General features: G+C 39.9%; 1 protein-coding gene and 2 pseudogenes across 1 annotated transcript; 1 reads left to right on the plus strand and 2 right to left on the minus strand.

The window, feature by feature from the left end:
- Positions 1–2,342: 2,342 nt before the first annotated feature.
- Positions 2,343–3,557, minus strand: LOC124991476 (alpha-1,3/1,6-mannosyltransferase ALG2-like; annotated as a pseudogene).
- A 9,361-nt stretch (positions 3,558–12,918) lies between these two features.
- LOC124991477 (solute carrier family 35 member E1-like) lies at positions 12,919–14,140 on the minus strand (annotated as a pseudogene).
- Positions 14,141–56,972: 42,832 nt separating this feature from the next.
- Prame (PRAME nuclear receptor transcriptional regulator) lies at positions 56,973–60,346 on the plus strand. Its single transcript, XM_047562171.1, has 3 exons — positions 56,973–57,274; positions 57,647–58,261; positions 59,815–60,346. Exons 1-3 carry the CDS (start codon positions 56,973–56,975, stop codon positions 60,344–60,346), a joined length of 1,449 nt encoding a protein of 482 aa, XP_047418127.1.
- The last annotated feature ends 602 nt before the right edge of the window (positions 60,347–60,948 follow it).

The raw sequence follows: 60,948 nt of genomic DNA on the forward strand, positions 1-60,948 counted from the left end.
TAGCACAAGGTGACTTAATTTGCTTTTTAACATGACAGTTGTGATAGATTCTGATATTTTACCAACAAGAAAAAATGAAGAAATCAGTCTGTCAAACATTTGAATCATAGCTCCAAAGCCAATCAGAATTATCTGTTGACAAGAAATATTAAAGTAATTAAATTTTCCCTTATTTTTAGCCAACAATATACCTTATCAGGTTAATCCCATTAGGACTCATTAAAGGAGCTCCAGAGGGAGTGAGCTCCCTTACTCCCTTGGGAGGTCTAGCAAGCTAGAACCTCCAGAACTCCAAATTAATGCTCTCTGCTTGCCTGATGTTTAACCAGCTAAAGGTGATATTCCCCAACTTCACTTAATCTTCAGTTTTCCTTAAGAAATTGGCCAAATTCCTTGTTTCTAACATGCCATTTTCCTGGTATTTTGTCCCAAGGAGACTCAAAAATCTCTCTCCTTCCCTCTCACCTACTTAAGTTATTACGAAGAGTCAGACCAAAGCTTCCTGTCTACAGAGCAATGGTGAATTAGGATTCCAAGTTGAGGGCCAGACCTTAGATATTGGAGAGTGAAGGAGCCTGTGGCCACCTCAGAGTTCTATCTCAACATCCCCATTTCATTCATCTCAACATATGCCAATGATCTGAAATCAAAGAAATGCAAGAGCGAGACCAATTGATGTGGGCATTTCTCTAACCCCCTTTTTTTGGCGGGGGGTGGGGAATCACATACTTTACTGATGGCGAACTTTCACAATGCCAAGGAAAATGAAATTCAACAGAATTGTATTTGGCACTCTCATTGTGAAGAATTCCTTTTGGTGGTGTTACCTTGTTAAAATATTCCTGTAATACAGATGCACGTGATAAATTATAAACTAAAAATTTAACCTTTAAAGAACCCCAAAAGAATATGGTAATGCAGAACGAACCCACACGAAACTTGTAATAATTTCTGTATCCCCAGATTGCAAAATAGCAGCAGCAGTTAACATTATGTGCCAACTAGTAAATACTTTATGTATATTATTGAAATCTGTCATAACCACCCTATGAGGAAAGTATGATAGGACAATTATCCATTTGCCACAGATAAAGAAACTGAGGTGCAGAGATAACTTTTCCCTAGGTCATATAGACTGTTGGCTCTCCAAGTCTGTGCTTTTAAGAGATGATTAACATGGAACCTTAACCAGTAATATTTGCTAGTTTTTAAAAAAATAAACCTATCTTTAAATACACTGAAAATTTTGCTTTACATTTACTATTTGTACTTAGACCAACAAGTGAATATTGAGCTCTAAGACTGGTTAGAGTCCTAGAGTATATGAAAGGGAGTTCACTTCCAGTTTGGGAGGTAAGCTTCACAGTAGTGGCATTTAAGCCAGGCTTGGAAGGGTAAAAACATTTGTGCACTATACTTACTTAGGAACCTAGTCAATACAACAGATATTAACAAAACTGGTGACTCAGACAACATCAGGAAACAAAGTGCAGGTTGCAAGTGTGACAATGTTCCCCCTTCAGGTCAACATCCAGTTTACTCAGGTTTCTAACTTCAGGTTTGGCTCTTATCTATATTTCTAACAATATTGACACAGATCATGGAAGCCTAAACCTAATATTTTGTCTCCTCTTTTGATATACATCTTTTATTGTCATGTCTCAGGGTGCAAAAATGCAGTATCATCTTTGCAAAAAGATAAAAACAAAAAAACAGAGTACTCTTGCTATGGATCTTGGCAAAGGTCTAACAAAAATTTCCTAACACTACAGTAACCCCACTCTCATCATGCTGTAAAGTCAAATTAACCAACTTTGATAATGATAGACTTAAACTATCAAAATCAATTAAGGCATAATATGATTCAAAGTTCAATACAGAGAAAAATAATTTAGAGAAAACATAATTACAACATTTTGCTGAAGGTGGATCTGTACCATTTTTATACTGGTGAGACTTGGAATGATAGCATAAAAGGTACAGGTTTGTAAGCACCGCATGTACATAGCATAATGTTTTTCTGAGACAGAATCTGTGGTATACAGGTTTTCTGAGACGGGAATGTTAGTTCACATTCCAGACTTCAGTTTATTTTTTTTAAATATCTTCTGTGCTATATTCTGGATTATTTCTTCTTCTTCTTCTTCTTCTTCTTCTTCTTCTTCTTCTTCTTCTTCTTCGCTCACATTCCAAATTCAGTTTATTTTTTTTAATATCTTCTGTGCTATATTCTGGATTATTTCTTCTTCTCCTCCTCCTCCTCCTCCTCCTCCTCCTCCTCCTCCTCCTCCTTTTTTTGGGGGGCGTTCAAAATTGTAGTATAAAGACCTTAAAGAATTTGATTATACCAGCAGTTTGGTGACATACTGGTAGAGCTGTTCTGTAAATGCTTCTCCTTAACCATGGCTCTTCCAACCAGGCCCACTGTGGCTTTTAAAGGATCGTGGATAAACTTTTCTATTGCTTCTGAGAAGTACACTGGGTCAGGCTCACGCAGAAACCTTGTGACACTGTGGATGATGGACTCCATAGGGCCCACCAGAATTAACAGCAATGAATGGGCACTGCATGTACATGGCCTCCAGAGGGACAATGCCAAAGTGCTCATTGCTTGGTGTGTAAAGCATACATGAGCAGTTGTGGAGGAGAGAAATTTTTTGTTTGTCTGAGAAAGACCACAGGAAGGTTACCTACCCACCAAGGTCAGATTGCTGGACTTTCTTCAATTCCTGTTTGTGTTCCACATTATCCAGGACTCTGTCATCATAATCACCTGCCATGATCATATGAACCCTCTCCCAATCTTGAGATGTTAATTGCGCACCCAGAGGTACTAGAGCTTCTAGTGCCAAAGTCAGAATTTTCTTCCTTTCATATCTGTTAATGGAGAGGAACAGGAATTCTTTTTCCTTGGGGACTAGGTCATCAAGTTTTTCAGGAACAGCTGAATCAAAGCTGGTGACTTTCAGAGATGGGTAGAGAACAGAGAGATAAGAACTTGAAGGTTTCCTTCAAAATGGCAGCTGTGAACTGATTGTTGACCAAGATGCAGTCCGCCATGTCTGTGGTGCATTCCTCTATCCAGTCCAATCGGTGCCCTCTATAAACGTTTAAGAAAAGAATCTTTCCTGGTGAGGAGCAGGAAAGTGGCAATAAAACCGGATCTTCTTAGGCCGTCTGCCCGGCTTGAACACTGGGATACAGGCAGACACCTGGTCCTACACAACCACTTCGAACTCCTCATCTGCAAGGAACAGCACAGGGCGCCAAGAAGACCAGGCGCATTTAGGCGCAGACCGCGGCGCCATGGCCGCCCCAGCCCAAGCTGCACGGCAGCGAGTCCCCAGCGCAGCGCACGGGTAGCTCGCTGCTTCGGCGAAGCAGTGGCCAGGGTCATAGGCTGCTGTCCAGATCTTCACACTATACCCACACGCCTGCAGCGCCAGCGTAGCTTCCAGCACCAGCCGCTCTGGGCCGGCAACGCCCAGATCCGGGTGCAGGAACAGCACCGAGGGCCAGAACCCTGATCCCCAGCTCAGATCCTGCTTCTGCACCATGGCCAGGAAGCCGGGTCTGCCCTTTTTAAATGAAGGTTTATAAACGCAAATGCCTGAAATGACCAGGTAGGAAGGTGAGTTCAATAAAGAGGTCTATGGGGGATTAAAGTAACTGGGAGACACCTGCCCTGTCTGAAAAGGAATACAGGTTACTCAGTATACACCTAGAGCTCCTACCCAGGGAAGCGTCATCTTTTGTCATGTCAAGAGAAATTGAGATTTAGGTTTTTGTAAGATTTTTCAACCCAATAACAGAGAATGTTTCTTCCAAGAATAATGATATTCATTTGGGGGGAAAAAAACAGCATTGCAATGGAAATACTTATGTCATAGTAAATTATAAATGTATTCAAAGAGGTTGAAACAAGATAACGTTTTTAAAGGTAAAAAAGATGATCACATAAACTATTTGGAAACAATAATCCTTGACTTCAGGATTAATAACAGAAGCAGTGTCAGTCCAAGGCTGAATAGATAATTGCTAGGCAAATGTCCTCCAAGAATTATTTTTTGTACAAGATTTCATTTGTACAATGTTATGGTACTGGCAGTCTTTTATGAGTTGCTATCAGACCGTTGTGCATGTGAACTTTTCCTTCATAACTTCCTGACTTTATTCATTTTATTTCTTTCTTAGGGTTAGCACAAGTGACTCCATTTTGATTCTGAAAACTTTAACATGCTATTCTTTCATCTAAGGGAGGTAGCTCTTTTGAAGACTGGTTGAAACAGAATACCTTGAGTATCTGAAGTCTCTTCCCCTGTGGCACTTAAGAGTCTAGAGGAAAATCTTGTGGAAGTCTAGTGGGGAAATAAATAATTTAAACCACACGTTTTAATGCATGTCATGAGAGTATATATCCAAAAACCTGTTTTGGAGTAGGGAGTCATTAAAGGCCCCAGGAGAGGAAGAACAAAATAGGTGGTACCTGAAAGCAGGGAAGGACACAGCCCCACAATTTCCAGCAGGTGTATGAACCAGGATTAATAATTTGAATGACTATTGGGTGGTGGGACTCTAGGTAGGTGGGATGTGGCTGGAGGAAGTATATCACTGGGGATGTGCCCTTGGCCCTGGATCCTCTCTTTCCACTTCCTTCCAGGCCCTATTTCTGGGCTCCATTAAATAAGCACCTTTCCTCTGCCACCTGATGTTCTACCTTACCTCAGGCCTATAGCAATGGAGTTGGCTGCCCAAGATAAACTTTTCCTTCTCTAAGTTGTTCTTGTCAGGTATTTTGTCACGATGATGAAAAGCTGACTAACACAACCACTGATTTTATCAACCATGCCCATATAATGGCACCTCCATAAAACTCCTAAATGACAAGGTTTGGAAAACTTCCAAGTTGGTAAGCACATTGGTGTGACTGGGAAGGTGGTATGCCGAGAGAGGACATGTAAGTTCTGCATCTCTTCCTCCATACCTTGTCCTATGCATCTCTTCCATCTGGCTGTTCCTGAGAGGCATCCTTTATAATAAACCAGTAATAGTAACACTTTCTTAAGTTCTGTGAGATGTTCTAACAGGTTACTGAAACTGAGGAGGTTATGATAACTCTCAGTTTATAGCCACTTGGTCAGAAATACAGGTGGAAACCTGGGCATTGAGACAGGCATCTGAAGTGGGAAAGGATACTCTTTTGAGATTTGAACCCTTAAACCTGTAGAGCCTGACACTAATTCCAGGTAGTTCATGTCAGAATTCAGTTATAGGACACTAGCTGGTGTCCAGAGAGTTGAAGAACTGATTGTCAGTGAGTAAAATCCTCCCAGAAATTCCTAGAAATTTGTTAATACACTAGTGTAGGTAGCTGTCGGTGACCTGGCAGCTATAACCACTGAGCCAATACTAGACACAGGCCCACCTTGGCCTCTTGCAAAGTCATACTTTGCAGACTCTGAGTGATGGAGACTCCTGAATGCAAGTATGTGCCAAGCTCTGTCTGATAGTATTAAGGATATGGTGACCCTCTGTCCCAGAGCCCTGAAACTGAGGCTGACTAGGTCAGCCCCAACTGAGCCCAGAACCTTGGAAGGAGGGAGACACAGAGAGAGGAGCTATAGGTTAGAAGGTGTTAAGGGATACCTAATTTTGCTCATAACAACAGGTTACACTTATCACACACCCCTTCATCCCCACCCACACCATGAGGGTTACCAAATGTTTACCATTTTCATGATTTTAAAATATTTCAGCATTCTTATTAAAACTAAGGTTGTTTGGTTGACTTTTATCTGTTAGCCATTCAAACTGCCTTCCATGAATTGCCTATGCCTGTTTGTATGTTTCTAGTAGATTCCCTTCCCTTTCCTCTCAGTGATTTTTCTCATTTTCTAGAGCTTAACAATCTACGTTGTAAATATCTTTTCCTGGTTTGTAAGCCAGTATATGTAATTACATCTGTTATGATTTTTAATATTTTTTTCAGTTTAACCACAAATATCAAATGTTTTACCACTGTTTAGAGCAGGACTTAAGTGATCTCCTTCCCCTACCTCAGGATTTTATGAGAAAGGTTCTCCTACATGTGATTCGTTACCTTTCTAGTTTTTCTTTAATTCTATTTGAATTTTTTTCTCTTACTGATGTAAGATTAGCACTCACCTTTATGTTTTTCCCTACAGAAAACTAATTTTTACTATACCATTAATAAAGCACCTTTCCCAACTAGTTTCAAGCCTTCTGCATCATCTAGCAAGTTTCTTCCTGAAACCTCCATTTGACCAGGAGCTCCCTAGACCCGGATCCTGGACCAGTGCTGCATCAAACTGACACCACTGTTGGTGCTCAAAACCCCAAGGCACTTTGATTAGGGAAAAGGTGACTGGAATATGATGACTCCAGGGGCCTTATCTGGTCATTTCTGTGGACACCATCCTCCCCAGCTATTTCCTGGCCCTCACCCAAGACACCTGAGGTATAAGAAAGAAACATTATCTATGTTCACTGCACCTCAGCTATTTAAAAATGTCTGTGATCTACACTTCCCCCCTCCTAGTCCTTCCACAACAGCCTTTCTTACGTTATAAATGAAAAAGTGTGCATTTCACTAAGACCCCATTTACATCTTCCCAGGGACTTTCCCAGGGTAGAGCCTGCTATAAGGAAATAAATCCAGGCAGAGTAAGGGGATAGAGAGAAGGCTATGAGAGCAGCACAGAAGTCCCACTGTGAATCTCTGGAGGCCAGAAATTAGGGTGGGAGGTTACCAATTGGTGTTCTGCTTAGGGTCTGCTGCGTTTGTGGAGGAACATGGGACAGCAGGGACTAGAAAGATGAGGTCATCCATTCGTTCTGCAAATACTTATCAAAGAATAAACCCAACCAAACTGCCCTAGTGGAGTTTATATTCTAGCATGGGAGATACCAATAACTAATAAAGAAAATAATTAAAATACCTCATATGAAATATTCAAAGGTAACAGGGTCATGAAAAAGTAGAGTCCAATCTGCAAGCTCACAGTTGTAACAGTTATTAGGTGTTATATTCTGGGCCCTGTCCTTGCAGGATTGATGGGAGTGCCACACAGCCCCATTCCAAGGGACTCTGAAGTCTGTCTTGAGCTTTAAGGACAGATTGTGCTCCTGGTGGCAAAACCTGGATTCCTGGGTCTCACAGAGGCTGGGTGGAGGGAGTGGTCATCACATCTAGTGCCCCTTTGATGGAGGTGGCATAGATTGTATTAGTGGCCCCTCCCACTGGAATACTTCCGATTGGTCATGGGAGTAATACCTAACCCAAATGGACCAATTGAATTTTTCTTCTGCTAGTTGACAATCCTAAGGAGTGACCTACCTTGCAGGTTGTGAGACCACATGGAGGTCAGGGACACAGCTCTAGGTGACTTAGTCCTTTCCCTACTAGTGACTTCTGGCAACAGTTGCCCCTCCCACAGGGCTGAGGCTGGAGGAAAATCAGAGAAAACACCCCTCCAAAGCTTCCCTGCTTCTACTGGGCTGACCTCATGCTCTCCTCAATCAAAATTTAAAATTCTGTCACTTATAATTTAAACACCCACTTAGGTGACTGTGTCTTTATTACCCCTTCTGTCTCTCCCAGGCCATGGTTTTTTATTCCTTTAAGTCTTTAAAAAAACACACACACACACTTTTAAACACACACACACTTTTAAATCACAAACTCTTTAGTGAAGATTTACTCTTGGCAGAATCCTCTCACAAAATTTCTGAGTTTTTATCACTGAGTTTTATTGTATTTTGTTGTTCATTCATAGTTTTTGGTTTTTTTGTTTGTTTGTTTTACATTAGTTACCTGATTCTCTAGTAAAGGAGCACATGGAGCATCTATATCACGCATGAAGATGGCAGGATTGAACCAGGCAGTGAGTCCCGAACTCTTCACAACACAGAAAGGAGGCAGAGAAGGAAAAGAAGAAATAAGAGGTACGTGATAAAATAAATGCTCTAAGATTCAATATCACAAAGTCTGAGACAGGGAGAGACTGGAAGATAGGTTACCAGAGTAGAAAACAAGCAAAGTGCCCCAACCCCAAACCTGAACCTGTGGATGAGAAGAGGGAGAGGCAACAGAGAGATAAAGAGGTGTGGGGCAGATATTTTCTTAAGCTTACCCACTTGAAAACTGTTGGAAAGACAGACAAAATTTAAAGCATGTGGTAACAGAAGGGTCCTTAAAACAGATTCTAGATTCCACTGTCTGCCATTCACAACCTGGGGCAGTGGAATCTAGAATCCAGGTGAACCACTGGAGTCCTTTCACTACCTCAGAGAACAGTGTCAGTCAGGGGAATACTTCTAAAACTACATAATACCCACAGAAAACCACAACCAGAGTTCCTGTGCTCACATATAGCCACCAGGATCTTCACTGCCATGAAAAGGATCCTGTAGAGGAGACCAGGTACATGGTGAACCACAGCAATCACAGGGACACTCCAGAGTCCCTGTTCAGGATCCAGAGTCTGCATCCTGAACTACTGCACATAATAGAAACACCCAAACCACAACACTGCACCCTCCAAGCAGTCAGTTGGAGGACCCCTAAGCTGACAAACCAGAAACTGCTTATATGAGATTCACAGCAACTAGGGAATTGGCTGTGCCCCTGCATCTCAGAAGGGATCCACAGCCAAAGACTAATAAACATTTGTTAAATGTCCAAACACCAATGAAATCCAAACCAAGATTTGACAAGAATTTTATTCACCTTGCATGGTTTACTATAAACAACTCTGTCAACTTTGATCATATAAATAACTTTTTAATTTGAAAGATAATTGTTAACCCAATAACCAAGATTGTACCTTCAACCCATTTGAATGTATTTCATCTAATAGTTTAAAGCACTAATTGGAATCAATCTTCCTGTCTTTGTTTTCCTAGCTCTAGATTATACTTGCTCCTCTTACCCACTACTCATCCTCTTGCTTTATTGGCTACTGCCTCAAATACCAATCATTTGTCATCTATTTCTTCTCTTTCTACCTTGGAGTAAATTCATATTCTCATTCTCTCTCTCTCTCTCTCTCTCTCTCTCTCTCTCTCTCTCTCTCTCTCTTTTCTTTCCTTCTACTTTTTGATCAATCTTTCTTCCTCCTCCCTTTTAGCCCTCACTTAAGGTCATAGTAAATTTACTAAATTTAACAATTCCAGAGCTTTATGATAGATTTATACCTCAATTTGATGAACCACAGAGAACAATTGCAACAAGTTTTTGTTTCTTAAAAGGTTGAATAGGAGGGCTGGGGAGATAGCTCAGTCGGTAGAGTGCTTGCCTTGCAAGCACAAGGCCCTGGGTTCAATCCCCAGCACCAAAAAAAAAAAAAAAAAAAGGTTGAATAGGCTGGGTGTGGTGGTGCATGCCTGTAATATCAGCAGCTCAGGAGGCTAAGGCAGGAGGATCACAAGTTCAAAGCCAGCCTCAGCAAAATAGAGGCACTAATCAACTCAGTGAAACCCTGACTCTTAAAAAAAAAAAAAAAAAAAAAAAAAAAAAAAAAAAAATACGAAGTTCCGACCGAAAGCACGGTGAGAAATGAGTGCGGCCTGCTCTCCAGGGTCCTCTGGGGTCCTCCGGCCTCAGGCCGGCGGGTGAGCTGGGGGCCCGGGGACAGGCTGCGGCCTCTTCCCTGCAGACATCCGGAGCTCCCGCTGCGACTGCCCACTGGCTGGCCCTGCCTGTGAAGGACCTTCGATCCTCTTCCCCTGGCTGGACGACCTGATGGCAGCGGCGACCTGTCGGATCCCGGCCCCGGCCCCGCGGGCGGCCGGGTCTGGGAGTCCAATCCTGTCTGTCCCAGCCGAAGCGGCGGAGCTCGTGGCGCCTTTGAGGGGCGGCGGGCGTGGCAGGGCGAGAAGAATGGCTGCCGCCCGGAACGCCGCGGAGGCCGGCAGGGGCTTCGAGGGCCCTCGGAGGAGAGTGGACGCCCGAAAGCTCGGTCACGCGTTGGACAGAGGAGCCGCGCAGACCAGGGCCCTCCGCGACCGCGCGGTGCGGCCCCTGGAGACCGCGCCAGGTCGGGACAGGCGAACAAAGGCCTTAACCGTCCTGGAAGGGGAGCGAAGCCCCGAAGACGACGACGGGTAGAACGGTTAGCGGCCTCGGGCGGTTTTTGTTCCTTCTCCCAGAGAGAAACGGTGGAGTAACAGGCCGTGGGCGCCACCCTGGGAAGATTTCCTGGCCGTGTGTAGAAGGCCTGGGTAGATAATACGAAAAAGCTGCTCTCAACTTGCCCCCAACCTGTTAAAACGTGTGCTAGGCTGGACGTTCTCATTGTGAAGAGGTTGCCGAGGTCTGATAGTGTTAGAAAATAAAGTCTTGTAAATGACCATTTGTTTTACAAGATCAGAAATTTCTTCTGGAAGTGACTTTGGACTGGATTCCTTAGACCATCTCTAGGAGCGGCACTTGCCCACGTTTTTTAAGAGGGTTAGAGGACATGGGGAAGACTTCGAGGGTGAGGAGGAAGAGGGCCTGCCTGTGCAGACTGTTTTTTTTTTTTACAGAATTAAATATCCCATTTATTAATTTATAAACCATAATAAAACCAGATAGTCATTTCCTCTCACCAGCAGATCTTGCTTTGGAAAAGGAAAACAAGTTAATATGCAGATTTCAGTAACATTAGAAATTTCATTAAATCCAAATAGAGGCATAATTAATTTTGGAGTTGAATGATATGTTTGAGGAATCACTTAACTATAATCGTAAACAACTACCATAACACCTTTGTAGTGCAGAACTGTATTCACCAGGGAGAACAGTTCAGCCTCAGGCTCCACAGCTTCTGGTGAAGGCGCTCCGCAGGACTGTTTCTTCCTATTTTACCTAGCAATTGTCTTAAAACCTGGGATCAAAATATGTATTAAGCAAGTGAACCACAGACGGACAAACAGGGATTCTCCTGAGGCCGCTGATGAGTAAACTTAGACAAGGAGGAAGGCCCATTCATAAGCAGACAAAACTGAACCTCTTCAATACAAAATTCCAATTATCAACAGCAAAACACAAAATAAAACCCAACAAAAAAAAAAGCCAGCCTCAGCAATAGCGAGGCACTAAGCAAAAAAAAAAAAAAAAAACCAACAAAACCAGTAGTCAAGCAGAAGCAGTGTTACTTCCTCTCTGAATGGGTAAACACTGCATTTAACAGGAGATAAAGGGCAAATTGGTGTCCTATCTGTGACCCACTGTCCCCAAATGTAGCTGGAGGTTGGGAACAGTGCTGAAGAAAGAAGGGCAGTTATCATCAAAAAGACCCCAGAAGCCAAGCCAGTGGTCCCCTCTGTGAGGGCACGGCCCCTTCGTGATGCCAAAAAAGACTAAGGCCACAATGGGGACCTTGCCATCCTGGGGTCCTATAATTTTCCTGATATGATTCTGCCCAAACCCAAACTTTTAAAAGCTTTTTTGAGGCAGGGTCTCACCTTGTTGCCCAGGATGGCCTTCAACTTCTGGGTTTAGGGGATCTTCCTGCTTCAGCTTCCCTAGTACCCGGGACCATAGGTATGTGCCGCTGTGCCCAGCTCCCAAATGCATTATTAACCAAAGAATCTGATTTGGCAAACAAAACCCTAGCTTGGTGCTCTCGCTTCTCCCCTATCTAGGAGATGGTTCATCCTAACGTACACACAACACAGAAGCAGATCATGGACACAAACCACTGACAGTGTTGTCACACAAAATATTGAGATAATATTCTGGACTCCGTCCATTTTCAGTGATTGTGGTCATCAAGAGAAAAGCTTCAGAACACTTCGCTGCTTCTTGCTTATTACCAAACTAGTCAGATAGGCATCACCAGTAGGAACTTTTCTTCTTTTTAAACATTTAGAAATGATGAATTCCGATCCATAAGCCAGTCTTGCTGTGTCCCCTAATGGGGACCGTGGCATAAAATCACACGACTATAAAATAGTCCTTAGAAAAATGCAAGATCCTCATGAAATCAAGATCTCCCCACCAAACAGCCTTCCAAGTCATCACTGAAGCGGCCAAGACTCGTACAAAAAGACAAAGGACCACAGAAACACAGCTTGAGACACATGATTCCTAAAGATCCTGTGTGCTGCCTGGAGAGGGGACGTGCCCTGCTCTGGCAAGGGAAGAGAAAGGTGGATGATGGAGACGCCATTTCCCTTCCCCTGGATTTGGGTGGACTCTGACTCCAACCTGCAGTCAAAGACTCAAGCCCAGGAGTTCAGTGCCACCTGCGAGTCGCTCACTCCGCGGTTCTCGCCTGTAACTGCCAACAGCCTGGGGGCTGACTGGGGTGCTGGGTCCATCCTGGTTGCTGGGGTGTCTGGAGTAACTCTCCCAGGCCACTTGCCTGCACGATGCCCATGTTGGTCCTCTGCGTGTCCAAGCAGTGAAATTAAAGCAGCTAGCCTGTCATCCTCAAGCACTACCCTACGATCCTCTCCTCCACCCCCCAGGACATCAGCTCGTGCTTGCTCCCAGGTCTGTGTCCACAGTGATCTCCCTTCTCTGGTCCAGGATGTCCCCTGGAAAGCTGAGCAAGAAGTGTGAAGCACACTGCTTGAGGAAGAACTCCACATGGAAAGGTGAAATCTGACCAAGAGCTCCAATCTGGCCAAGAGCTCCGTAGGGTCACGGCCCAGTGATGACAGACTCCAGGAAGAAGGAGCGTCACCGGTCTCCATTCGGATCTCCCTCTGCCCAGAGCCCACCACCGTCCGTGCTGTACTCATGTCCCCAGCTGCCCACTTAGAGGCCAGAAACCCCAGGGTCTCCTGATGGTAAGTCGCGCACCGTTCTCTCAGCAGGGTGGTACATTCACTGCTTGTCAGAAGTCGCGATGCTGCTGGGGGCGCAGGGGCAGGGGTCGCAGGATGTCCCGCCCCAGCCTCTGCACTCTATACGTCATAGCGGTTCAAAGTGCACGCGTTTGGGTGGCTCTGCCGGCTGTACTGAAAGTGATCTGTCAGGATGTTGTTGCATCCATACTGATAGTCCCCATATTGGGGGAAGAGGATGCCGTTGGGCTTCTCCAGTGGGCTCCGGTGGCGCTCCTTGCTGCTCAGGTCCGCCGTGGAGACCGGGAGCAGGTGCCTCCTGGCTTGCTGGTTTGCATCATACTTGGTCTTGTACAGGAAGACTCCCAGGTTGGCTGTCATCATGCCCAGTACATTGGTGCTGGTGACCAGGTTGCGCAGCATGATCAGGGACACTGTGATGACCATGATTCTCTTTGAGGCGCTGGCCACGGAGTAGCTCAGGGGGCTGATGAGGTTGAGGATGCTGAAGGCAATGACATTCTGGGCAAAGTTACAGAAGCCACTCACAGTCAGGAGCAGGAGTGTCCAGGGCCACTGGGAGACATAGGTCAAGTCACTGCTGACCAGGAAAGCTGAGAGGTCCACCAGGACCAATGTAGGGATCATAAAGAAGACAGCGTGGCAGCCCAGGATGTTCAGCAGGCGGAGATGGTGGATCCGTGAATCTCTCAAAACCTTTTGGAGAATATGTTCTGAAAAGAGAAGCACAGTGTGGCAGCAAGGGCACTGACGAATCCCCACATGTCAAATGACAATTCAGTGACGGTGGCCAGCAGGACGCCACTGATGATGGGGATGAGTGACAAGTACACCTTAGTGCTCTGCTTCTCCTTCATGATGATCCGGGACAGGTGGACTACCCAGATGGGCATGGTGTCCTTGACAGTGTGCGCGTAGGACACGGGCACCTTCCAGATGCTGACGTGCGCTGACACGGAAGCAAAATACTTGCCAAAGGCGAGCGGCAGCACGTAGCGGGGGTAGAAGCGTGGCGGCAGCAGCGGGCCGGCCGATGGATGCGGGCCTGGCCCGGGGACGAGACAGGCGGCGCGGGGGCACACGCCAGGCGCGGAGGAGCGGCGGGAGTCCCACGCACAGCGCCAGGATGTGGCACAGCGACACGGTCACCGGGAACGGGAAGGCGCTCAGAATCACCTTGTTGACCACGTTGCCGCCCGCGCTCAGAGCGTAACACAGCAGGCACAACGCTGCCACCCTCGCGCGCCCTGCCGCCACTGCCCGCCGCACCCTGGCCCCCAGCGCCGGCGCCCGCGTCCACCGCCGCTGCTGCAGCCGCCATCCTACCCCAGCGGCCGCCCCTTCCCGCCCGTCCGACGGCCAGAGGCCGGGCCCAGACTGGTTTTATGTAAAAGACATTTTTCTCTTATAACCATTGTTTTGTGTGTGCATTTTATTCCTCGTTACTGTATATATAGTTGAAAATCTTGGGGGGTGGGAGGGGTTAGCATTAGGTTTAGGGTTAGGGATAAGGAGAGCGGTAAGAATGAAGGAAAGAAGGACTGTATAGAGGGAAAAGAGGGGTGGGAGGGGTGGGGGGGAAGGGAAAAAAATAAAATAAACATCATTGCCCTGTGTAAACGTATGATTACACAAATGGTATGCCTTGACTCTATGTACAAATAGAGAAACAACATGTATCCCATTTGTATACAATAAAAAAAAAAAAAAAGAAAAAGAAAATCCTAAGTACTTTTTTTGGAAATATCTAGGCTTTCTAGATGTTCTAAAATGCGTGATATATGTTAAAAGTAGAAGTGGTAACAACACATTTTGTACATTTCTTTTTGTTAAAATTCTTATGAAACATTTTTTTGGGGGGGGCAGTAACCAAACCCCCCTTTTGAGTCATACAGAGTTGTGTGCTGGTCCTTGGGTGTGCCTACTATGAGCTAAGACTTGTACCTTATGTCTATGGGTTTTGTCTTACTTTGCTGTGTACATAGTGTATATAAAGGACAAATGAGTCCTAATCTGCATCTAGTCTTTCTAGATGTTAAAGAGATTGCCAGTGTATGACAAAAGTAGAATTAGTAAATAAATTCTGTATGTTTTGTGTTAAAATTCCTAGGAAGGATTGTCTTCCAAAAGTTTTGAGTATTACAGCCCACCAGGTTGGTGACAGGCCAGAATGCTCATATTTTGAAGACATTTTCAAATTAGAATTATTGTTACATGTGTGCAGTTTATTCAAGACTGTCATGTACATAGTGGACAAACTGAGTCCTTACTTAAAACATCTAGTCTGACTAGATGTTTAGAAGTGCCTGATGTATGTTAAATGTAGAGGTAGTAAAATATCACTTTGTAAATATCTTTTTGTTTAAAATTCATATGCAATAGTCTTTTGGGGAATGGAACTGCTAAACCACTTATGTGAGCACTGTAGTACTGTCTGTACTTGTTCAGTGATGTGGAGGAGATGGGAGGAAAGCAATTGCAAAAGGTAATATGTTAGTGTGTTCATACTTGGACATTTTCAGAAATCAATTTTCTTTATTTTGTGCATTTTGTTTTGCTGTGTATATAGTATATATAATGGGCAAATGAGTCCCAGTTTTGCAACATCTAGTCTCTAGATGTTAAAGAGGTTGCCAATGTATGACCAAGTAGTTAGTAAAATTAGCACATTTTATACATTTTGTATTGAAATTCATAGGAAAGCTTGTCCTCTGTAAATGAATTTTGACTATGAATGTGTTCAACCATCAAAAAAAAATATGAAGTAGAGTTGGAAATGTGGCTCAGTGGTCAAGTGCCCTGAGTTCAATCATGGTACTCAAAAAAAAAAAAAATGAATAGAATGAGGCTTGGTTCTAAACTAATTATAATAAATAGGGCTCAGTTGCATCTCTTAAACGTGGTGCTAATATTTGGAAGAGCAGAAATCGCACATTGACTTAAAATATAATTATCTGGATATTCACCCAACCCAGGGCTCTTAATAAAAAGAAGCTCACAAAGTAGTCTTTCACTTAAAAGAAGTCAAAATTATACCAATAGATGGAAAGACAAACTATATGAAAAGGCAAGAGAACAAACTATCCCAAAAGCCCATAATGCTTCAACAACAGACTTCACTGACAACACAGTGGAGGAAATATTAGAGAAGGAATTTAGAAAGTTCATAGTTAAACTATTCTATGAGTTTAAAGAGAATATAAGGAGTGAAATCAGAGAGAAAACACAGAAAGTGAAAGATCAATTCAGTAAGGAAATAGAGATTCTGAAAAAGAACCAATCAGAAATCCTGGAAATAAAAGAATCAATAAATCAAATTAAAAATTCAATGGAAAACACCACCACTAGATCAAACCATTTTGAAAATAGATTTTCAGTTCTCAGAGACAACTTATAAAATCTTGAAAAAAAAAATAAAGCTGACCACAGAAAAAAGATGTTAAAAGACCATGAACAGAATATTCAATAAATATGGGATAATATTAAAAGGCCAAATTTAAGATTCTTTTGGATAAATGAAGACTCTGAAATACAAACTAAAGCAATGCACAATCTTTTCAATGAAATAATATCAGAAAAATTTCCAAACCTTAAGAGTGAGATGGAAATTCATATGCAAGAAGCATATAGGACTCCAAATATACAAAAATCACAAGAAAGCCACTCCAAGACACATCATTATGACAATGATTAACATACAGAATAAGGATAGAATTTTAAAAGCAGCAAAAGAAAAATTGCTTATCACATTTAGAGGGAAACCAATTCATATTCAACTGATTTCTCAACCCAGACCCTAAAACCAGTAGAACTTGGAATAATAGATACCAGGCTCTAAAATAAAATGGATGCCAATCAAGAATAGAATACCAACAAAATCAAGCTTTGGAATTGAAGATGAATAAAAGCCTTCCATGATAAAAAGGAATTCATAAGTAGAAGGTTTAAACTGTAAAACATATCAGTAAAGTATTTCATTGAGAAGAAATGAAAAATAAAAATGAAAATCAACATAGAGAAGAATTACACTAGAAAAGTAGTCAATTAAAGGAAAATCAAGTCAATTTAAACTTTAGAAATCAAAATGACAAGAAATAAAAATTATCTCTCAATAATGACTTTGGATGTAAACAGTCTAAACTCTTCAATCAAAAGACATAGGTTAGCAGATAACTTTAAAAAGAAAACCCAACAATATTCTGTCTGCAAAATACTCACCTCATAGGAAAGAGATTCACAGATTCAAGGTGAAAGGGTGGGGAAAAAACATAGCATTCACATGAGACTCATAAACAAACAGGCATTTCTATTCTCATATAAAATAAGGTGGACTTCAAGCCAAGATTAATCAGAAGAGATAAATAAGATTATTTCATACTGCTTAAGGGAATCATACATCAAAAGATGTAATGATCATAAATAGTTATGTCCCCAAAACAGCATCTATGTACATAGAACAAAACCTTCTTAATATTAAGAAACAAATAGACCACAATACAATAATACTGGGTGACTTTAACATGCCTCTCTCACAATTGGATAGGTCATCCAGACACAAACTAAGCAATAGTTTGTGACTGCGAACTAAAAAATACAATTAATAATATGGACCTAACCAGATATCTTTAGAATATTTCACCTTTCAATGACTAAATTCACTTGCTTCTCAGCCACATATGGAAATTTTTCTAAAATAGACCATAATTCAGGTCACAAAGTAAACCTTAGCCAATACAAAAAACAGAGATAATACCTTGTATTCTCTCAGATCATAATGGAATGAAATGAGAAATCAATGATAAGGTAAAAGAAAACACCTTAACACTTAGAGATTAAATAATATAATTTTGAATGATGAATGCATAGCAGAAAAAATCAGGGGAGAAATAAAAAATATTTAGAGGTAAAAGAGAATAGTGATACAACATATCAAAATCTCTGGGACAGCATGAAGGCAGTACTAAGAAGAAAGTTCATAGCATCGAGCTTATACATTAAAAGAATAGAAATATACTAAGTAAATAATCTAACATTACTTCTTAAGGTCCTAAAATAGAGAAAAACAAACCAACACCAAAATCAGTAGAAGACATGAAATAAAGTCATAGATGAAATTAATGAAATTGGAATTTAAAAATAATACAAAATATCAACAAAACAGTTTTTGAAAGGATATACAAAATTGATGAATCCTCTGACATTATAACTAACCAAAAGAAAGAGGGGAAAAATTCAAATTATCAAAATCCAAGATGAAAAAGGAAATATCACTGTGGATGGTAACAGAAGGTGGTGAGGGAAAGAACAGAAGTTCAGTGGATTAGACAAAAGCACATAAAGGGAAGAGAGGGAGATAGGAATAGCAAAAACAGTGGAATGAATCTGACATAACTTTCCTATGTACCACAGTGAATCTCAACATCATGTATGTCCAGAAGATGGAATTCTAATTAGAATAAGATATACTCTGTGTTTGTATAAATATGCCAAGATAGACTCTACTGTAATGGATAACTGAAAAGAACAAATATTCTTTTGAAAAAGAAAGAAAAGAAAGAGCAAATATCACCACAGATATCACTGATATCCAGAGGATCAGCAGAAACTATTTTAAAAATTTATACTCCAAGAAGTTAGAAAGTCTTGAAGATATTTATAAATTCCTAGAGATAATATGACCTACCAACTTGAATCAGGATGATATAGAAAACATAACCAGATCAATTTCAAGTAATGAAATTGAAGCAGCTATCAAAAACCTCCCAACAAAGAAAAGCCCAGGACCAGATGGATTCTCAGTCAAGTTCTATCAGATCTTTAAAGAAGAACCAATACCAATCCTCCTCAAATTATTCCATGATATGGAAAAGGAGGGAACTCTTCCAAACTCATTCTATGAAGCCAGTATCACCCTGATACCAAAACCAGACAAAGACACATTGTTCTACTCAGCTTTTTCACTACTATGACCAAAAGACCTGACAAGAATACTTTTAGAGGAGGACAAGTTTATTTTGGAGCTCATACTTTCTGAGGTCTCAGTCCATAAGAATGCTGGTTCCATTCCTCAGGGCTCCAGGTGAGGCAAAACATCATGGTAGAAGTCTGTAGTGGAGGAAAGCAACTTAGGGCCTGATCAGAAAGCACGAAGAAAAAGAGACTCCACTCACCAGATACAAATATATACCCCAAAGGCACACCCCCCCCCAATGACCCACCTCTTCCAACCACATTCTACCCACCTACAATTGCCACTCAGTTAATCCCTATCAGAGGATTAATTTGAGGTTTGGGTTAAGGCTTTCATAACCCAATCATTTCACCTCTAAGCCTTCTTCCATTGTCTCACACATGATCTTTAGGGGAACACCTCATATCCAAGCCATAACATGGATCAAGGAAAGAAAACTTCAAACCAGTATTCTTGATGAAAATAAATGCAAAAATTCTTAATAAAATATTGGCAAACAACATACAAAAACATAGTACACCATGAGCAAGTGGGTTTCATTCCAGGGATGCAAGGTTGGTTAAACATATGGAAATCAATAAATATAATTCACCACATAAATAGCTTAAAGGAAAAGAATCACATGATTATCTTAATAGATGCAAAAGCATTTGACAAAGTACAGCACTCAGTCATGTTTAAAACACTAGAAAAACTAGGGATAGAGATAGAAGGAAATTACCTCAACATTGTAAAAATTAACAATGACAATCCCAAGGCCAACACTACTCCAAATGGAGAAAAACTGAAAACATTTCATCTAACAAAGGAATAACACAAAGATGTTCATTCTCACCACTCCTATTCAATATAGTCCTTAAAGCTCTAGCCAGAGAAATCAGGCAAGAGAAGGAAATTAAAGGAAAACAAATAGAAAAACAAAAGGGTAAACTATCTCTGTTTGCTGATGACAAAATCCTATATTTAGAAGACCCAAAAAACTCTACCAGAAGATTTCTAGAACTGATAAATTCAACAAAGTAGCAGGATACAAGATCAACATATAAAATCAATCATGTTCCTATACTCCAATAATGAATCTGCTGAAAAATAAATCAGGAAAACTATCCCATTCACAATAGCCTAAAAGAATACTTGGGAATCAAACCAACAAAAGAGGTGAAGGAATTCTACAATGAAAACTATAGAACACTAAAGAAAGAAATTTGAAGACCTTAGAAAAGGGAAACCCTCCTCTGTTTTTGGATAGGCAGAATTAATGTTGTCAAAATGACCATACCACCAAAAGCATTATACAGATTCAATACAATTCCCATCGAAATCCCAAAATGACTACTTCATAACTGGTTAAAAAACAAATATTATTTTAGGTTATTACAATATCGTTGACACCCTAAACATATGTGACTAGATAGATGTTGTACATCTGAGAGTTTAGGAGAGCACTTTGTCAAACTTGTGTTCTCCAAACTGAAGTTGTCTGTAGCAATAGTCTCTTTCAGACTTATATAAAAATAACAAATTTAATTGTGTATTTATTTATGTCACCATAATGTTTTGTAACTGGATAAAGGTAACCTGTTATCAGTAAGTTATAAATAAAGATTTTATGATACTCTTTACATTGAGATGGAAATTTAAATGTATTTTTGGAAAGTAATAAGGAGAACCTGAGTTGTTTGAAGGCTGACAGTGTGGAACATGAAAACATTTTGCCTCTTTTTCCACAAAGAGAAAGTTAGTCGTTCTCTTGGCTTTAGTTTGATTTATGTTTCAGATTGTGTTAACTGATGTTCATACAGACCCAGGAAACAACATATGAAAACTTTGCAAAATGATATTTAAGAAAGAGGCAAAACTCAACTTCAGAATTAAAATACTTTACCTAAGATTTGTCAATAGCCACACCTCAATTGAGTGAAGACTCTGCCTCTCACCTTACTCTATGTTGGGATGGCTCCAACAGGATTGACCTTATTTAAAGTTATGTTCAAATGATAGATTTTGTTGTAAAGATTACTATAATCTCAAAAATAAAAGGGGGAATAACATATAAGTAAAGGTTTGGGATTATTAAAATTATGTTTCTTGGTTCATAGATGTTATACAAACTGAATGTTTTTGTTCTTGTAAATTTCACTTTGTATTTTCCTTATAGAACTTTTAACTGTTGCCCATTGGTGTTTTTCAGAAATATTGCTTCTAACAAAACAACCTGAGTTAATTTGAGATAATAATCCATCACCTATAGGACAGACAGGATAGAAGGCTGACTTCTAATACTAATACTGACCCCATTTAAATGGAAGGGGTAACTGTAAAATTATAAACATTGAAGTTAAAATCCAGTGTTCCCACCTCAAGACTGGTGAAACTGGCCTGCTGGATATTTGAAACCAAAACTTGGAGACCAAAGTCAAAGAAGTAAAAGAGTCAAAGAAAAAGCAGCCAATATGTTAGACCTTACCCTCTAAAGACAGCGAAGATCCAGGGAATGATTAACCTGGGTCCTACAGTCCCAATTAGGGGATTGTGATGACCCTAGAGAACAGGAAGCCAACCAGTACACATTCTGCAAAGAAGAGGATCATCAGAGAGGGAAATATCCCTGATGTTTTCAAGGGAAGCCACATCTGGTCAGCAAGACCCTAACCCATCCCGGAAGATAGCACAACTGGTAGAGGAAAGCTAAAGGAACTGAGAGGCTTCTCTCAAGTTCCCAAGAATGACCCCCCAAGAAATCTCAACTGTCCCTAACAGTAGATAGGAAAAAAGTCAATTTTGACCAACTTGATCTTAAACACCTGGCAGAAGAGTATAATCAGAGCACAGTCATACATGGACATTTAAAATGAAAGACAATGGTTATTTTAATGTAACTTGAGATGTACATTTGTGTCATTCCTCCAAAAAGTAAAACTGGGAAGTCATAAAGGAAAGGGTTTTATACACAGGACTGCCTAATAAATATTATAAAAAGCTCTGTCAGGTCACAGCTTTGTTGAGTCAATTTGAGGCCTACAAATCCTCCTAATCTCCTACATTGGCAGACTTGATCTGTGTTTCTGAGTTAGGTTTGGTTTTGTTGTTTGTTTGTTTGTTTGTTTGTTTTCAATAGTACAATTATCTAGCCCTGATATTTATTATGAGCTGCTGTATGGGCTCCCTCACTTGAGAAAAACTTCAGTATTCCCTACCATGGAGACTAAAGACAAATTTTAAAGAGAATATATACTGGCTATAGTCTCCCCTTTAACATCCCTCAGGTTAAAGGGACTCTTTGCTCAGACTCCTCCTGTGGATTCATAGTTCATCACTTTTATCCTGGCAAGTTGATTTTAATCAAGACCTGGAAAGAAGAGATGCTCCAACCAAGCTGGAAAGGACCTTACCAGGTGCTTCTGACCACCAAGATGACTATGCAAACTGCTAAAAAAGGGTAGATTCATTATATTCAAGTCAAAAGACTGGTGAAAGAGACTCCAAAATGAGTGGGGAAAATATCAGTGAAAAGTACATGTCACCTGAGGAACTCTGAGAAAAATGTAAAACCTCTGACCACGGGCAGTTAACACCTTAAAAAGTTAATATGGCTAGAATGGATGGCAATACAAATGATAGAAAATCAAAGGGGATATTGAAAGGGAAATTCCTATTACCCAAACTGGTAATCAATGTGACTAAAACTACTTCTTCCAGACTGTAAAGATTGATGCCTGTTAAGTTTTACAGATTGACTAGAGGGATGATTTGGAAAATTAAAGGGCAAAGTAGCTTCACTAATTACATTCCTCATAATTGTGGCTGCAGTCCTTGCAGTAGTAAGGTGTTGCATTATTTCTTGTGTAATTGAATTAGCACAGAGATTAATTGGAGCAGCTATTAATAAACAAATTCCCATGACTTATCAACAGAATAAGTGTTATTGGAGATTAAACTAGATTCACTTTCCTATGAGGAGGAAAACCAGCAGATCTTAAAGAGCTTGAGGACCAGAGGGTACAAGAATAAAAATGAAAATGAGACCAAAAGGCATAAAAATAAAAAGGGGAGATTTGTCCAGTGGTCCATTTTCAGAATACAGTATTTAGTTTTAAATGCAAAATTACTGAGGATGTAAGAAAAACAGCCAGAGGGAAAATAGAGCAGAGTGGTTACCCACAGTTAGCTCACACAATGGCACAATAGCCTGTGAATGTAACACCTGAACAGCCCCTTGACAAACAGGAGGTGGGAGAAGGGGTTGGCCGGACAGAGATAAAAATATCTCTGTTAATAGTAACGAGAGAACAAAGAAAACAAGAGAACAAAAGAAATAGTTAACAAGAAAACAAAGACAATGGTGAGAAAGATTGTACACCCCATGGTATTCAGCTGGTGAGGAACATGGGGAGGGACGTGGTGCACTAGGGGATAAAATACTTATTGTAACTGCTCTGGGTGTGCCTGACCACCAGAACCTGATCTTGCAAGACTGTCATTAAATCCTTGCTTCCCAAGAGGCATCACAATACCAGATCTTAAATTATACTACAGCTATAGAAACAAAAATGGCATGGTCAGGGCTGGGGTTTTGGCTCAGTGGTACAGTGTTTGCCTAGCAAGTGTGAGATACAGGGTTCAATTCTTGGTACCACATAAAAAATAAAGATATTGTGTCCATCTACGACTAAAAAAAAATTTTTTAAAGGCATGATACTGGCACAAAAACAGATCAATAGAACAGATCAGAAGACACAGAAACAAACCCACATAAATACAGTTATCTCATACTAACTAGACAAGGGCACCAAAAACATATTGGAAAGAAGATAGCCTTTTCAACAAATGGTGCTGGGAAAACTGGAAATCCATATGTAGTAGAATGAAATATAACTCCTATCTCTCAGCCTGCACAAAACTCAAAGTGAATCAAAGATGTAGGCATTAGCTACATACCCTGTACCACTAGAAGAAAAGGCAGGCCCAACTCTCCATTATGTTGACTTGGGAACCAACTTCCTTAACAAGACTCCTATGGTACAATAAGTAAAATAGAACATCAATAAATGGGATGGTATCAAATTAAAAAGCTTCTTCACAGCAAAGGAAACAATCAAGAACATGAAGAGAGGGCCTACTGAATAGGAGAAAATCCTTGCCACCTGCACTTAACAGAGCGTTAATCTCAAGGATATACGAAGAATTCAAAAAATTTAACACCAAATCCCCCCCCAAAACTAAATAACCCAATTAATAAATGGGCAAAGGAATGGAATAGGCACTTCACAGAAGAAGGATTTCAAATGGACAACAAATATATGAAAAAATGTTCAACATCTCTAGCAATTAGAGAAAGAAATGCAAATTAAAACTACACTGAAATTCCATCTCACTCCAGTCAGAATGGCAATTATCAAGAATATAAATAACAATAAATGTTGGTGATGATATGGGGAAAAGGGTACACTCATACATTGCTGGTGGGACTGCAAATTGGTACAACCATTCTGGAAAGCAGTATGCAGATTCCTCAGAAAACTTGGAATGGAACCACCAATTGACCAATTATCCCACTTCTTGGTATATACCCAAAGAACTGAAAATCAACATACTACAATGGCACAGCCACATCAGTGTTTATAGCAGCTCAGTTCACAATAGCTAAGCTATAGAATCAACCTACATGCCCTTCAAAGATGAATGGATAACATGTTGTATACATTCACCACAGAATATTACTTAGGCATAAAGAAGAATGAAATATGGCATTTGCTGGTAAATTGATGGAACTGGAGAATATCATGCTAAGTGAAATAAGCTGTCCTAAAAAAACCAAAGGCTGAATGTTCTCTCCAATATGGGGATGTTAATACACAGTAAGTGGGGAGGGAAGAATAGAAATTCATTTGATTAGAGAAAGGGAACTGAAGGGAAGGAAGGGAGGATGGAAATAGGAAAGACAATAGAATGAATCAGACATAAATTTTCTGTGTTCATATATGAATACACGACCAGTGAAATTCCACATTATGTACAGCCATAAGAATGGGATCCCAATTAGAATAAGTTATACTCCATGTATGCATAATATGTCAAAATAAACTCTACTGTCATATATATCTAAACAGAACAAATAATTTTTTTTAAAAAAATCACTTCCCCCTGCACCTCATGCCTCAAGTTCATTCTTTGAGTTTGGGCAGGTGAGTGTGTTTCTCACACTCCACAGGTACCAGTCCCAAGGAAACTCCCTAGTAAATGTCTACACACTGAACTCCATCTCATATCCTACTTCCAGGAGAAGTCAGTGCTCCAGCAGGCCAAAAAGCCATGCTCCAGAAGGCCATGTTCCAGCTCCTCTGGGGACAGATACTCTACTTTATTCAGTTCTAGGTTTGTTGGTGGATTCTTGCACAGAGAGACAGGGCATTGGGGCATTCATCAGGAAGCAGCATTTATTAGTGCCAGCACTGGCCCAGTGGATTGGATCCAAAGGCTGAGCACCAAAGGCAGCAGGTTTGCCTTTTATACTCCTTGCTAGTTTGTCTTTGATTTGCCAGCTCTTTGTCTCCCACATAAGGTAATACACATCTGATTGGGCATTCTATTTCTATACTACAGAGTGGCAACAGTGTTATAGCAGAATTGCGGAATGTGCACATTGATACTGAGGGTGCCATGTTATTTTCTTCTTTGTTCTGAGAAAGTCCCTACCACAGATTCTCAACACCTCAAACAATAGCTGGACCATCAGAGGAGTCAAATAATTATTTATTGAATAAGTGAATAAACCCAAATTCTAGGGTGACTGATCCCCACAAGTCTACCTCAAATGCGTATTCTCTTGTTCCGAGTCTTGCACCTCAGTCCCTGAAGTCAATATCTTGGGATTCTAATGATGGGTTTCAGAAACAGAGCAGACCTCCTTCTGTTAGATATTAGGTAGGAACTTTTACAGTCAAGTTCCTTTGCTTATGGAGGGATTAACTGCTGCCCTTTAAAATGAATGTTGAAATCCCTTTATGTTGTTTTGTTGTTGTTGCTTCTTTCAAATAAGGCCTTCCCAAAAAACACACAAGATAGCAGCCAAAATTGCTGAGTCAATCTGAGTCACTCTTCTAGATGACCTAGCATGAAGTTTACTCTTTATAATCTTATGACAATTCTAAATTCTCCCCCCTGCCCACCGCCAGGAGGCATTCCAATTCACCATTTTTGGACATTTCATGTATAAAGAAGTATGATCTCCAAATGAGATTAATTAATTAATTGATTGATACATCAATTATCAATTTCCCCAATATAAGTCCTTTGCTTCCTCTTTTCAGAGAGATACTTCTTTGGGAGTTATATTTAGTGCTCTCCTTACTTGCTGCAAGTAAAAAAGCTTACATCACTCTTTTATCTCCTGGTGTGCTTATTGGCTTTGCCTCCACACCCAAGAGACAAGCCCATTTTGTTCTGCAACATTTCCACCCTTCGTTTTGGCATTGAGGCTCCAGCAGACATAGTCAAATCATAAACCTCCAAAAAGAGATGGTATATGTTTAGTCTTACTATACAATCAGGCTGAGCTAGGCCAAGAATAGGCAGCAATAAGCAACCCTAGCTTTAATGGACAAGGTAAAATTAGTAACTGAAATTGTGGCTACTTGCAAGAATAAGAGGCCTCAGTTCTGTCTATATCCTGCTAGATAAGGACCTAGCGCTTGGGCTGAAAATCCTAGTGAGGATAAAAAACTGTAATAGTTAGTAGAAAACCCTGAGAAAATCAGGGTGACAACTAGATCTAGATCCTCAACTAGAGGGAGGGGATCAAAGAGGACCTTCAGGGACTGAGCAGAGAGGGCGATTGAGAAATGCAAATGCAGGTGTGTTTGGTGGGAAGAAGACTGTCCAGGCAAAGAAAGCAACTGACACCCCTTCAGTCAGACAGGCTTGAGGAGAGGAGGGGAAATTGTCGCATGAAGAAACATAATGAGATTTCTCTGTGCCATGTCCCAAGGAACATCCACTCTGCCCCCACAGAGAAGTGGATAAAATTGCATATCGCTCATGAACAGTATGATTAAATGAGAAGAATACGAAACTGCTTGCAAAAGCAGATCTGGCCCTGAGGCTCCAGGGCATATTCACAGTGACTATGAGTGGCCCACAATCACTGAATATTACCTCTGTAGAAGTCCCGTGGCTTCCCATGGGCTGCTCCTTTAGAAAAACGGGACACTTTAGGGCTGGGTTGTAACTCAGCTGTAGAGTGCTTGCCTAGCACATGTGAGGCACTGGGTTCAATTCTCAGCACCACATATAAATAAGTAAAATGAAGGTTCATTGACAACTAAAAAAATATATATATTTAAAAAAAAGAAAAATAGGACACTTTAACAGAAGCACAGAGACAAAGATTCGAACATCACAGTCACCTCTGCAGCAAGGATTCCAGCTGCTGCAGAGGAGCTCTGCCTTCAGAACAATTGGTGGGTTGTGATCGGGCCTGGGCTTCCCTCTCTGGCCACACCTGATCCCTGGGTTACCCTTCAGACCTGCGCCCCTTCTCAGTCACATGTGTGTGGAACACTCTCCTGTGGAGAATGTTCAGTCAGGTCAAATCTAGCCTTTTAATTGTTAAAATGATCATTTACAAAACCTGCCCCCCTAGGGATCCCCTTCCCCCTTCTCCCCCTCCTTTTCCTCACAGAAGAGCAAATTGCTGTGGGCTGAGGGCTGCTCCGTGGGGCAACAAAGCAGAGTCAGGGTGGGAATTAGAGGAAGGTTGGGCCCAGTTGTGTGTGTTCACAGAGGTTCCACCAGTGCTCCAGGGCATCGGCTCTGGTGCCTGCCCAGGGCCTTAACCATCAGACTCATTCCTGAGTGCTTCCCAAGTTCTGTGGTCAGCTTCTTACTGGCTTTACCAGTCCTTATAGGCTTTTTGTGTCTGTGTAGCAATTCCTCTACTCTTTTTTCAGATTCTAAAATGTTTTTTCTAGGGGGGAAGAAGTCTAATTCATTCTTTTTGACTTCCTTTACTTTTTGTTTTCTAGTAGCCACTCAAAGCATTGGTGTTCAGTCATCCAGGTATAATTTGGAATTCATTGGTAAGTTTCCTAATATATCACTCTCCTTTCATTCCTGGAAGAAATGCTTTGTGACATGACTTTTTCTTTTGTTTATTTTGTGGTACTGTGAATCAAAACCAGGGCCTCACATGCTAGGCAACGCCTACCACTGAGCTACATCCCAGTTCTGGGCTTTTTTTAAAAAAATGTTTATAAGACATTGTTATGTTCCCCCTGATAATACTTTACTAAGGACTTTACACATAAAATTTACTATATTTTCCCCTCTCGTCTCTTTCTGACTTATGTCAAAAATTGATTAGTCCCATAAGACAGTTTTATATCTTATTGATTTTTTAATTATGTTCTCATCTCTGAATTGCAATGAAGCCTGGTGGGCCGTGGGTGAGGAAACACTCTCACACAGTGGGAGGGAGGGGAGATCTTAATGCATATTAACAATAGCTGTCATTAACTATTTTAGAAACACTGCTTGCCAGAGAAGTCAAGGACGAACTTAATACATAAACTCTTAACATTACCAGGGTGAGTGATTGGTTATTCAGATGTTTTTCTTAAAAATCACTTTAGAAGTGACAGTGATCTTGGGGGAAAGGTCAAGAAATGGAGTTTGGAATAATTCATATTTTTTGAAACCCAATGAGGGACAGAGATAAAATGCTGATTATTTATTACTTAGCTGACATCAGGGCTAGTGACAATACTGGGCTGAGATGGGCTGAGAAAAAACTGGAGATTTATGCCAGAAATTGCAGGATGGAAGGATAAGGGATGGAGGGCAACCATTGAGTGTTTGAGGCCTGGGTTGTACTGGCCCAAAATAGGGAGAACAAGTACTGTGAAATCTGTTCAGGATTTTCCCTTGCCTTGCACCAGGTTATTGTAGATGAGCAAAGACCCTTTCAGTCTCTTGGCTCTTGCAGCACAAAGCCTGCTGAGTGATGAAGACTCAACCATGCATGCCCTAGGAGAGCTTCCCACGGGTCTCTTCCAAACACTGTCAGTGGCAGCCTTCCAAGGGGCTACACAAAGACTGTGACAGCAATGGTACAATCCTGGCCCTTCCACTGCCTCCATCTGGGATCACTAAGGGATCAGTCAATAACACAAGACCTGTTGGAAGCTGTGCTAGAGGGACTTAAATTTGTTTCTCCCAACACTGCTTGCCCAAGGTACTTATAGAGGGGTGCTGAGATCATCAAATTAAGGAGTAAGGAGCTGGATTCAGGGATATGTGTTCAAAAGATGTTCCAGAGTCTGCTGGTGGCACAACATCAATCGTTGGGAGGCCTTCAGATCAATGCTCGGAGTTCCTCAGAAAAGAAAGAACCTGGTGTAGTTCAAAGCTGACTATGCTGCTGGTGGCTGAGAGAACAGTTGAAGCTCCTGGGTGATATCCCAGGAGTGAAGACTGAGGGGCTTCTAAGGGATAAATGAGGATGGAGGAGTGCCTTTTAGAAGGCCTGGTAGACAGATGAGCAGGGTGCTAGCTGGCAGGGAGACTTTCTCCTAGAGTTTGCTACTGCAGGTCTCATTCCAACACTGCCTTGCAAATCAGTCTCTCAGATCTGTTCCCCATTTCCCACAGGAAATCAAAGTTAAAGGTGCTGGATTTTACCCATGACCTTGAGCACTCCAACTGGTAGGAATGCTCTGAGATCTCACCAGCACCCTTTGTCATCACACACATGCTGAAAGAGCCAGAAGCAGACCAACTCATACCCAAATCCAGAGAACAGAGTCAGCCATACCAGGGACCTGTGGAAATACACACAGATCTTTTCCTAGGTGCTTTATTTGGTTCCTTCCACCTGACTGAGATTCTGCTTCCTGTCAGATCTGATCCAGTTTTCACCCAGGTAGGACAAATGTGCAATCTGGGCAACCTCATCATGAATGACATCCCCTGGAACTTCCCTGCTGATTGTTTCTCCCTGCCGAGTCCCCTGAGTCACCTTCAAAAGCTACACCTTATCTTTGACTGTCTCTCAGACCAGCTACATAAGATGCTCAGGTGAGTGTACAGTAAATCCCACTGCAGAAATAAGGCCAAGATCCCTGAACACTCCTGCAATCAGAGCCCAGAAAAGCCTGAATTTCCCTTCCCTGAATCCCTACAGAGTCAATGATGGGCACAGAATTTAAGGTTGGTGTCCTGGGCCAGACAGTGGCTGGTGACTCTTACAGAAGAAAAAAATATTTGTTTGAAATGGGCACTTCATCCATGCATTCATTCATGCACTTGGTCCGTATCAAACATAAAGATAAGAATGGGGGGAGATACAAGATGGCGGACTAGAGGGAGGCTGTGTTCCTTGTCGCTCCATAACTCCAGTTTCAAGCAGAGGATATCTGTTTCTTGGTGAGGTAGTTTTTGCTGCTTATCGATCCCCTGCTGTTTACCCCATTTGTCTGCTGTGACCACCTGCAGTCTGCCAGCATATCAACGCATTTTTTGAGTGCAGATTGCTCACTGTCAGGCACCTATCATCTGCCATTCGCCTGCCTCTCGCCTGTCCATCACCTGCCTTACACCTATCCATCACCCAACGCACGAGATTCACCTCCCAATCGTCCGACAATAGTCAGCAAACTGATCGCCAACCGCCAGTGGAGCACCAGCTGCCTGCTGTTGCCTGGAAGTTCACTGTTACAGTACCTGCAGGTTTGATTACACGGGGCTGCCACCATTTTGAGACAACAGCCAGGCCCCGTAGGACCCCTGGCCAGACTGACTGAGCCCTGTCTCCAGGATCCCTCAGCCCGACCAATCACTCCCTGCCTCCAGGATCCTGCAACCACACCAAACACACCGACCTCCAGGACCCCTGCCTGACCAACCGCATCGGGCCTCCAGGACCTACAGCCGACCACGTCCACACCCCGAGCTGCAGCTCCCCATTTGCCAACACATTTGGAAGCCAGAGTGGCCATCATGGATAATCCTGGAAGCTGGAGCTCTGATCTTTAGGTGGGGCAAATCCCATCCTGAGACGCCTGCTAGAGACTTGAAGGTCATTCACTTTCTTCTCAGCAGCACATGGAACCTTCTCGAAAATAGACCATATGTTATGCCACAAAGCAACCCTTAGGAAATGCAAAAAATATAGAGATACTGCCTTGTGTTCTATCAGATCATAATGGACTGGGAATAGAAATCAATGACAAAATAAAAACAGAAATTACTCTAACACCTGGAGACTAAATAATATGCTATTGAATGAAACATGGATAACAGAAAACATAAGGGAGGAGATAAAAAAATTCTTAGAGGTCAATGAGAACGATGATATAACATATCAAAATCTCTGGGACACTATGAAAGCAGTACTAAGAGGAAAATTCATTGCATGGAGGGCATTCCAGAAAAGAATGAAAAGCCAACAACTAAATGACCTAACATTACAGCTCAAAGCCCTAGAAAAAGAAGAACAGAATAACAGCAAAAGTAGTAGAAGATAGGAAATCATTAAAATCAGAGCTGAAATCAATGAAATTGAAACAAAAGAAACAATTCAAAAAATTCACAAAACAAAAAGTTGGTTCTCTGAAAAAGTAAACAAAATAGATAAACCCTTAAGCACACTAACAAAGAGAAGGACAGAGAAAACTCAAATCACTAAAATTCGTGATGAAAAAGGAAATATCATGACAGACACCACTGAGATACAGAACATAATGAGAAGCTACTTTGAAAATCTGTATTCCAACAAAATAGAAACTACCAAAGACATTGACAAATTTCTAGAGACATATGCTCCTCCCAAACTGAACCAGGAGGACATACACAATTTAAACAGATCAATATCAAACAATGAAATAGAAGAAGCCATTAGAAACCTACCATCCAAGAAAAGCCCAGGACCAGACACATTTTCAGCCAAGTTCTACGAGACCTTCAAAGAAGAACTCATTCAAATACTTCTCAAAGTATTCCAGGAAATAGAAAAGGAGGGAGCCCTACCAAACACATTCTATGAAGCTAATATCACCCTCATACCCAAACCAGGAAAAGACACATCAAGGAAAGAAAATTTTAGACAAATATCCTTGATGAATATAGATGCAAAGATCCTTAACAAAATATTGGCAAACCGTATCCAAAAACATATTAAGAAAATCATGCACCATGATCAAGTGGGGTTCATCACTGGAATGCAAGGATGGTTTAACATCCGTAAATCAATAAATGTAATCCATCATGTCAATAGACTTAAGGATAAGAATTATATGGTTATTTCAATTGACGCAGAAAAAGCGTTTGACAAAATACAACACCCCTTCATGCTCAAAACACTAGAAAAAATAGGGATAGTAGGAACAAACCTAAACATTGTAAAGGCTATTTATGCTAAGCCCATAGCCAACATCATTCTTAATGGAGAAAAACTGAAACCATTCCCTTTAAAAATGGGAACAAGACAGAGATGTCCTCTTTCACCACTTCTATTCAACATTGTCCTCGAAACTCTAGCCAGAGCAATTAGACAGACCAAAGAAATTAAAGGGATACAAATAGGAAAAGAGGAACATAAGCTGTCACTATTTGCAGATGACATGATTCTATATTTAGAGGATCCAAAAACCTCCTTGAGAAAACTTCTAGACCTCATCAATGAATTCAGCAAAATAGCAGGCTATAAAATCAACACACATAAATCTAAAGCATTTTTATACACAAGTGACAAAACAGCTGAAAGGGAAATGAGGAAAACAACTCCATTTGCAATAGCCTCAAAAAAAATAAAATACTTGGGAATCAATCTAACCAAAGAGGTAAAAGATCTCTACAATGAAAACTGAAAAACACTGAAGAAAGAAATTGAGGAAGACCTTAGAAGATGGAAAGATCTCCCATGTTCTTGGATAGGCAGAATTAATATTGTCAAAATGGCCATACTACCTAAAGTGCTATACAGATTCAATGCAATTCCAATTAAAATCCCAATGACGGACCTTACAGAAATAGAGCAAGTAATCATGAAATTCATCTGCAAGAATAAGAAACCCAGAATAGCTAAAGCAATCCTTAGCAGGAAGAATGAAACAGGGGGTATCGCAATACCAGAACTTCAACTATACTACAAAGCAATAGTAACAAAAACAGCATGGTATTGGCACCAAAATAGACAGGTAGATCAATGGTACAGAATAGAGGACACGGACACAAACCCAAATAAATACAATTTTCTCATACTAGACAAAGGTGCCAAAAATATGCAATGGAGAAAAGAGCCTCTTCAACAAATGTGCTGGGAAAACTGGAAATCCACATGCAACAGAATGAAACTAAACCCCTATCTCTCACCCTGCACAAAAATCAACTCACAATGGATCAAGGACCTTGAAATCAGACCAGAGACCCTGCATCTTATAGAAGAAAAAGTAGGTCCAAATCTTCATCTTGTTGGCTTAGGATCAGACTTCCTTAACAGGACCCCCATAGCACAAGAAATAAAAGCAAGAATCAATAACTGGGATAGATTCAAACTAAATAGCTTTCTCTCAGCAAAGGAAACTATCAGCAATGGGAAGAGAGAGCCTACAGAGTGGGAGAATATCTTTGCCACTCATACTTCAGATAGAGCACTAATTTCCAGAATATATAAAGAACTCAAAAAACTCTACACCAAGAATACAAATAACCCAATCAACAAATGGGCTAAGGATATGAACAGACACTTCACAGAAGATTTACAAGCAATCAACAAACATATGAAAAAAATGTTCACCATCTTTAGTAATAAGAGAAATGCAAATCAAAACTACCCTAAGATTCCATCTCACCCCAATTAGAATGGCAAATATCTAGAATACAAGCAACAATAGGTGTAGGCAAGGATGTGGGGAAAAAGGTACACTCATACATTGCTGGTAGGGCTGCAAATTAGTGCAGCCACTCTGGAAATCAGTGTGGAGATTCCTTAGAAAACTTGGAATGGACCTACCATTTGACCCAGCTATCCCACTCCTCGGCCTATACCTAAAGGACTTAAAATCAGCATATTACAGAGATACAGCCACATCAATGTTCATAGCTGCTTAATTCACAATAGCCAGATTGTGAAACCAACCTAGATGCCCTTCAATTGATGAATGGATAAAGCAACTGTGGAATATTACTCAGCTATAAAGAATAATAAAATTATGGCATTTGCAGGCAAATGGATGAAATTGGAGAATATCATGCTAAGTGAGATAAGCCAATCTCAAAAAACCAAAGGACAAATGATCTCACTGATAAGCGGATGATGACACATAATGGGGGGTGGGAGGGGGGCAAGAATGGAGGAAGGAGGGACTGTATAGAGGGAAAAGAGGGGTGGGAGAGGTGGGGGGAAGAAAAAAATAACAGAATGAATCAAACATCATTACCCTATGTAAATGTATGATTACACAAATGGTATGCTGTTTTCCATGTACAAACAGAAACAACATGTATCTCATTTGTTTACAATAAAAATAAATTTTAAAAAAAGATAAGAGGGGCTAGGGAGATAGCTCAGGCAGTAGAGTGCTTGCCTTATAAGCACAAGGCCCTGGGTTCCATCCCAGCACCCCAAAAAAAAAAAAAAAAAGATAAGAATGGAAGATAAAACTCAAAAACAGTCAAATTAAATAAGTCAGGCACAAAAACACAAATGTTGCCTGTTCTCATCTATGTGTGGAAGCTAAAAAGTTGACCTCAAAGAAATAGAGAATAGAATAGTGGTAAGAGCCTGGTTAAGGTGTGGAGGAGGGAGAGATGGAGAGAGAAGGGTTAATGGGTACAAGGATGCAGTAGATAGGAGGAATAACCTCTAACATTCTATAATACAGCAGGATAGTTATGGTTGATGGCAATTCATTAAATTTTAATAAATAGTATGATTTTCACAAAGAAATGGTATTTGTCTAAGGTGATTAAATATACCATTCACCCTGATCTGATCAGTAAACACAGTGTACATGTTTTGAAATACCACACTATGCCTATAAATATGCATAATTACTATATGTCAGTTAAAAATTAAAATATATCTTTAAAAGTCAGACAGGTCTCAGCTTCCTGGAGCTTACATAGAGAAGTCTAAATAGGGATAGTAAATTGTGAGGGTAGTGTTGAGGGGAGTTAATTGCCCCCACAACATCTAAGCACAGCTGATTTGTTTGTTCCTCATTTATATCTCATAGACTTCCCCATGGAATGTCTTGGAATAGGGAATTATTTCTCTTGGAGCCCAGGCATTGGTTAAATAGAAGCAGGAAAAATACCTTCTCATCCTTCCACCATGTTCTCACCATGTGTGGGCTGTATATAAATTTCAATATTTTATGGAGAAAGAGTGATGACTGTGCTTATATGGCTTATTAGGAAGCTGAGATTATGAGAGGTCAGTGCTACTGACACCATTCTCTGAAATATGAGAGTGGTCCTTTTGGGAATAGGAAACTGTTTCACTCTAAACTCTGTGATCCTGAGCAGTACAAACGACCTGAAAATCAAAGCCAAAATCAAAACTCCCACCTTTGATGTAGTTGCTTTAAATGCAAATTTTCTAAGCTAGATTTCTGTCCTTTTTCAAATGTATCTAGGGTCCATCCCAATACCCACGGAGTTACTTTATCTGTCTGTCCACAGTGGCCTGCAGAAACCTTTGGAAACCCTGGTGATTGACAGATGTAAGCTTACTGAGAATGCCATCACCTACTTATCCCAGAGCATTCATGCCACCCGCCTCAAGGTGTTGGTCCTGTGTAGCAATAACCTGTTCAAGTGGCTCCTGGACCCCTAGAGGTTCTGCTGGGTGAGGTATCAGGCACCCTGCAACACCTGAATTTGAGAAACTGCAAGTTGAAAGAAACCCAACTCAGAGCCCTCCTGCCCGCCCTGTGCTGCTGCACCCACCTCCACTCCCTTGTCTTCTATGACAATGTCATCTCCACGTCAGGTGTAATGAATTTGCTTCAGCATTAGCCAGGGTGAAGGAGTTAAAGTGTGTGCAGTACCCAGTCCCTGCTAGATGTGTTGTGTACTTGGATGAATTCAGTGGGCGAACCTCAACAGAGTGGAACTCACCTGAGTGCACACCAAGCCAGGTTGCAGGAGATGATGCAAACACTACAGCAGGCCGATAAGGAGCTGACTAATCCTACCTCCATAGCCTGATTTAGGAAAAATACACAGCTGACCCAACAGAAAGGGGAACAGTTGTGGGCCTCGGAGCTGTGCCAATGAAGTTCCTGACAGATGATGCGACTAGAGAAAAACTATCAAAAAAAAGAAACACAAAGATGAACACTATGGTGGTGACCACTATTCTAGATGGAGCTAGGGAAGGTTACTGGGGTTGTGGGGTGGAGGTCAGGAATAAAGGTTTCTCTGTGAATGAAACCAGTGACTGACAGGTGAGTGTTGAGAAGCAGTCAGACATCAGAAAAGCCAAGGAGAGAAATGAGAGGGGTCGTGAGAAAGATCCAGGGAGACAGAGGATGAGGACGCATCAAATTTTTGATGATGAAAGTAGAGAATCACAGGATCCATCATATGGAGTCATCTCTAAGGATAAGTATGAATGGGACAAAGGTGATTAAGGTGGGGAGGCAGGGTAATTAAGGGGAATTGTTTTCCTGATTATTGCTTCATGATAAATTCTGATACCTAAATACATATCTCCTCCCCATTTTTTTTTTTTTTTTTTTTTTTTTTTTGGTACTAGGGACTGAACTCGGGCACTCGACCACTAAGCCCTATTTTGTATTCTATTTACTAAGAGCCTCGCTTTTCCTGAGGTTGGCTTTGAACTTGTGATTCTCCTGCCTCAGCCTCCTAAGCCACTGGGATCTCCTCCCTATTTTGCCCCTTACATCTTGCACTACTTCTTGAGAATGACTCTTGCTATTCTTCCTTCCTTTCTAATAATTTGTCTATGGATTCTTTTATGTTTTGTGTACCATCTGCAATAGCAGAAGTTTTATTTGCTCATTTCTGATTCTATGTCTATAATACAATTTTCATTTTGTAGTGACCTGGTTAGTAGCTCTGATAGCCACTATTGACTAGAATGAGTGAGAGTGGATATCCTCGCCTCCTCCTGGACTTTGCAAGATATGCCTCCTCATTTAGAATAATGGTGTTCAGGATGGTGTTTCAATTTATCCCACCTTTGCTTTGCTTTTTACCTCTAGGTATTCCTTGAAAGTTTATATGTGTTCCCCTTTGAAATTATCTTGGTTCAGTACTCCCTGCAGGATAGTTCCTGGTCACTTTCTCTATTCTATGGAAATTAATCCATTTTTAAATTGTGATAAAATATAAGTCATTTAAATCACTTTAATTGTACAATTTTATGTCGTTAATTCATTCACAGTGTTCTGCAACTGTTACCATCACCTATTTCAAAAACTTTTCAAACAAAACTCTGAACTTTTTTTTATTTATTCTTTTCAGCTATACATGAGAGTAGAGTGCATTTTGACATATTATACATGCATATACTCTAACCTACTCTAATTAGGATCCCATTCTTGTAGTTGTACATGATGTGGATTTTCACTGGTCGTGTATTCATATGTCCAATTCCTTCTACTGTCTTTCCTAATCCTATCCCCCCTCCTTTTCCTTCATTTCCCTTTGTCTAATCAAATGAATTTCTATGCTTCCCTATTCTCTCTGATATGTGTTAGCATCCACATATCAGACAGAATATTTGGCTTTGGTTTTGGGGTACTGGCTTATTTCACTCAGCATGATATTCTCCAGTTCCATCCATTTACAGGCAAATGCCATAATTTCATTCTTCTAAAAAAGGCTAAGTAATATTCCATTGTGTATACATACCACAGTTTCTTTATCCATTCATCTGTTAAAGGGCACCTAGGTTGGTTCCATAGTTTAGCTATTGTGAATTGAGCTGCTATAAACATTGATGTGGCTGCATCACTGTAGTATGCTTATTTTAAGTCCTTTGGGTATAAACCAAGGAGTGGGATAACTGGGTCAAATGATGGTTCCATTCCAAGTTTTCTGAGGAATCTCCATACTACTTCCATATCAGTTGCACCACTTTGCAGTCCCAACAGCAATGTATGAGTGTACCTTTTCCCCCACATCCTCACCAAACTTATTGTTACTTGTATTTTTGATAATTGCCATTCTGACTGGAGTAAAATGGAATTTCAGCAAAGTTTTAATTTGCATTTCTCTAATTGCTAGAGATGTTGAACCTTTTTTCATATATTTGTTGACCATTTGAAATCCTTCCTCTGTGAAGAGCCTGTTCAGTTCCTTTGCCCATTTATTGATTGGGTTATTTGGGGGGTTTTTGGTGTTAAGTGTTATAAGTTCTTTGTATATCATGGAGATTAATGCTCTACCTGAGATGCATGTGGTAAAGATTTTCTCCCATTCTCTAGGCTCTCTCTTCATGTTCTTGATTGTTTCCTTTGCTGTGAAGAAGCTTTTTAGTTTGATATCATCCCATTTATTGATTCTTGATTTTACTTCTTGCACTTTAGGAGTCTTGTTGAGGAAGTCAATTCTTAAGCTTTATGATGGCAAGTTGGACCTAGAAGTTCTGAACTCTTAAGCAAAATCTCCCCATTAGCCAGGCACAGTGGCACACATCTGCAATTCCAGCAGTTTGAGGCTGAGGCAGGAGGACTGCAAGTTCAAAACCAGCCTTAGCAACTTAGCAAGGTCCTAAGCAACTTAGCAAGATCCTGTCTCAAAATTTAAAAATAAAAAGGGTTGATCTAGGTGCCCTTCATCAGATGAATGAATAAAGAAAATCTTTATTCTTTAAATACGTGGTGTGAAGATTCCTCAGAAAACTTGGAATACAACCACCATTCTACCCAGCTATGCCACTCCTAGGTTTGTAACCCAAGGAATTAAAATTTGCATACTACAGTGTCACAGTCACATCAATATTCATAACAGCTCAACTCACAATAGCTAAACTATGGAAACAACCTAGGTGCCCTTCAATAGATGAATGGATAAAGAAAAGGTGGTATATATACACAATGGAATATTACTTAGCCTTAAAGAAGAATGAAAGTATTGCATTTGTTGGTAAATGAATGGAGCTGGAGAATATCATGCTGAATGAAATAAGCCAGACCCAAAAAACCAAAAGCTGAATGTTTTCTCTGATATGCAGATGCTAATTCACAGTAATGGGGGTGGTGGGCAGCTAGGGAAGAATAAAAGTACTTGGATTAGGTAGAGAGGAGTAAAGGAAGGGGAGAGGTATGGGAGTAGGAAGGATAGTAGAATGAATCTGACATTATTACCTATGATTACATATATGACTACATGACTGGTGTGATTGTATATCATGTACAACCAGAAGAATGAGAAATTATACTTTATTTATGCATTCTACTGTCATGTATAACTAATTAGAACACATTTTCTTTAATATTAAATTGTTTATCTAGAACGGGGAAGGCTTAAAAAATTTCAGTTTTTACTTTATAGTTGAAACAAAAGGTTGAACATAATTTTTCCAAGCATAGAGCTAATTACCATTAGAACTAAACAACAGTATATTATAAAAATATGCAACCAAAGAAGGAAAACAATTAAGATTCCTAAAACCAGAAATCATATAACAATAGAAATAATTGTGGGTAATAGTAATAGTTACCATATATTGTGTATTTACTAGGAGCCAGGATCTGGGGCTTATAAATTTGTAAGCATTATCTCTCAATCTTATTATAATACTTTATTAGTGAGGAATTTGAGGCTTAATGATAACCTAGAATGCATAAGGATGTAAGATGTGATAAAGGTAATATTTACCTAAAACATAAAAAGCATAAAAGTATGAATCACTTTTTTAAAAAAAGAAAATATGGTATATATACACAACAGAGTATTACTCAGACATTAAGAAGAATGACTTCATAACATTTTCCAGTAAATGGACAGATCCTAAGAGTGTCATGCTAAGCAAAATAAGCCAATCCCAAAAAAAAAAAAAAGGTCAAATGTTTTCTCTTATATGTGGAAACTAACCCACAATAAGTGGGGAGGGGAAGAATAGAAGGTCAGTGAATTAGACCAAAGGGAATGGAGGGAAGGGAGGCGGAATAGGAAAAGGAATGACAATGGAATGGATCTGACATAATTTTCCTGTGTACATACATAAATACAACACAGTGAATCTCACCATTGTGTACATCCACAAGACTGGGGTCCTAATTAGAGTAATATATATTCCATGTTTGTATAATTATATCAAAATGGATTCTACTGTCATGTATAACTAAAAAGAAGCAATAGAATAAATAAATAAAAGGGCTAGGGATGTGGCTCAGTGGTTAAGTGCCCCTGGGTTCAATCCCCAATACCAAAAAAAAAAAAACTCACCCCATTAACACCACACACACACACACACACACACACACACACACACTCAGATAACCTCTAATCTACTTTTTGTCTCTGTAAATTTGCATGTTCTAGATAGTTCATATAAGGGAAATATGAAAAGGGTGTGTTAAAGTCCTAATCCCCAATACCTCAGAATGTGACCTTAGCTGGAAACAGGAACTTTGCTGAAATAATCAAGTTAAAATGAGGTCATTTTAGGGTGGGCCCTACTCCATTATGACTGTTATCCATATAAAAGAGAAATTGTGGACACAGAGACAGATATTCATAGAGGGAAGATGGTGTGAAAAGACTGAGAGAAGATAAACATCTATAAGCCAAGGAACACCTGAGGCTACCAGAAGCTAGGAGACAGGCCTGGAATAGATCCTTCCCTAGTGCCTTCAGAGAAAGCATAGCCCTGTTGACATCTTGATTTCAGACTCTGGACACCAAAACTGTGAGATAATAAATTTGAGTTGTTCTAAGCCAACCAGCTTAGTGATACTTTTTAAGGAAGCCCTAGGAGACTTCTATGACTTTCTTTTTTCATTTAACATTTTCAGAATTCATCCATGTTGTACAATATATCCATTTCATTTTTTTTTATCTGTTCATCTATTGTTTCCTCCTGGCTGTTGTGAATAAGGTTGTGTTGAACGTTGGAATCCATGTTCTCAATTCTTTTGCACATACCTAGAAGCACACACCTAGAAGTGGAATTACTGGGTCACATATTAATTCTGTGTTTAACTTTTTGAGAAACCACTAAGCTGTTTACTCCACATCTTCACCAACACTTCCTATTTCCATTTTTTTTTTGATAGCCATTTAAAAAGTGTGAAATAGTATCTCATGTGGTTTTATGCCTTCCTCAAGTCTAAAAATGTTGAGCATCTTTTCATGTGCTTACTGGCCTCTTGACTATCTCATTTGGAGAAAAGTCCATTCAAGTCTTTTGCCTATATCATAACTGGATGTTTGTCTTTTTGTTGTTGAATTGTAGGAGTTCTTTATGTACTCTGAATATTAAGCCCTTGTTATATTTATGATTTGCAATTTTTCCATTTCTAAGGGTTGCCTTTTTAATCTTTTGATCCTGTCTGCTGATGCACAAAAAATTACATTTTAATGAAATCCATCTTACCTAATTTTTTTCTTACGTTATTGTGTTTCTAGTGTCCTGTTTTAAAAAACCACTGCTAAATTCCAGGTCATGCAGACTTTCCCTTATGTTTTATTTTTAAACTTCTTTAATTTTATCTCTACATTTAGATCTCCAATCTATTTTGAGTTCTTTTTTGTATATGGTAAAAAGCAAGAATCCAACTTCATTTTTTTTTTTTGTATGTCGATATTCCATTTTTCCTAACTTGTTGAAGACACTGTTGTTTCCCCCATTGAATGGTCTTGGTACCCTTACTGAAAATCATACAACCAGAGATGTGAAGGTTTATTTCAGGGCCTTCTCTGCTCTTCCAATGTCTGTCTATCTTAAGCCAGTACCACATCATTTTGATTACTGTGGCTTTGACATAAGTATTGAAACTAGGAAATTCAAGTTCTCCAACTTTGTTGTCCTAATTCAAGATTGTTTTGGCTATTCAGGACCCTTTGAAATTCCATATGCATTTTAGAATGTATTGTTTTCATCTTAAAAAAAAACACCATTGGGACTTTGATAGAGATTACATTGAACATAAAAATGATTTCGGATCATACACAAAGTACCACCAACTGGGTGACTTTTAAAACAATGAAAATATATATTCACAGTTCTGGAGGTGAGAGAAGCATAAAATCAAGCCTAAGTATAAGATCCCTCCTTGCCTATTACACCTTCTGGGTAACTCCAGACATTCCTTGCCTTATGGCAGCACAACTTCAACCTTTGCCTCTCTTCATATGTCTGTCTTTCCTCTGTGTTTAGGTCTAAATTTTCTCCTCTTATAAGAACAATAATCACAGGGATTAAAGGCCAGTATAATTAAGTATAACTTCAATTTAACTTAATAATGCAGAATGAACATTCCTAATCTGAAAATCCAAAATCCAATATGCTTTGAAATCTGAAATTTTTTTAAGCAACGATGCTCAAAATGTTTCAATTTTGGATTTCATATTTTTGGTTTAGGGATACTTAACTGTTAAAATTTATTCAGATTTTCTATTTCTTCATGATTCAATCTTGATAGATTTTGCATCTAGAAATTTGTCCATCTCTTCTAGGTTATCTAATTTATTGACAGAGTTGTTTGTAGCACTTTCTTATCATCCTTTTTACTTCTGTGGAATCTGTAATACCCCCAATTTTATTTCTAATTTCAGTCTTTTCTCTTTTCATCTTGGAAAATTTAAATAATGCCCATTAAACAATAACTTTCCATTCATCTCCCCCTAGTTCCTGGTAATTACCATCATAGCATTTATCATTCTAGGTAACTTATATAAATGGTGTGCAGTATTTCTGTGTTTGTAACTGGTTTATCTCACTTAACATACTGTCCTCAAGGTTTACACATGCTGTGGCATATGTCAAACTTATTCCTTTTAATGGATGAATGATATTCCATCGTATGTATATGCCACATTTGCTCATCCATTCATCCATTGATGAATGCATAGGTTTCTTCCACCTCTTGACTATTGTGAATAATGCTGCTATGGAGAGGGATGTACAAATATCTCTTCAAGATCCTGCTTTCAATTATTTGCTGTATATACCCAGAAATGCAATTATTGGGTCAGGTGGTAATTATATTTTCAATTTTTTTAGTTTTGAGAAACTACCATATGATTACTATATGGAATATAATGCACCATTTTTTCTACTTCTGTTTTTCTATAAAAATAAGCTTTTAAAAAGAATACCTTCATGAAATAAATGAATAAATTAGATAATTTAAATAAAAATGAATGCTAAGTGAATTTATCAAGTACAGCTTTCTGATTCTAAAATACTTTAACAAAGTTGTAAAATTCAAATGATCATATGCTTTAAAATATGTGAAGAATGAATATATAACAACAAATTCCATCATTATATACAACTATAATTTACCAATAAACTATGGAAAGAGAAAAAAATAAAATCTGTGAAGATTCAAAATACTAATAATCACAATGAATAGAATTTATTTAATCCTTTATTCTGTGCCAGGCAATGGGGCACAGATATATGTGACATATTTTACTTATTCCTACCAACAACTTCACATAAAGTTACTACTGTTTTTATTTTATAAATAAGAAAACTAAGGATCAAAGAAATTAGATAACTTACTTACAGTCAGTTAACTTATTTGAGGAGTGAGTTTTCAAGCCCAAGCAATTTGACTTTATGCAAAACCCTCACTCATAACCACTATTTCTCTTGGTGGTTTTATTTTTTTATTTGTTGTTCTTAGGTATACATGATAGTAGGGTGTATTTTGATATATTATACATACATGGGGTGCAACCTGTTATAATTGTTTTTAGTTGTAAATGGACACAATCCCTTTATTTTTTAGGTAAGTGCTCTACCACTGAGCTACACCCCAGCCCCCATTACAATATTAATCCCATTCTTGTGGTTGAACATGATGTGGAGTTACATATATGTATTCGTATATGAGCACAGGAATGTTATGTTTTATTTTTTCTACTGTCTTTCCTATTCCCATCCTCCCTCCCTTCCCTTCATTCCCCTTTGTCTAATCCAATGTACTTCTATACTTACCCTCCCTACCTTCCCTTGTTATGGGTTAGAATATATATGTATATATGTACATATATACATATATATATATGGGTTAGCATAGGTAGGTAGGTAGATAGATAATCAGAGAGAACATTCAGGCTTTGATTTTTTGGGGATTGGCTTATTTCACTTAACATGATAGTCTCCAGTTCCATCCATTTACCAGCAAATGCCATAATTTCATTAGATGAGTAATATTCCTTGTGTGTATATATATATATATATATATATCACATTTTTAATCCATTCATCTGTTGAAGGGCACATAAGTTGGTTCCATAGCTCAGTTATTGTGAATTGAGCTGCTATAAACATTGATATGGCTGCATCACTGTAGTGGCTGATTTTAAGTCCTTTGGGTATAAGCCCAAGAGTGGGATAATTGAGTCAAATGGTGGTTCCATTCCAGATTTTCTAAGGAATCTCCATGCTGCTTTCCATAGCGTTTGCACCAATTTGTAGTTCCACCAACAACGTATGAATGAACCTTTTTTAACCACATCCTCACCAACATTTATCATTACTTGTATTCTTGATAATTGCCATTCTGACTGGAGTGAGATGGAATTTCAGTGTAGTTTTAAATTTGCATTTCTATAAGAGCTAGAGATGTTAAACATTTTTTCATATATTTGTTGACCATTTGAAATCCTTCTTCTGTAAAGTGCCTATTCGGTTCCTTTGCCCATTTATTAATTGGGTTATTTACTTCTGGGGCGGAGAGTTGGTGTTAAATTTTTTGAATTCTTTGTATATCCTGGACATTAACGCTCTATGTGAGGTGCAGGTGGCAAGGATTTTCTCCCATTCTGTAGGCCCTCTCTCCATGTTCTTGATTGTTTCCTTTGCTGTGAAGAAGCTTTTCAGTTTGATTCCATCCCATTTATTGATTCTTGATTTTACTTCTAGCCAAAGCAATCCTAGCAAGAAAAGTAATGCAGTAGGTCACAATAACAGACCTTAAATTATACTACAGGGATATAGCAACAAAAACAGCATGGTATTGTCACAAAAATAGAACTGAAGACCAATAGAAGACACAGAGACATGCCCACATAAATACAGTCATCTCATACTAAACAAAGGCACCATAAACATTCACCAGAGAAAAGATAGTGCTGGGAAAATTGGAAATCCATATGTAGTAGATTAAAACTGAACCCCTATATCTCACCCTGCACAAAATTCAACTCAAAGTGGATCAAGGACCTTGGCAGTAGACCAGAGACCCTGCACATACTACAACAAAAAGTAGGACCAACTTTCCATCATATCAGCTCAGAACAGACTTCCTCAATAAGAGGACTAAAACCTAGTGGTTTTCTTTCTTGTTTTAGTTAGCTTTTATGTGATGCTGAGAATTGAACCCATGGCCTCACATGTGCTAGGTAAGTGCTTTTACATTGCTGTGACCAAAATACCTGACGAGATTAGTTTAAATGAGGAATATTTTATTTACCTCAGTTTCAGAGGTTCAGCCCCTGGTTGGCTGACTCCAGAACTCTGAGCCCAAGGTGAGGTAGAATACCATGACTGAAGAGCATGGTGGAGGAAAGCAGCTTACGACATGATAGCCAAGAAACAGAGTGACCTCTACTCACCAGGGACGAAATGTAAGCCCCAAAGGCAAACCCCCAGTGACCTACTTCTTCTAGTCACTTACTTGCCTACAGTTACTGCTCAGTTAATCCATATCAGGTGGCTAATCCACCAATTAGATTATACCTCTCATAATCTAATCACTTCACCTCTGAAAAATCTTGCATTGTCTCATATGTGGGCTTTGGGGAGACATCACATATCTAAACCACAGCATATTTCATCCTTAGGAAATCTAAGTTTAGGTATTGCTGCCAATCCCTGAAATGAGATGTTGAAAACTTTTTCTCATGAAACCAAATTTGCATATCCCTGCTCTTCCCCAATGAAGTATATGGAACTTATGTCCTCAAAACCCTTGCTGAATGAAACTGAATTAGTGATAACAATTACAGACTGGTTTCTTTTCCAGATACCTCCAGAATTCTCTGTAAGTAAACTTTCTAAAGATCCACAATCACTTAAAGTAGGGCATTCCTTCCTGTCACATCATGTATGGAACTGAGGTGACACTTTAATTGATGTAAAGTGGTTTGCTTTTCATGGACAGCTGGCCTCTGTATGAGGTAGCTGTAATTCACTAATTTCATATTGTCCATATCCTATAATATGTTACTCTGACTCCTATATTATAAATACCTGATCAGGATGGATAATTTGAATGAAAAGTCCTTAAAAGAACTTAACAAGTTCATAGAAGATCTGATATTGCTTTCCTCTTTATCCACACTTATCTCCATCTCCTCCTCAATATCACAATTCAAACAGGGCTAATTTCTATCCACCAAACCTGCCATGCTTCAGTTTATCCCAAGGGATAAACTTACATGTTGTTCCACTTGCCTGCAATATTCATTCTCTTTTGGGATGGGGCTAATTCCTACTTAGACTTCAGAAGAACTTAATGGTTCTTCCTCCAGAAATCTTTTACTTCTTTTTTTTCCCCAGTACTATGGATAGAACCCAGGGGCATTCTACCACTGAGTGACATCCCCAGCCTTTTTTATTTTTTGTTCTGAGGTAAGATCTCACTAGATGACTGAAGCTGACCTCAAATTTGTAATCCTCCTGCCTCAGCAACCCAAGTCACTGGGATTACATCTCTTCATGAACCTAAAGCCTTGAACTATGGTAACAATCCAACTTACAATGTCATTTTGTCTTTTAAAAGGATTGTGAACCAATTTACTTATACTTTCTTAAAACAGTTTTCAAGAGGTTTACCATAGGTCACTGGAAAAAAATGAAGAAAAATAAGGCAAGAGTTTTCTTTAATTCACATAATATTAATAGAGCTTATGTAAATTGAACACTTACTATGCACAAAGCTCTGAATATATATTTTGCCATAATAACTCTAAAACAAGCAAAATTATTTCATTCATTTTAGAGATAAAGATATAAGGATTAGAGAATTTTTCAAAATCACATAGGTAACAAAAGACATAGACAAAATTTAAGTACATATCTGTATGACTTTATAACACATCTTGTATAGCTATTACTCTCCTAAGCAGTAAGAAAACCTCAGAAAGAAAGGATGAGCTAAGGCCACCCACTTAGACCCTCTTAGGGCTTTCCTTAACCTTTTTCTTTAGGACTCCAGAAAGTAAAGAGCTTTATGAAAATTCTCTGCCTCCAGTCCTAGAAGGAAGAGAAACATCTCACTCTACCCAAACCCATTATGTCACTCCCTGGCTCCCTAACCTTCTGGGTCTTTCAGCTTCAATCCAGTTCAACCTACAGAAATTGTTCAGATGCAGTACCTGGGCTCTTATGGCTATTCATTCAATCACTAGGAACTAAGTAACAACACCCAACTAACAACCTTCAGAACTGGACAAAGGACACACTTCTGGTTCTGCTGGATGTGCCCAGGGATACTGAATGTGCAACAGAAGTCCACCATCTTACTCTTAGGCTCATTACAACAAGTTCTGGGAGAGCACATATGTGACCCACTGTTCCTGGATTCACCTGGCCCTTAAGTGAGGCTCTTCTCTGAAGCTTCAAAACTCTCTGAGCCAATGAGTTCACTGAGTTGTTTCAAGGTCTCCTCATATCCTTTTCTGTACTCCCAGATCTGTTTAGACTGATCACCCCAACATCACTTTCTTCCTGAATTCTTTAGAAGATAATGAGAACCCATTACTTTCTCATAACATCCTTGAGATAAACATCCTGAGGTAGGTTACTTTGTTGAATTTTTAACAGAAACCTCTGAGACCAGAGAATTGAATTGCTGAAAGATTACTGAGTTAAAAAAAAAACTAGTAGTTCACAATCCTGATAGTTTAATATTAAAAATAAACAAAACTGGGCTGGGGATAGAGCTCAGTTGGTAGAGTGCTGGTCTCACAAGCACAAGGTCCTGGGTTCAATCCCCAGCACTGCAAATAAATAAATAAATAAATAAATAAATAAACAAAACTTTCTCTTCAAAAATTGCTGAGGGTAGATTCTGTTAATATCCTCATTTTATAGGAAACTGTAGCTTAGCTTAAAATGTCCACTATCACTCAGTCAATAACTGGTACAGCCAAAATTCCATTGCCAAACTTTTCATTGATTTAACCAGAAGCAGTACTGCAAAATATAACATCTGGAACTGATCTTCCACATGGGTGTCAAAAGTTATATTTTTGGCATTTTAAAAATATGAATACAGTATGCTTTATTTTCTTGTGGTTGGTAGAGGGATATACGTCAGTGGTACAGCATCTGCTCAGTAAATGTAAAACTGTGGGTTGTCACCAGCACCAACACACACACACACAAACACACACACACACACACACACACACACACACACACATATATACTCTTTATTTGCTTATGATTAAAGCATAATAAATATTTTAAATAAGGCAAGTAAAATATAATTGATTTTCATGAATGAATAAGGATAGAGATGGGTCACAATAATATTGAAACAGGGAAAAATACAGAATAAATTATTTAAAAAAAGACAAACATGTTCCAATATACTGAAACCTAGATGGACTAAGACGTCCTATAGAAAAAAATGACCAGCAGGTAGAAACCATTCCTATCTGCAGAGTTTCCAACCTTACATTGAAATAAGACTTTAAGCAAGAAAGGAAAGAAATCCCTTTTCAAAATCTCGTCTGTCACCAGTTCTTAAAGAAGAGTCAACTCTGCCTTGCTTCCAGACTTTCATGTTTATTGGGTTTCAAAACCTTGTGTCCCCATACTCTTTAGGCTTCTTCCCACATATCCATAAGGCCTCAGTTTTGGTACTACTTCCCAAGCAAAGCATTCTTGAGCTTCCCAAGGCTATTTAGAAGTTCAAGGGTAGAATTCCCACCACTTCATATAAGTTCTAAACTTCTTTGTCACTAAAGTATATCCATTTTCACATAAAGATTGTTTCTATAGTAGAAACATTAGATCTATGTTTCATTAGAGCTTCATTCAAGAATATTTTTCTTTGGCTGGAAAAACTATTACAATTTTTCTTTTTTGTTGTTTTTATTTGTTGAATAATCAGAACAGAACTCTCCCTACCCCACACCTGAGAGGCTGGCACATTAATGGGAGCTTAATAAATATGTGTTAAAAGAATAAGAAAATGATTAAGTTCCACACCTTCTTCCACAGATGACCCTGCCCTATATCTCATGCTTTCATTTTAATGAATATTAATGTGGAATCAAAAATCAAATCAAATTACTCTGTAGTTCATCTTAAGTATAACAAATTATACATAAGAGGGGATTCCTAAGAGTATAAACTGACTCAGAAACAGGTTGAGTTCAGGCATAAGAGAACTCTTCTCTGTTGAGGGAAAAGAGCATGAGTTGACTTTGGTTTAAATTGAATTTACAACCTCCCAATGGCATTCACTCATTTAGCAAACATGTATTGAAATACTATGTGTCAGGCTCTGTCAAGAAGGTGGGGATGAAAGCAGATTACCCTCCATAATGTGAGCGAGCCTCATTCAATGAGTCACAGGCATTAGCAGAAAAAAGACTGACCTCTCCTTCAAAAGAAGGAATTCTGCCAGCAGACTGTCCTTGGATTTGAAATGTAACAATGACTTTTCCCTGGGTGTTCAGACTGCTCACCTAACTTGGAGATTTTGGGTTTGTCAGCCTCCACAATCATATATTGTTGATGGAGTGATGAATGGCAAATACAATGAGGAGAGTGATAGTCCAATGGACAGTTATGCAGATATTTCACATGTAGATCGATTGCAATCAGAGCCTGAAAGAATCCATAATTAGAGAGAAGAGCAAATGGAATACTTGGAAGCCCTTGATGTCAATTCTTGAAAGCAAGAAGCAGAGTGGAAAGAAAAAGCAATAAAGGAGCTAGAGGAGTGGTATGCAAGACAGGAGGAGCAGCTACAGAAACAAAAACAAACAATGGGGCAGCAGAAGAAGTCTTTGTAAAAGTACATTGATGAGTTGTCTCCAGGCACTGAGCAGGTGGCCCAAGTCCAGCAAGCATAGACCATCAGAATAGGGAATTAAGTTACATTTTCAGTTAGTGGTATAAGGAGCATTTGGAACATCAACAATACATAGGCTGCAGCATATCTTGAAACAAATGTCTATACATTGGGAAAAGTAAAATGAAAACATTCTCAAAAATAAAACCGCTAAAAAAGTTAACACTTTCAGTTTATTAGGCAGGAACTAATCTGAATTTAGAAATTTAACCCACAGGGGCAAAATTTTCAATTAATCCTTGTAAAGTTGCAAAATAACTCAAAAAAAAAATGAACAGGATTAGAACCCAATAACCCAAAAGGGTTCATTGTAAGAGGATGTATAGTTTTCTCCCATAGAGGGAACAAAGTAATAATTTTTCCTCTCTGATCATTAAGATCATGGATGGTGTCTTTATTAAGAGAAAACAGACGAACGAGACAAAGCACAACAAATTTATTTATCAAAGATTCACACAGCTGGATGTGGTGTCACACACCTACAATCCCAGTTCAAGGTCAGCCTGGGCAGCTTAAGGAGACCCTGTGTCAAAATTTTTAAAATACAATAAAAAGGGGTGGAGATGTAACTCAGTGGTAAAGCACCCCTGAATTCAATTCCCCAGTACTGAAAAGAAAATTCACATGACATGGAAGTCTTCAGAAATGAAGACCCAAAGACCCAGGGAGAACCATGAATGTGTATGCTTAGTTTCAAAGAAGGACATACGGTTATGAAGAAATATTATTGAATAAAAAGAGTACAAATTAAACCAGATATGACAGTGCATAACTGAAATCCCAGCTACTCAGGAGGCTAAGGCAGGGAGATCACAAGTTTGAGGCCACCTTAGGCAGAGTAAGATCCTGTCTCAATACAAAATTGAAAAATAGGTTGCGGATGTAGCTCAATGGTAAAGCACCCCTGGGTTCATTCCCTAGTATTCCCCCCATACATACATACACACAAACACAAAAGAATATAACCTAAGGCTGGGGATATAGTTCAGTTGATAGAGTGCTTGCCTCACATGCACAAAGCCTTAGGTTCAATCCCCAGCACCACACACACATACACAAATAGAATATGACCTAATAAGAATAAACCGGGGGAATTTGAACTTGGCAAAGTCTGTTTGTTCAGGTTCTTCTTGGCCTCTGTGTACAATTCCTGTAGATAGCAGGAAAGTAGGTCAAAGAATTCTTTCATGGCCTGCTCTCACACAAAAAGGAGGGGTAAAGTCAGAGAGACACCACCAAAGGTATTATATTTTGGGGTCACATTCTAAGCCCAATGCCATTGAAACTCATTTTTCTGTCACTATGTACATAATCATTTGCTTCTTTTTATTGCTATAGGGTCTTTGATTGTTATGTCTTATTGTCCTGGCTCCAAGTTTCCTTGATGTTGATAGTAGATAGACATGCTTGTTCCTAAATTCAATGTTGTCAAAAATACCCACAGCACAGTTCCTGTATCTCTGTGTGTGAGTTCTGTTGTCATGTATGTGTGTATTCATAATTGTAATTTTTTTCTTTTTCATTCTTTTTGTTTTGTTTTGTGGTGGTACTGGGAGTTGAACTCAATAGCCCTCTATCTCCAAGCTATATCCCCAGCTCTTTTTTTATTTTTTTGAGACAGGATTAGTCTAATTTAACCAAGCTGGCCTTGAACTTGCTGTCTTCCTGCCTCAGCCTCCAGAGTCACTGGGATTATAGGCACATGTGTCACCGCACCCAACTCTTCTAAGTTTTATTAGTTGTGGTTTCCTACTTTTCCTTTCTACTGCTGTTACCATAAACAGTGCAGAGAGGAAGAGGCTAGATTACCAGCTAGTTGCTCCAGAAATATTCAGTTAGGGCTCAGGATGTGGCTTGATGGTAGAGTGCTTGCCTTCCGTGCATGAAGCCCTGGGTTCAATCTCCATTACCAAAACACACACACACACACACACACACACACACACACACACACACACAGAAATATTCAATAGGTTTTATTCAAAGTCAGCTGTGAAGGAAGATAGAAGAAACTTAGAGTTTCAAAAGTTCCATCTTTGAAGCCTCTGAAGGTGAGCAGAGCTTTTTAAAAGAAGAGGCAGTGAATGAGACAAAAGGCAAGAAGCATACATAAGCAGATTTAGTTAACCTGTGTTAGGCTGAGGAGGGAGCAGTTTTCATTCTTAATTTCTTTGATGCCTGTCAGGGTGGATTGTAGCTCTTAGTTCTCCATTCTCAACAGAAGGAATTTACTCTTGATGGAGGTGAGAGTGAGGAAGTCAAATTCAGTCTGTTTTGTTGCCGTATACTTACCTACTTTTCCCCTATAAAACAAGTCTGGAATTCATTTCTATACCTACCACTTCTCTGATCTCAATTCATTTATTTTGTCCTCAATCAGCATTATGCACTGTCTTCTGCTTTGTGATTTTTTTTTTAAACCCAGAGGCACTTAACCTCTAAGCCACATCCCTAGCCCTTTTTATTTTTTATTTTGAAACAGAATCTTCACTAAGTCGCTTAGGGCCTCATTAAGTTGCTGAGGCTGGCTTTGAATTTGCATTGCTCCTGCCTTAGCCTCCCAAGCTAAGGCCTCCATGCACCACCATGTCCAGCAACTTTGTTCTTCTTACTAAATGCATTATAGCATTTTTTATTCAGTCTTATTTAGTAATGAACAGAATCTGACTTATCTCTAATTAAAACTTTGCTTTACCAGACTTGGAAAATTAAAGATCAATTGTTTTCTCTCATATGTGAAATGGGGGGGGGGAATGTTTTAAAAAGAACAATAGAGTAAAGGAAGGGGATCGAGGGGTGGGGAGGGAGAAGGGGAGGGCTTGGGGAAGAACTGGAGAACAAAATCTACCAAATTATGCTATGTCCACGTGTGAATATACCACAATGAATCCCACACATATATATAATTATAGTTCACTTCTTAAAGTAATAATAGAAAGGAGATAAGTAGTGCAAGGATCAGAGAAGGAAAGAGGGAGGGAAAAGGAAAATAATGGGGAATGAGATTGATCAAATTATGTTATGTGCATGTATCAATATGGGATAATGGATCCCACTATTATGTACAATTATAATATACCAATTAAAAATAAAATAATCTAAATTAAAATTTTTAAAACTGCTTTGCTTTACTTTCATACATCTTGATATGTGTGTAAGGATAAATAGAAATTGAAAAAATTCTATATTTTAAATTTTCCCTGGTGCCAAAAGGACTTCTCTTTCTGTTTTTCTTTTGATATTTCCTTCAGAAAACTTGTGATCCTAAATCCTTTCTCTGTCTCTTCCAAATGTATGTAAATTTTTTTAAAGTTAAGTAAGCCTCTCCAGGTTTACATTTCAGATATATCTCTTAGAGCCACCTCTGTGAAATGTGAACGTAGAGGAAGATAGGATCCTGTCTCCCTGTCTCTGTAGCTTAGTCCAAGCACTTAACTCTGAGTTGTAACTTGCAATTACTTCGGAGAAAGAGTGGTTGTGTTATTTTTTTCCTTTGGACAAAGACACTTATTTATATTTAATAGTTTGTATCTACCTAACTATCTAAAAGGATGAGATTCCTTTCTGTCTTTGCAATCTCCTCAGTGAGTTGCCTGTGAAGTACATCACAATCTGGTTTAATATTTATTGAATAATAAAATAGTTTCACTCTTGTTAACATTTTTGGAGAGACTGTACTGGATTGGCAGGAGATTATATTTTTAATGATTTCCCTAGTAATGAACTTTTTTATTTTATTATCTGTTGTAGTTTGGTTATTCTCGTCTAAAAACTTCTGGGCAAGTTAAAGATTAGTTTCAGTTTCAGTGGTTGCTAAGTTATTCTTTATTCTGTCATTAGTTATGGTCCAGATTTTTTAAAACAAAGGCATCATGAAGACATTTTTGGTTGGATTTATTAAGAACATTCTAGTGTAATTGGGACTGGGATCTTATTAGGATAATGATTACATTTTACAGTTGGTTGTCACTGGTATATAGGAACACCACTGATGTGTGTATGTTGGTTTTATGATCAGCAACCTTGATGAACTCATTATTCCATTGGTTTTTCTATGATAATCTTGGGCTTCCTATGAAGTGTCACATGATCTGTACATATTGGCAGTTGTGCTTTTTCTTTTCCAGTACTTACCTGATCTTTTTTTTCTTGCAAATGAAAGAAAAAACACTACAACATTACAATGTTGAACAGAAGCAGTAATAATCACATCTGAGTTAGTCCAGTTTATAGGGGAAGAAAAATATTTTCCTTCCCCCTGTCCCCCCATATCTTGGATTCATTGGCTGAGGCCCCTGTAGCAAAAAACAGATTAACAAAGAAAAGGCATTAGGAATTTATTTAATATAGGTTTTACATGACACAGGGTCCTTGATAAGGAAATAAAGTCCCAAAGAAGTGGTTAAGCCTCAGTATTTTTATGCTAGGTTTGATGAAGAGTAGAGGATCTGTAGAAATACGATAGAACAAAGGAAGTATAAGTTAAATGTAATAAACTGAGGGAAATAGCAAGTCCTGTATGTTCAGATTTATCTTGGTGGTCCTATACCTTAAGAAATAAGGTTCTTCTTTCCTCAAGGCAGAGAAAATGTACCTCCCATGCAGGCCTCCTGCTACAGGAGGTTAGAAAATCCTTCCTGAAAATGCTGTTTATTAAACTTCATCTTAAAATAGTCAATATGCCAAGTTTCCATATTTGGGAGTAGTGTGTCCTGAACTCTAACAAGAACATGTTAGAAGCAGACGCCAAGATGGATGGAAGGATTTTACTAGGGGAACCGCCTATGAGGGGAAATGGGAAGGAATTGGGGAAGGTGTGAAGAAATGGCAGAACTGCATTGCTATCGGGTGAAGCAGAGCTGGAGAGGAGGCTAGATGAAGTGAGTACTCTGGAAGATTCAACAAAACTTCAGAGTCCTAAAGCCAAAAGTGATCATTAGAGGAGTGGCATTTCCTAGGAATTGATCATCACAGTCAGTCATTGGTAGGGACAGCACATAGAATGTGTGGCCTGGGCTCCAAGGGCAGCTACGATCCCTTAGTTGGAAGTGCAGAGTGCATTCTAATGGTGGCCACAAAATCTTTATCTTGTTTCTGATTTTAAAGGCAACGTTTACAAAACGTCATCACTGAATATTTGGTTATAGAACTTCCATTCTCTTCCTTCTTTGATATTTCTCAGTCCACTGACACAACTGCATTAATAATTAATAATCCTAATGTTCACCATTCTCAAATTTCTCGTATCAGTTGTACTTGTATTTGATTGCCTTCTTATTGATATTTATAGATTTCATTTCCTAGTATTTTACTATTTTGGCTTTTTGCATCTAGCTTCAAAAAATGAGATCAGGCAATAATTGTCCTTTCTTATATTAGCCTTGGCCAGTTTTGTTGCCAAGGCTATAACAGTCCCCAAAAGAATGGATTTCATAACTTATGAAAATGTGAATAAATGTTTCTTGTCTCTGATTTCCATAGCTTCTAGGCCTCAGCTGTCCAAAACTGGAGCATCTATCCACACGCAGCTATTTAAATTTAAATTATTTGAAATTTATTAAGATGTAAAATTCAATTCCTCATTCTAGTAAAATTTCAAGTGCTCAGTAGTCGCATGTGGCTTGTGGCTCCCATATTGGACAGCACAGGTCTAAGACCTCCCTAATCATTGCACCAAGTTCTGTTCTGTAGCCTGGGTGGCCTACAGAGGGTGATGGGATGGGACTATGCTTCCTTGTATTTCACTGGGCAGAAAAAAAGGGGTTGCTTTGGGCAGTTGAAAGAACCCCATAAGTCACTTTAAACTGATGCTTTGAGATTGAAAAAGAAATCCTCCATTCCATATCACCCTCAACTCATTCAGTGGGATGTGGTGAATTCATATTGTATATTTCAACTTGCTTTTAAGTGCATTTAAAATATGCCTTGGTTTGTGTACTATATGTCAGGCACTGTCTGTAACTAGACTACAGTAATGATAAAAGCAGACATGGCTCTTTTTTTTTTTTTTTCTCCTCTTGCAATTAAGCAGAGAAAAACAAAATAAACTGTGTGTGTTCACACTTGCACACATGTATGTGTGTGAGAGAAAAGTACAAGTACAAGTACAAGTGCTAGAGATCAAGTTAGGATAGAAAGAGACAATCAAGGGATGGGAATGCTATTCTACATGAGTGATCAGGGACAAGGTGAATTTTCACAGAGACTTGAAATAAAGTGAGGGATCCACTTATGAAGATTTCTGAGAGATTTTCCTAAGCAGAAAAAACAGTAAATGAAAAGGCCTGAAGCAAGGTGTTGTCTGGGTTGGAGAAGAGGCATGGAGGCCACTATTGGTTTCTGTTGCAGAGTGAATATTGGAGCAGGTGACAGGAGTTGAGCCCTGGAGTGCTAAGAGGCTAGATTCTAGGGCAATATAGCAAGATAGGTTTTATTCAGAGTGAAAGTGAAACCACTGGAGAGTTTTGAGTCACAGAAAGACATATCTGACAGAACATAGTGGGCATCAGGCCAGAGGCAGGAAGAGAAGTTAGAAGGCCATTTTAGAAGAAATATTGGTGACTTGGTAAAAATGGAAGTGATGAGAAGTAGTCAGACTCCAGATACATTTTGGAAAGTTGATATGGAATTAGGGACAATGTCCTTAGTAAATGCTCATGGTAATCTTGATGGTGAAGGCAAAGGAGTAACATTGGGACCAATTCAAAGCCACTGAAGTCTAGCAAGGAATTGATCTAAAACCCTGAGGGTCTGGGTTCCATGTCCCCAGAGACTGGGGGTCCTTGGAGTCTCATATTTGCAAGGTTTGGGTCATGAATGGAAGATGGAAACAGCATTTGAACCTATGATGGGTGTGAAAGGCTTATATATCTTTTGTGTTCACCTGGAAGGGATGCTGAGCTACAGGTCTTCTGAGGATTTCTACCTTACTCTGCATCATGTTCATGGAGATGAGCAATCCATCCCTACCCAAGCTCTTGGAACTTGCAGCCTACAGCCTGCTAAGCAATGAGGCCTCTGCTATATCTGCCTTGGAAGAGTTCACTGTCAACCTCTTCCCACCACTGCTCACTGCTGCATTTGCCAAGGGGCATGAGAAGGCTCTAAAGGCCCTGGTGCAGGCCTGGCCCTTCCCCTTTCTCCGACTAGGCTCTCTGATAGTACAGTGGCCCAATCAAGATAGCTTGCAAGCTGTGCTGGATGGGCTGGAGGCCTTACCTGCTCATGGGACCTATCCCAGGTAAGGGGGATGCTGGGTCCAACGCTTGGGCACAGAGTTAGAAGAGAAGTGATCTGAGAGCCAAGGCAGAGGAGCATTAAATAAGGTTAATGGTGCAAATGGGCAATCTATGAGTCTTTGGATTAAGTAGTTGATGATGCTGTTGGAGGGCATTAAGAAGTGGGATTTTCATCTTCTAGGGATTATGGTACAGGTTATGTGAAGAATGGAGACTGAGAAAGGAGCCCAAAGAAAAGCCCATATGAGAGGGGAGGATGGGTGGACTTATGCCGGGATCTGAGAGTGACCCAACATGCTGCTACTCATCTTTCTTGGGCCCAGTTGTGCTTACCCAGATGACAGCCTCTCATCATACCCCTTTCTTCCCCACAGGAGGTCAGAACTGAGGGTGCTGGATTTGACGCTGGACTTTGATCAGGTCCAGAGTAAAGGGATTGCTGAGGCCTTGGCCATGTTCCCATTTTGGCTACCATCGACGGTCAAGGCACCAATGCCCCAGGCCATGGCCAAGAGCAATCCAAGAGAGGACACAAGAAAAGGACCAAAAAAGCTGTGGGAACCCGTGGAATTACACATTGATCTTTTCCTGAGAGTCCCCTTCAAGTTTGATCCATTCCTTTCAGCCCTCCTGACAAAAGTGGAAAAGAGTGGTGGGTCCCTGCGCCTCTGCTGTAGGAAACTGCATATTGAGGAAATGCCCTTTAACAGCCTGATAGGGATCCTGAAGACACTTGAGCTGGATTTCATCCAGGAGTTGGAGGTGTTTGACTGGTTTCGGGCACTGTCAGAGCAGAGACTGTTTGCAACACAGCTGGGGAGGATCTGCAACCTGCGCAGCCTCAAGCTGGCCTACTACCACTGGGCCTTCTCCCCAGTGAGTGAGCAGTCCTGCAGCTACTTTCTTTCACAGCTCAGCAAGCTGGGCCACCTTCAGAAGCTCCACCTGTCCTACTCCTACCTCTCAGGCAACCTACATCAAGTGCTCAGGTGAACAGGTGGGCAGGGGCCTCCAAGTCAAGCGAGGGCAAGAATCAAGTCAGAAAATGGGGCCCATTCTCATGTGATTATGAAATGCTGTGCACAATCTGGGAACCTGGTGTTCCTATGCAGCTGATGACTGGGATCTGCTTTGGAAGACAGAGATGGTGGGGAAAGATGCATAACTGTTAAAAAGAAATACAATAAATTTAGTTTAAAGACATAATTGATTCATGAATTGAATAAAATAGAATTCCATAAAATAAAAACTCCAATGAACTAGCAGGGGAGTTTGGTTATGTAGGCAGAAAAGAATTGAAGAAAGTAAAGAAAAAAACAAAGGTTCTTTCAAAGTTCCTTTTCTTACAGGGTTAAGAGTAGGATTTCCTCATCACATAGGCTCAGGCAAATTGGGTCCCTTCTGATTAGTTGTTGTGAATCTCTTATCATTTATAAAGCTGACCTATTCCATAATTCAGCTTGAATACATAGCACTTAGCACAAGCAACTTCATTCTGGTTTGGTCTGGTCCATTGGTGCCTAGTACAGGAGCTCAGTCAAAATAACAGCTACCTGAGAATTTTGTTTAACAATATGTTTATTTACTCAACAAACTTCTCTGGGCACTACTGAGTGCTATACTGGGCCTTGAAGAAAGGACCAGAGACAATACAGGTCAGGGCTCTCCTCTTGGAGCTTATGCTGCTCAGGCAGATAAGATGCAGGGCCCAGCAGGACAATTGTGCAAGGAAAGTGTCTTATTCTGTGAACATTTCCTATAAACTTCCCAGTGGGGCATTTGATACGCCCAGGCTGACCTCCAGTCAAATGGAAGCCTGAGTGGCAGCTTCCCCAGATTCAAACCAGAGTACTAATGGGCCCATCCAAAGGATACCTAATCATCAAAGCAGCTCTTTCCAAACAACTCTCAGTATTCATATTGGATGTATGTAACATAGGTCACAATTTCACCAAAGAGAAAGAGTTGGAGAGCATGTTAGCTTTCCATTGTTGTGACAAAATATCTGAGATAATCAACTTAAAGGAAAAATTTATTTTGGTTCACACCTTTGGATGTTTCAGTCTACAGCTGGTTGTCCTATTGCTTTGGGGCCTGTGGTGAGGCAGTACATTATGGCAGAGAGTGTGTGATGTAGCAAAACAGCTCACCTCAGCTGTTGGGAAACAAAGAGAGAGAGAGGAATGAACCAGGGCCCCAATATCCCCTTGAAGGTCATGCCCCCAATGACCTAACTTCTTTCTACTTGTCCCCATATTCCAAAGGTTCTACCACTTCCATATAGGTCCACAGGCTGGTCATGAATCCTTTAGCATATGGGCTTTGGTGGGGACACTTAAGATCCAAACCATAATATAGGAGGACCTCATAGTTATTTTGAGACACAGTCAGGCCTTGGGACAACAAAGGACATATGATTCTAAACCTCCTGCTAAATGTCTTCCCAGATGAGGCAGTAGCCTTAGGTCCTCTGTGGGCAAGCAGATACCCAGGGAGGAGGGACTGGGCCCTCACCTGAGTCATCTGCACCTTCTTTCCTCAGCTGCCTACAGTGCCCACTGCATGCCCTGGAGATTTGTTCCTGCACCCTTCTGGACATCGACATCACCTACTTATCCCAGAGTCTTCATGTCACCTGTCTGAAGAAGTTGGATCTAAGTGGCAACAACCTTTCCTATATGGTCCCTGGGCCCTTAGAGACCCTGCTGGAGAAGGTCTCAGGGACACTGCAGCACCTGAACTTGAACCACTGCCGGCTAAAGGATGCCCACCTCAGTGCCATCCTGCCATCCCTATGCCATTGTTCCTGGCTCCACTCCCTGGGCCTGTCTGACAACCCCATCTCCCAGGCCAGTCTCCTGAGCCTGCTGGAGCACACAGCGGGACTTATGGAGTTGAAGCATGTACTCTATCCCATCCCAGTCGAGTGCTGCACATACCTGCATGGCCTCTCCTGGGGTCCTGTCAACAAAAACAAGATGTGCCTGGTGCAGGCTGAGATACAGAAGCTGCTGCAGGCTATGCAGAGAGCTGATATGCAGTGGAGCCCCCACTGCCCTAGCCCTTGCCCATGAAGCTGGTGCAGCTCAAGTGAGGGATGGAAGTAGTACCTGGGGACTGTGATCAGAATAGGCAACTGGAAGCAGAATTCCAGACAGGCACGTTTTTAGCAGGGAATATAAAGGAAACTTCCACAAGAAGTGTTCAGTGTTTTATTCTCTACTACCTCACTCCCTCATTCCAAAGCCTGGCATATTTGAAATGTTCATTCAATCTACACATACTATTAAGGTGGCTTTGTCAGCTTCCAGGGATGGAAAGATATCAGAAGTCTGGCCTTCCTCAGCAAGAACTCACTTAACCGGGATCACTCTCTGACCACTCACTCTGTTTCTCTTTCTTGTCTTTTACTTCTGGATAAAATGAAACAGGGCCTTAGTTGACTTCTCCACTTTCTAGTCATCCTTTCCTTCTGGAGATCTGAGCACTCAGGGGCTGTTGGGAGACTGGGAGGAGATGCACACAAGCACACTTGCATTCACAGAACACACACAGCCATTTCTAAAACTTAATGTCTCCATTTAAAACATATTTCAAGAGAATGTCTACACAAAACTAGGCTGTCTCTTAAGTCAAAAAATGCCCTGCTATACTTGGTTCATGAAAACAAAGCATA

This window comes from Sciurus carolinensis, chromosome 8 (assembly GCF_902686445.1).
Source record: "Sciurus carolinensis chromosome 8, mSciCar1.2, whole genome shotgun sequence".
NCBI lineage: Eukaryota > Metazoa > Chordata > Mammalia > Rodentia > Sciuridae > Sciurus > Sciurus carolinensis.

Bases quoted from the DNA above. Each gene is read 5' to 3' on its own strand.
- Prame (XM_047562171.1), top strand. From the start codon at position 56,973: ATGTTCATGGAGATGAGCAATCCATCCCTACCCAAGCTCTTGGAACTT. The intron at 57,275-57,646 runs GTAAGGGGGATG...TCTTCCCCACAG, and splicing joins GCTCATGGGACCTATCCCAG to GAGGTCAGAACTGAGGGTGC. The intron at 58,262-59,814 runs GTGAACAGGTGG...TTCTTTCCTCAG, and splicing joins AACCTACATCAAGTGCTCAG to CTGCCTACAGTGCCCACTGC.